General features: G+C 36.1%; 1 long non-coding RNA gene and 1 pseudogene across 1 annotated transcript; both read right to left on the bottom strand.

Moving 5' to 3' along the window:
- Positions 1-35,649: 35,649 nt before the first annotated feature.
- On the bottom strand, positions 35,650-36,870 carry LOC140513063 (microtubule-associated protein 1 light chain 3 beta pseudogene; annotated as a pseudogene).
- A 17,872-nt stretch (positions 36,871-54,742) lies between these two features.
- On the bottom strand, positions 54,743-64,742 carry LOC140513064 (uncharacterized). The gene is made up of 3 exons (XR_011970056.1): positions 64,556-64,742; positions 55,982-56,044; positions 54,743-55,008 (listed from the first exon to the last, which is right to left on the bottom strand). It is a non-coding gene; the product is annotated as an uncharacterized lncRNA (long non-coding RNA).
- Between the last annotated feature and the right edge of the window lie 7,347 nt (positions 64,743-72,089).

Below are 72,089 nucleotides of genomic sequence, written 5' to 3'. Positions count from 1 at the left end.
TTGTCACGCAAATAAGAATATATATTCTGATTTCCTTTTTTCTAGTGTTTGCTTATTTCTCCAGCCAATAACTTGGTTTTTAAACTCCTTGTCAAGGCAGTTCTCTGTTTCAAGTGGCAAGGGAGAGGGAGGAGTACTCTCCCAAGTTTCAGGGGTTTGTGCAGCTGTTTTCAGAAATACTCCTGGGACCTGAAAATTTTCAGCTTTTCCAAGGTCATATGATCAAAGGAGAGGTGTGTACTCCTCTCCTGCTCTGTGATTTTGTCCATGAGTGAGCACAAGCACTCTTTTTCTTTTCCTTGGAACTGTGAGAATTGCCTCTCTGCTGCCACCACAAGTTCAACCACTCTAGCACTCCTCTTTGCCCTAGGATTGCCACCCAAGACTGCAGTCCAGATCCAACCAGGGCAAAGTACTACTGTTGCTGCTGCTATTGCTGCAACTCCCCTGTTGCCTCTCATGCCTCCGGGCTGGTGCCAGACTGTGTTCTCTTCTCACATAGGTCCAACAGGCTTTTTCCACTGACCTTCCAAAACATCCTCAGCATTCTGGTGTTGAGAAATCTGGAAACTGCCACAGTTGCCAGTGATTCAGTCCCCCAAGACCTGTTCAGGCCCCATTTGTGCTGGCATGGCCCACACTGGATTGTGCTCTGCTCCTAGCCTAGCCTTGTTTTTGACCTTCCAGGCTGTCTTGGGCTGGAGATTTGCTTCACTCCATCATTCTGTAGGTTCTGCAGCTCCAAAATTTGTTTAGAGTAATTTTTTACAGGTATTTGGGGGGGTTTGGGTGGGACCTAAGGTAAGTTCATGCTTTTACTCTACCATTTTGACTCCACCCCCAATAGTTGTCATTTCTTAAAGCACACAATTATTACATTTCATTCATGTGCCACAATTCATTTACCCATTCCATAATCACTGATTATCTGCTTTGTTGTCACTTGTTTTGGCTATTGCAAAAAAATATTGCTATAAATAATTTGGTGTCTATGATGACTTCCTACTTAGGTATGTCCTCCTTGGGCTATTATAGCAGAATCTTTGCATTGAAGAGTGAAGTACCATATTTTAGTCACTTTATTTGTACAACTCAAAATTGCACTAATAATTCACAGTTCCAAAAGCAACATACAAAGATGACTATCATCCTGCACCATCTACATTACTATTTTTTACTATTATTATCACTAATATTAAAGAAACATCAGTTTAAAATGTATTATGGAATATGGCAGAAGTTATTGATCTATGACTATTTCTGCTAAACTGCTTTCCAAGAGAGGTGTTTGCTTGGTGATTTATGTTTTCAACTTTATCAAACATGAGGTTATTGAGTAAAATTGTTTTGATTCTGCCTTTTTCAGTCTTTTTTTTTTTGCTTTGATTTACTTCTCTATTTTTACTAATATCCAATGTTTTTGATAACTATTGTTTTATAATATATTTTAAGGTCTGAAAGTGATTTCACACTCTACTTCCTAACTTCTTTCTATTATTTTTTCCTTAATAGTCTTTATTATTTTTATTATTTCAAGCTTTTTTCCCTTATTTTATTTAGTGCTATGAAGTATCTTTGAAAATTAAATTGGTACAGAATTAAAACTGTATATTAACTGAGATAATATTACTATTTTTATTATATTGGCATGACCAAACCATGAACATTGCATATTCTTTCAGTTAATTAAAGTTGTTTTCTTAATTCTTTAAGTAGGAATATTGTTTATTTGTGTGTGTGTATGTGTGTGTGTGTGTGTGTGTGTGTGTGTGTGTGTGTGTGTGTGTGTGTGTGTGTGTGTGTGTGTGGTGTAATAGATTGATCCCTAAGCATTTTAGGTTTTAGTAACTTGGTTTCCATTTCCATTATGGCCTTTTGAATTTTGTTGTAATTATATAGAAATGCTATTCATTATTGAGGTTTTATTTTTAACTGATAAATTTATCAAAGATATTTCTTTCCTATGCTTTCTGATTCTCTAGGAGTTTCCGAGCAAATCACCATGTGTTCGGCAAATACACAAGATTTATCTCTTTTTTGTGTAATCTATATTTATGTTTTTAATGTCTTTCTCTTATCATATTGCTATTACTAGCACTTTAAGAACAATATTAAAGAATAATGGCAAGAGTGGGCATTCATATTTATTTCTGAATTTCTTGGGAAAGCTTCAAATATATCATCAAAGTGATATTTGATTTTAGACAAATATCCTTTATAATTAAAAAATGTTCACTCTAGGCTTATACTTTGTAACCATTTTAACATAAATTATTGTCATACTTTTCAGAGTCTAAGAAGAACGGAAGGGAGGAGGAAGGAAGGAAGGAAAGAAGGAAGGAAGGATATATTAAAAACATACTACATGTGTTATATTAACACTTTAGAAATTTTATCTCATTTAATCTTCACAATAACCTTTGGAGGTAGATGCTATTATGACCCTTAGCTGACATTTGAAGAAACTGAATCAGATAAATAACTTGTCCGGTGTTATACAGCTACGAAGCATCTGAGGCTAGATTTGAACACAGGTCTTCCTGACTACAGGAACAGACCCTTGAACAACTTTGTTTGTGTTTAATATGATCACTTATGTTGATCAGTTTAGTAACGTTGACTCATCAGTTACAATTCTGGTATAAATCCATCTTGGTCGTAATGAATGATTTCTTGGAGGAATTGCTGTAGTCAGATGATTTTATTTAAAACGTTTGAGTTGACATTCATTAATGATATTGGTCTATAGTTTTTATATGCTTACCCATATAAGCCATCTTTGGTTTAATTCTTAGGACAATATTTGCCTCAGAAAAAGAATTGGTAGAGTGCTTTCTTTCTCTTTTTTGTAAAAATTTTTGAAAATTTTTTGTAGTGTTGGTGCTAAATCAAAAATGTGATAGAATTATCTTGTGAATTCATCAGGATGGTTTTCCCCTTTGTCTTTAGTAGTTCTTTTAGAGATAATTTTTTTCTGTGATTGAATTATTTAAGATCTCTATCTGGTTTGTGCTGGGGTAGTTTAGATATTTTTTTAAATTTGTCTTAGATTTGGTAGTAACTTTGCTTAGTAAATTCTGATACAAACAAAATATGCATATGTGTGTGCCTATATGTATATACATGTATACACACATGAACACACATACATCTATACTTATACGTACATGTATTTATATACATAATTATACATATAGTTTTGATATATAAATATATTTTGGGGGACTTGGGGTGATTTTTCTAGTCTTTTTGTTTTAGTTAGGTTGATTAACAGTTAATGAATTCTGCTATTCTTTTCAAAGAACAAGCTGTTATTTTTATTTATCATTTCTGTGGTAACTGCTTTATACTTTCTTGCTTATCTGTTGCTCTATTTTTAGTGTCTTTTCTATGCTTACATTTATTTATTTATTGGCTTTCTGATTTAAAATGCAGATTTAATTCATTAATCTTTTTATATTATATTAATGTATGTTTTTAGGGATATGTATTTTCCCATGATAGTTGTTTTAGCTGCATCCCAGGAATTTTGATATGTTGTTTCATCATTATCATCTTCTTTTGCATAATTATTAACGGTTTCTATGATTTCCCTTTGTTATTCTCATTATTTAGGATACTCATTATTTAGAATTTCATTGCTAAAATTTATCCCCCATTCAGGTCTATGACTTTTGTTTTTGGTCTCTGAATTATAATTTTTTATTGCAATATGATCTATCAAGGATTTCTTTACTTTACTATATCTGTTTTTTAAAATTTCTGTGGCAAAAGAAATGGTCAGTTTTTAAAAATCTTTCATATGGTAGTGAGAAGCATATATATTTTTATCTGTTCCATTTAGAAGACGTCATAAATCTTTAAAATACAAAACCTTCCTCACCCTTCCCCCCCCCCAAAAAAAAACACCTGGTTTCTCCAGCAATTTGTTCAATTCTGTATGTCTCTTTGTTGGTTTTTGTTTAAATTTCTGTTAGATTTGTCTATAATTGAGAAACAGATATTAAAATCTGCTACTCTTATTTTTCTATCTTCTTATAATTATGTTTTATTTCCCCTAAGAGAGAGATATACACAGAAGGAGATGCTAAGAGGCAGAGAAAGAGATAGCAAAGACGGAGAAAGACAGACAGGAAATAGGATAGGAGGGAAGCCACCATTACACTGTCTAATCTTTATACTAAGTCATATACGACAGTCACTGAATTAAAAGATTGGTTGCAAGCTTTGTCTACATTGACAAGATCACAACTGATTGGAGTACTATACTTGAAGTATTGTATATTCCAGTAATGTTATGGAAACTTTCTTAATCAATTAATCATTTATTTAATCATGCTTGAATTGCTTTATATATTCTTTTTTTGTGTGTTTTCCTAGATACTTGGTTTTACCTGTGAGTGTGTGTCTGTTTCCCATGACCCTCCTTTCAGAAACTCCATTATGCAACGTTGTTTGACTCTGGGTCACACGATATACTTAAAGAAGTTCAATATCCTGTGATTCTTCTTCCATTTTTTTTTTCTTTCTCAATCCTCATGTGGCCTATTGGGACTCCCAGTTGAATCATCAATTTGAGAATTCAAAGCTTCATGAAGAACATTAAGAGTTAAACATCTGTCCCTATACCTGTTCATGGATGGAGCAGTAGAGAGATATCTTCCAGATTAGCTTGAACAGTAATACTGATTATCACCACCTGTGGGCTCTACAGACAGATGCCATTTTAGGAATTGATCATTTCTGGATTTAAAACCAATAAGTAGATAAGGACTTTTAAACGTTTTTCACTTGGAGCAATATTTTGAAACATATACATCTGCCTTCTGCTAAGAAAGCACAATATGGCTAGTCCCTTTCCTCCCTGTCTCCCACCCAATAAAAACTGGTTTCATGACAGAAATGTGCACATGCTGCTTTTACAAGATAGGATGTACACTGGCCTCAGCCTTCTTGGTAAGTGGGATTTCAGGCATGTCCCTCAATGACCAGCTCTGGTCTTCATTACATAATACTTCATATATATTCTCTTTTACTATGAGAGTATAGCATCTCAGTCTACAGTTATATGACTTTATTCTTATCTCACAAAACATACAAACATGAGAAATCTCATGATTTTTCTTGGATTCCTAGGGAAAGGCATAGTAGGGAAAAAAGGTATTGAATTTCCTCTAGGACACATAAGAAAATAATGATATGATAAGTAATGACTGCCTCAAATATAGTGGATTGTGAAAATGTATAGATAAATATATAGATAGACATATATATGTGTGTAGGTGTGTGTATGCACACCTACATACATACACAAAAGTACATATATATGGGATCTAAATTATATATGTTTGTGTATCTAAAATTATAAATCATAAATTTAAAGATGATGAGAACTCAGAGACCATCTAGTCTAATTCCTTATCTTAGAAACTAATCTCTTGAGCCCAGAGTGAATGAAGGTCATACAGATAAGCGATAGGGCCTAGGGTTTACAGGCAGGTCCTTTGACTCCAAATTCAGTAGAGTTTCTGCTACACATTTTAAATCTGGGTAAATATTCCATTACTACTTTTATAAAAGCTGGTCTTTATAGTAATTAATCTTTGTGTTAAAATGTGCACAAAGAAAAATAACTGTGAATTAAATATGAACAACAACAATAAAATTAATAAGAGATTAACTTTATACCTACCAAGAACATCTAAACAAAAACACATAATAAACCTGTCAAGGAAAAAATATAGACATAGAGAGCCAATGTGACTCAGTGTTACCTGATGTTAGCAAAGTGAGAACCAGAATGGGATGCTGCAAGATAGCACTCTCTGTCTCTCTGTCTCTCTGTCTCTCTGTCTCTCTCTCTCTCTCTCTCTCTCTCTCTCTCTCTGTCTGTCTCTCTCTGTGTCTCTCTCTCTCTCTGTCTCTGTCTCTCTCTCTCTGTCTCTCTCTCTCTCTCTCTCTCTCTCTCTCTCTCTCTCTCTCTCTCTCTCTCTCTCTCTCTCTCTCACACACACACACACACACACACACACACAGGTACACACACACACAATGCTTCACAGACACATATAGACACTTAAAAGAAGGAGGAGTAAAAGCCGTGGAACCCTCTCTAACCCAATGAATTCTGTTGCCAATCCACTTTTTGCTATTGGAATGAAAGGACATTACATTTTTTTTTGTTGTTTTCTTTGGGTTATTGCTGCTTATTTGTTTTCATTGAGAATTTGTACATAGCAAAGTATTATGATCACCTTGATGAATATCTATTTGCAAATTCAGATGGCCTGTTGAGTTGGGACAGTGTATTTTGGTCTTTAAAACTGGACACCTCTACCTCTTACCTTGGATCATTGCACTCACTTGCACTGATCCTTGCAAGAACAAAACAAAGCAAAACAAAATAAACCTCCAGTTTATTTTTGGACCAGTTTGGACACATGAGGCTTCCTTCACATAATCTGGATCCTCTACCTTCATATCAAGAGAAAATGATCAAAGAATCTTAGAATCAAAGAAGCTTAACCTATTCCCCAATCACCACATCTCCTAAGCTAGAGATCTCATCCTGTATCCTTTTCCCTTTTCTGTCAATGTAATCCTCAAGCCATTTGTTTTTTAGTTTCCCCCATTATATAGGTCCTCAAGTATACATCTATAACTCTCTGTCATACCAAGATGGATAATACATGCAGATGCTGCCTCCAACCCATTCTCCAAATTCCTCTAGTTTTGATATGATATACACTCAGATAGTTGAGTGATCATTGACAAAAAATAAAAAACTGAACCAAAAATGTTTTGGAGAGAAAAAAGGAGGTATTGTGTCTTCACTTTCTTGATATAAGTAACTCCATTTTTATTTCCTCAATTTCAGTATAAATAGGCAATTCTATCCGTATCCTAATCCTTAATTGTGTTAAGATCATCTGTGCCAATGAGGAGAAGGTGACAAACCCTTTCTTAGAATAATGTTCTCTAAAGACAAAACATAAAGTACCTAGGCTTACAAAGCAAATCAATTATATTGAAATGCAAATTCATAGACTCCAGTTTAAAAACCCTTATTTAAAGACTATTCTGATAATGATTATATATTGTGTGTTAATGAAGTAAGTATAGCTATCTATACTTTGCCAATATCTACTCAGTCATGTTTTGTTATTATATTTCTAAAAAAATATTATCTGTGTTTGATTCTACCCTTTTGGAATCTGGGAATCTCTCTTTGACCTATCTTGAATACCTCCGAATGCCTTTACAATTATAGTGCTTAACTGGGATTTCTTTTGTGTCACGCCCAGGCACTCATTCTGATTTTTTCCTTAAGTACAATTTCTATAACCTCTAACACAAAGTTAAGAAACGTTAGGGTTGGGGCGGAGCCAAGATGGCGGAGTAGAAAGACACACATACACATAGCTCCGAACCCACAACCCATAGAACGGCTACAGGGAAGTAACTCATGGCGAATTCTGCACCCAGAGGCCACGGAACATTGGAGCAAGGGAGATTTCTGTTCTGGAGAGACCTGCAAACCTCTCGCGGGGGGTCCTTCGTGCTGCAGACACAGAGCCCAGTCCAGACCTGCCGTGGCACCAAGAGGAAAAGATTCGAGCGGGCTTCAGGGACAGGATCTCCAGCGGCCACGCGGGTCCCTCTAACCACAGAGGGACCTGCAAACCTCTCACAAAAGGTCCGTCACGCTGCAGACACAGAGCCCAGCCCAGACCTGCCGTGGCACCAAGAGGTACAGATTCGAGCAGGCTTCAGGGACGGGATCTCCAGCGGCCGCACAAGTCCCTCCACCCACAGGTGACAGGGGTCGGTGAGAGAGCCTCTTTGGTGGGTTGAGAGGAGAGTGGGGTGCCCCCATAACTCAGGCCCCCCGGGAGGTAGAAGCTGAGAGGCGGCTGCAAACCAGGGCTCCCCAAGGGGAGCAGGAGCCTGGATCCATTGTGGAAGGTCTGTGCATAAACCCCCTGAGGGAACTGAGCCTGAGAGGTGGCCCAGCCCCAACCTCAGCACCTGAACTTAATCTCACAATGAATAGCAGCTCTGCCCCCACCAAAAGCCCTAAGGCTGGAAGCAGCATTTGAATCTCAGACCCCAAACGCTGGCTGGGAGGATCAGGAGGCGAGGTGGGTGTGAGGAGAATATTCAGAGGTCAAGTCACTGGCTGGGAAAATGCCCAGAAAAGGGAAAAGAAATAAGACTATAGAAGGTTACTTTCTTGGTGAACAGGCATTTCCTCCCTTCCTTTCTGATGAGGAAGAACAATGCTTACCATCAGGCAAAGACACAGAAATCAAGGCTTCTGTGTCCCAGCCCACCCAATGGGCTCAGGCCATGGAAGAGCTCAAAAAGAATTTTGAAAATCAAGTTAGAGAGGTAGAGGAAAAGCTGGGAAGAGAAATGAGAGACATGAAGTCAAAGCATGAAAAGCAGATCAGCTCCCTGCTAAAGGAGACCCAAAAAAATGTTGAAGAAAATAACACCTTGAAAACTAGCCTAACTCAATTGGCAAAAGAGGTTCAAAAAGCCAATGAGGAGAAGAATGCTTTCAAAAGCAGAATTAGCCAAATGGAAAAGGAGATTCAAAAGCTCACTGAAGAAAATAGTTCTTTCAAAACTAGAATGGCACAGATGGAGGCTAAAGACTTTATGAAAAAGCAAGAAATCACAGAACAAAGTGAGAAGAATGGAAAAATGGAAGATAATGTGAAATATCTCATTGGAAAAAAAAACAGACCTGGAAAATAGATCCAGGAGAGACAATTTAAAAATTATCGGACTACCTGAAAGCCATGATCAAAAGAAGAGCCTAGACATCATCTTTCATGATATTATCAAGGAAAACTGCCCTGAGATTCTAGAACCCGAGGGCAAAATAAATATTCAAGGAATCCACAGAACACCGCCTGTAAGAGATCCAAAAAGAGAAACTCCTAGGAACATTGTGGCCAATTCCAGAGTTCCCAGGTCAAGGAGAAAATATTGCAAGCAGCTAGAAAGAAACAATTCAAGTATTGTGGAAATACAATCATGATAACACAAGATCTAGCAGCCTCTACATTAAGGGATCGAAGGGCATGGAATAGGATATTCCAGAAGTCAAAGGAACTAGGACTAAAACCAAGAATCACCTACCCAGCAAAACTGAGTATAATACTTCAGGGGAAAAATTGGTCTTTCAATGAAATAGAGGATTTTCAAATTTTCTTGATGAAAAGACCAGAGCTGGAAAGAAAATTTGACTTTCTAACACAAGAATGAAGAGAACCATGAAAAGGTGAACAGCAAAGAGAAGTCATAAGGGACTTACTGAAGTTGAACTGTTTACATTCCTACATGGAAAGACAATATTTGTAACTCTTGAAACATTTCAGTATCTGGGTACTGGGTGGGATTACACACACACACATGCACACACACACACACACACACACATACATAGAGACAGAGTGCACAGAGTGAATTGAAGAGGATGGGATCATATCTTAAAAAAAAATGAAATCAAGCAGTGAGAGAGAAATATATTGGGAGGAGAAAGGGAGAAATGGAATGGGGCAAATTATCTCTCATAAAAGAGGCAAGCAAAAGACTCATTAGTGGGGGGATAAAGAGGGGAGGTGAGAGAAAAACATGAAGTCTACTCTCATCACATTCCACTAAAGGAAAGAATAAAATGCACACTCATTTTGGTAGGAAAACCTATCTCACAATACAGGAAAGTGGGGGATAAGGGGACAAGCAGGGTGGGGGGGATGATAGAAGGGAGGGCATGGGGAGGAGAGTGCAATTTGAGGTCGACATTCATGGGGAGGGATAGGATCAAAAGAGAATAGAAGTAATGGGGGGCAGGATAGGATGGAGGGAAATATAGTTAGTTCTATACAACACAACTATTATGGAAGTCATTTGCAAAACTACACAGATTTGGCCTATATTGAATTGCTTGCCTTCCAAAGGGAAGGGGTGGAGAGGGAGGGAGGTAAAGAAGTTGGAACTCAAAGTGTTAGGATCAACTGTTGAGTAATGTTCTTGCCACTAGGAAATAAGAAATACAGGTAAAGGGGTATAGAAAGCTATCTGGCCCTACAGGACAAAAGAGAAGATGGAGACAAGGTCAGAGAGGGATGATAGAAGAGAGAGCAGATTGGTCATGGGGGCAATTAGAATGCTTGGTGTTTGGTGGGGGGAGGGGATAAAAGGGGAGAAAATTTGTAACCCAAAATTTTGTGAAAATGAATGTTAAAAGTTAAATAAATAAATTTAATTAAAAAAAAAAAAAGAAACGTTAGGGTTCAAATTTATTTTGCTAGGTGACACAGTGGATACAGTGCCAGACCTGAAGTTAGGAAGACTCATCTTCCTGAATTCAAATCTGACCTCAGACACTTAATACCTGTGTGACCCTGGGGAAGTTGCTTAACTCTCTTTGTATCAGTTTCCTCCTCTGTAAAATGAGCTGGAGAAGGTAATGGTAAATCACTCCAGTATCTTTGCCAAGAAAATTTCAAATAGGATCACAAAGAGTTGGACATGACTGAAAAAGAACTGAACAGCAAAAAGTCCAAATGTGGTATCTGCATTGCCATTCAGGATAAGGACAGGTCTTTAGTTTTAAAAGTATTTTTATTTATTTTATTAAAGATTAAATGATTACATTAGAAAATTCTTAGCAATCATTTTTTTTAAATTCTAAGTAATAAATTTTCTCCCTGTCTCTTACTTCTGTCCCCTCCTTGAGAGGGCAAACAATTTGATATCTATTATATAAGTGAAGTTATACAGAACATATTTCCACATTAATGATGCAACAAACAAAAGCAGTATTAATATAAATCAATAAAAATGTAGAAAGAACAATATGCTTCAATCTGTGTTCAAAGTTCATCTCTTCTTTCTCTGGAGGTAGATATCAATTTTCATTTTAGTTCCTTTTGAATTGTCTTGGATCATCACCATGATCAGAGCACCTAAGTCTTGCATCATCATCATTATGAAACTGCTGTTACTGTACACAATGCTCTCTTAGGTCTACTCATTTCACTTTTAATGAGTTTGTATAAGTCTTCCCAGGTTTTTCTGAAACTGTACTGCTCATTATTTCTTATAGTTCAATAGTTCTAGTGCAATTACACACTATAACTTGTTCAAATATCTCCCATTTGATGGCTATCCCCTCCATTTTCAATTCTTTGACACCAAGAAAAGAATTGCTATAACCTTTTTCTTTCACAAATAGATCCTTTTCCTTTTTCTTTGATCTCTTTGGGATGCAGACAAAATATGATATTACTGAATCAAAGCTGCATCATTGCACAGTTTTGCAGCCCTTTGTGCATACTTTTTATTTGTTCTCCATAATGGTTGGAAAAGTTCAAAACTCCACCAACAATGTATTACAGTCCCACTTTTTCCATATCCCCTCCAACGTTTGTCATTTTCCTTTTCTGTCTGTTTAGCTAATCTAGTAGGTGTGAGGTAATATCAAAAAATTGTTTTATGTTTCTCTAATCAGTAGTGATTCAGAGAAATTTCATATGAATTTTGATATCTTTTGTTTCTTTTCTGAATACTGCCTGTTCATATCCTTTGGCTATTTGTCAACTGGACAATGGTTCTTATATCAAGAAATTTGATTCTATTCCCCATATATTTGAGAAATGAGGTCTTTATCAGGGAACTTTACTGTAATTTCCCCCCATTTCCTGTTTTCCTTCTAATTTTGATTGCATTACTTTTGTTTGTGCAAAAGCTTTTTTTTAAAATGTCACAGAATCAAAATTAATTATTTTCTTTATCATAATCCTCTCCATCTTTTGTCTGATTGCAAACATTTCTCTTAATCATAGTTCTGACAAGAACATATTTCCCACATTCCCCTAATTTATTTATGATATCACTCTTTATTTTTATTTTATTTTTCCATGGCCTCTATTAAGTGTAATTTTACTGTATTATAGTTTGAGAAGGGTGGGTTTAACATTTCTGCTTTTGTTCATTGGGTTATGCCTTGATATCTGGTCAATTTTTGTGACAGTGCCATGTGCAGCTGAGAAAAAGGTACATTCCTTTCTCTTCAGATTCAGTTTTCTCCAGAAGTCGATTATATCTAACTTTTCTAAAATTCTATTCATCTCCTTAACTTCTTTCTTGTTTAATTTGGGGTTAGATTTATCTTGTTCTGAGAAGGGAAGGTTGAAGATACTAGTTGCACAGTTTTACTGTTTCCTCCTGTAACTCATTTAACTTTTCCTTTAAGAATTTGAATGCTTACCATTTGGTGCATATGTTTTAGTACTGATATTACTTCGTAGCATACCTTTGAGCAAAATATCACTTTCCTGATTCTCTCTTTTTATTAGATATATTTTTGTTTTTTTATCTGAGATCATGATTGCTACCCTTTATTTACTTCAACTGAAACTTAATAGATTTTACTCTAGCCCCTTCCCTTTACTCTGTGTATGTCTTTCTGCTTCAAGTGTATTTTTTGCGAACAATATATTGCAGGATTCTGATTTTTAATTCACTCTGCTATCTGCTTTTGTTTCATGGATGAGTTCATCCTATTCACATTCAGTTATCATTACTAACTTGTCCATTTCCTTCCATTTTGTTCTGTTTATCCTTCTCTCTTTTTTCCTGTCATTCCTCTAATGTCTGCTTTAGTTTTCACACTTTTATCCCCCAATCTGACTTTTCTTCTGTCAGCCACTCCCTTTTCTTAACCCCAACCCCTTTTTGCTTTCCTGTAGGGTAAGATAGATTTCTATACCTAACTTAGTGGATATGTTATTCCTTCTTTCATTCGGTTCTGATAAGAGTAAGGTTAAAGTATTGACTAACACCCTTGCATTTTCTCTTCTACTGTAAAAGCATTTTTGTGCCTCTTTTATGTGAGATCCTTTGCCCCCATTCTACCTCTCCTTTTCCTCTTCTCTCATTGCGTCCCTCTTAATTTTTTTATATCATACAATCACAGCCAACTAATATGCATTCCCTGTGTCTATGTATGCTTCTTGTAACTGCTCTAATAATAACAATGCTATTCTTAGGGATTACAAGTATCATCTTCCCTTGTAGGAATGTAAAAAAAAAAAATAACCTCTTATAATTTTTCATTATTATTTACATTTTTTATGCTTCTCTTGAGTCATATTTGAATATCAAATTTTCTGTTTAGTTTTTGTATTTTTCATCAGGAATTCTTTAAAGTACTCCATTTTATTAAATATCCATCTTTTCCCCAGATGGATTATATTCAGTTTCATTGGATAGGTGATTCTTGTTTGAAATCTTAACTCTTTTGACCCTAAAATATCACATTCCAAGATCTCCAGTTCTTTAATATAGAAGCTGCTAAATTCCATGTTATTTGAATTGTGATACCATGATATTTGAATTGTTTCTGGGTGCTGACAATATTTTCTCATTGACCTGGGAGTTCTTGAATTTGTCTTTAATATTTCAGAGAATTTTCATTTGGGGATCTCTTTCAGGAGATGAGTGGTAGATTATTTTGATTTCTAGTTTACTTTCTGGTTCTAGAATATCAGATCAATTTTCCTTAATAATTTCTTAAAATATGATTGGTAATTTTTTTAATGATGGTTTTCAGGTAGTCCAATAATTTTAAAATTTCCTCTCCACAATGAATTTTCAAAGTGAGTTTTTTAAAAGAGACTCACATTTTCTTTGTTTTATTATTCTTTTTTTCTGTTTTTCATGGAGTCATTAGCTTCCATTCACTCATCTAATTTTTAAAGATTTTTTTTGTGAGTTTCTGTACCTCTTCCATTTTTCTCCATTTTTTGTGCTTCCTTTACCAAGTTGTTGCCTTTTTTCATGATTCTTTTACATCAATCTTGTTTCTTATTCCGATTTTTTTTCTACCTTTCTTATATGATACTTAAAATTCTTTTTGGGCTCATCCAGGGAATCTTTTCTGTACTTGACATCAATTCATATGTTTTTTAAAGTTTTTCATGTAGCTATTTTGGCACTGTTTTCTTTTTCTGAGTTTGTGGTTTAATCTTCCTGTTACCATAGTAACTTTCTATGGTCAGGTTATTCCCCTTGTCATTTTCCCAGACTATCTATTGACTTTTGACTTTATGTTTAAATGGGGCTCTGCTCCTAGGGTTGATGAGGGACTGTCTCAATCTTCAGGTTTTTCATGTTGTAGTTCTCAGAGCTAGTTCTGAAGATTTGTAAGTTGTAAATTCTTCTATAATAGTAACAACTAAGGAGAGGTGTAGTCACTGCTCTCCTGATCTATACTCTGGTCTATTCATGCCCATAACCACTCTCTTCCACTCTGGAACTCTGATCAGGATATCTGCTCCCCTGTGGTTATGATCTCTGGCTTGTAGCACTCCTTCTCACCCTGACACTATGGCCCAAAATCTGGTTTACGAAATGCAATAGAATCCTGCACCTAATACCAATGCAACAAAGTGTTCCTAGTCATCTGACTAGTTGTCCAGAACTCTTAATGTCTGTGAGTCAAAAGCTACAGTAGTTGTTGCTGTCAATTTAGTGACCCCCAAGGTCTGTGATGGTTTGTGATGGTGCTGCTGGCACTGGACTGCGTTCCACTCTCACCTCAGTGAAACAAACCTCTCTTTTTTGAACTTTTAAGTTGTTTTTGGCTAGAAATTTATTTCACCTTGCCTTTTTGTTGATTCCATGACTTCAGAATTAGTCTGGGGGCATTATTTTAAAGTTATTTTTGTTTTGTTTTGTTTGGGAGAACTCAGATGAGTCCCTGATTTTACCATCTTGGCTCTACACTCTGCAACATGTTTTACTAGCTTTCACTGAACATTTTATGTAACCCAATTCCATTCTGTTTTCTTCAGAATATCATCCCTCCCATCCGTACCACTCTCTCACCAATCTTCAGTCTGTCACCTGCTTCCTTTCTGTTAATATGAGTTGCCATTATTTTTATTACCCTAAAAAGTAACAAAAAACTTCCTTTCTTCATATATCCATCCCATCTATTATCTTCTTTCTCTCTCCTTTCTTCCCTGATCAAGTCTCTCTTGGTTCATCTGTAATAGGTGTCTCCAATTCCTTTTCTCTAACTCTCTTCTTTACTCTTTGCAGTCTGATTTTCAGATTTTTCATTCTACTAAAATAGTTTTCTCCAGTAATCAATGATCTCTTAGTTAACAAATATAACTGCCTTTTATCGATCTTCATTAGTCTTGACCTTTCTGTAAGTTTTGGCCTTGTTGAGAGAACCCTCTTCTCCTTGATACTTCTTTCTGTCTAGATTTTTGTAAAATTGATGTTTACTAATTTTCTTTCTACCTGTCTAATCACTCTTTTGTAACATCTTCATATGACCTGTGTTCACAGTGATTGTTCCCCAAATCTCTGCTCTGGGTCCTCTTTTTCTATTCTTTTTGACTTGAGGAAATCTCATAAGCTTCAATGAATTAAATTACCCCTTCTTTACTGCTGATTTTCTTTTTTCTTTTCATCTAATCCAACCTTCTCTCCTGACTTTCACTCTCACATCTCCAACTGCCAAATGGACATTTTTATTTTGATACCCCACAGACATCTTAAACTCAGCATGTCTAAAACAGAAATCATTCTCTTCTCCTTCACTCTCCAACAATGGTTCCAAATTTATTAGTATAAAAAGCACTAAGATTGTCCCAGTCACTGAGGCTCATCTCTCATTTTCACTCCCTGCTCCCCGTATTCATTCTGTTTTCAAGTTCTATCATTTCTACCTTCCTAATATCTCTCATATATGCCTCTTCTCCTTTGACAGTGACTGCCATCATAGTTGTTCAGATACACATCACCTTAAGCCTGGACAATTGTTCTTGTCTGATGGTTGTTCTCCTGACTTAAATATCTCCCCATTCCAGTTCCTTGTCAATTGAGCTATCAAATGATTTCTCTACAGAATATGTCTGACGATGTCACCCTGAACACATTCAATAAATTCTACTGGCTTGCTATTATCTGCAAGATCAAATATAAAATCTCTGTTTGTCTTTTAAACCCACATATCTTTTTCCATTTCTGACTTTATACTTTTATTATCTTTTTCCCCCACCATATGTGATCCAGGTACACTGACCTCCTTATGGTTTCTTGAGCAAGACAATCCATCCCCTGATCCCTTATATTTTTCACTATTGTGTCCATTTCCCAAAATTATCTTCTCCTCACCTTTGCCTTTTGGTTTTCCAGTATATCTTTAAGTCTCAGCCAAAATCCACTCTTCTTAAAGAGGCCTTTTCTGCACCACCTCCACCAATTCCAGGACATTTCCTTGGAAATTTCCTTTAATTTATGCTGAATAGGTCTTGTTTTTATAGTATATATTTTTTCATAACATAGTTGTTTGTATATTATCTTCAGTATTAGATTGTGAGCTCCATGAGAGCAAGATCTTTCTTTGAATACTTAAAATTTAGCACAGTACTTGGCACAAATAGTATTTTTTAATACTAATGTTGAATGGTAAACAGGGAAGGGGAACCTGAGGCCTTAAGGTCATATGTCACTTTCTAGGTCCTCAACTGCAGCCCATTGACTGAATCCAAACTTTGTAGAACAAGTCTCCTTAATAAAAGTACTTGTTCTATAAAACTTGGACTGAATGAAAAGGCTGCACTCAAGGACCTAGAAGGCTACATGTGACCTCAAGGCCACAAGTTTCCCATCCCTGGACTGACTTACGTTCACATGGAATTTTGCTGAGGATCACAGTATATGTTGACTTGATTTGGGAAATCTCAGGTTTTTCACAGAATTTTTTTCTAGTGCTTCACACTTTGTATCATATGTTGGCATGTATGTCACCATTATATTCGTGACAAACTTTCTACTAAGCATGGTCATGTATATTGCAAAGTCATACTGCCAATTAACAAAATAAATTCTTTTTTGTGACCTTTGGGCATACAATGAAACTAAGCCAACAGATTCCTTTATTTTTCTATTAGAGAAAAATTTATATGGCAGTCTTTCCTCTCTTTGAAATTTATATGTGTTTCATTTATAGTATGAATGTCAATATCAATGTGGAAGAAAACATTTAATGAATTAGAAAAAATAGCTAATGTCATCTGGAAGAAAAAAATTCAAGAATATTAAAGGAACTAATAAAAAATGTAAAGAAAGGAGATTTGGCAGCATCAGATCTTAAATTATATTGTAAGGCAGTAGTTATTAATATTATCTCATATGGGCTAAGATGTAGAAAGATCGATCAGTGAAAGACAGTAGATATAGAATTTATAGCTGCAAATAAATACTGTAACCTCATGTTTGACAGGTACTAAGACTTAAGATTTTGGAATAAGAATTCATTATCTGGTAAAAAATTGTTCAGAAAACTGAAAAGTAGTAAGGCAGAAACTGGGCATAGACCAATATCTTGTACCTTTTACCAAGATAATGTCAAAGTGGATATGTGACCTAGATATGGAGATATTACAAGAAAATTTGAAGATCACAGAATATATTACTCATCACATTCAAGGATAGGCAAACAGATAATAAACAAACAAGAGACAGAGGAGAGAGGTGAAAAAATGAATATTTTTTATTACATTAAATTAAAAATGTTTTTGTACAAATACAACAATATAGGCAAGATCAAAAGTAAAGCGGAAAATTGGGGGAAATTTTATAGACAGTTTCTCACATAAAGGTCTTATCTCTCAAATATATAAAGAACTTTGTCAAGTCTATAAGAATATGAGTCATTCCACAATGGACAAATGACCAAAGAATGTGAACAGATAGTTTTTAGATAAGTAAATCAAAACAATTTGTAGTCATGTAAAAAAAGCTGTAAATCGTTATTGATTAGAGAAATGCAATTAGAACTACCTTGAGATAACATTTTACATCTATCAGAGTGGCTAAAATGATTGAAGGAAAAAGCAACAAGTGTTGGAGGGGCTGTTGAAAAATTAGCCACTAATTCATTGGTGGGATCATGAACTGATCCAACCATTTTGGAGCAATATGGAATTGTGCCTGAAGAATTATTAAACTGCCTATACCTTTTTGTCCCAGCAATATCACTAGTAGGTCTGTTTCCAAAGATGACTGGGGAAAAGGAAAAGAGCCTATAAGTTCTAAAATATTTATAGCAGCTCTCCTTGTGTTGGCAAAGAACTAGAAATTGTGGGGATGTCCATCAATTAGGGAGTGGCTGAACAAGTTGTGATAGATGTTTGTAATGGAATATAACTGTACTATAAAAAATTATGAGCTCAATGATCTTAGAAAAACATGGAAAGACTTTCACAAAATAATGAAGAGTGAAATGAGCGAACCAAGAAAATTTATGAATTAATTGCAATATTATCTTAAGAACAACTTTGAGCAAATAAATCATTTTGACATTATTAATACACAAACTACAAAGGACATATGAAGAAAGATGCTTTCTGAATTCAGAGAAAGAACTGATAAATACAAGTATGTATAGAAGGATTTACACACACACACACGTGCTTTTTTGTCTAATGGTAGTAATCATCTCCTGGCTCGGAGGGAGGGTAGAAGTGGAGAAAGAGAAGGAAAAAAAAAACGGAAAAAAGAAATTTGTATACTTTATTAAATATTTACAAGGAATAACAATTTGCACATAGCAGATTTTCAGTTTCACGTACAACCAACTTTTTTTTCTCATACTGTTATAAAAGTATTTGTTTTATTCCATAAAATGAAAAATCATTAAAAATTTAAATACATGTGTGTCTGTGTGTGTATAAATGTGGTTCAGATTCTCCAGTGTTATGTAAAGTTGTTGATCACTGTATAAAAGTTTGACATACAGAGTATCAGCAGTTAAAATAGTGTTTATTGATGATTGAAAATGTTATTCACTAGAAAGCAAGATCTACTTTGATTTCTCATGTGTTTGTTCCCCAGTAAAACTCTTTCTGACATGCACTTACTGAGGTTGAATACAGGTCCCATTATCTCTTAGAGACCAACATTCAAGGTGCAGGACACTCTTTGGCATCAAGGAAAGAACCTTCTGTCTCCTTTCCCACACCCTGCAGCTGTCACTTCGGAAGTAGAAAGGGAGTGGTATCACTTAGAGGAGTGAGGGACATCGTTTTGTTTATCTTATCTCTGACATTTAATTTAAAAGAGCATCTCTTCTTTAGTCCTAAATCACTTCCAGAAGTACTTATTAAGTACCTAGTAGGTGGAAGACATTATTCTAGAAACTGGGGATACAATAGGAAAAAAAAAAAACAACACTACTGTTCTTACCCTCAAGGATACTATCAGATAATAGAAGAAATAACGCCTGTATAGAAATACATGATAAAAGGGGAAAATATGACAAAACGGAAACAATAGTCAACAAATGTTAGCAGTGGCCTGTGACTTCCTAAGTTCTTGTCAAAAGGGGCAAGTAGCAAAAGAGATTAATACTTGGGTATTAATATTCGAACCAACTTTTCAGTGGATTATGATATGACAATAATTTATCCTTTCCATATTGAATTAGAGATAGCTCTCCTCTCAAATTCAAGAAAGTAAAACCTTAATTAACAAAAATACCTAGGGAACTGAAGATTCTGAAAGGTAAAATAGCATAGGAAAGAATGCTGGACAAGGGAATCAAGAGACTGATTTTCAAATCCTAGCTCAAGTAATTTTTAGCTATATAGCTCAGAGAATCTGAACCTTAGAAGACAAAATGCAGCAAAAAATACTGTGTGGTGTATTAGACTGTTATGAGAAAATGCTTTCCAAGTTTGAGTACTATAGAAATATGTTATAATTATGATTGAATTCTCTGTTAAGAGTGAAAATAATTTTTATTTCTTCCATTAATGTAGCTAGTGTTCCTAAAACAACTGATTCACTTTCACATCTTAATAAATAATGCTAGTTTAGGATAATTCCACTTATCTGACGCAAATTCCAAAGTATTTATTAAATACAATGCTCAAGTTCTTATAGCTTAAATTTTTTTAAAGTTCCTACTATGTACAAGCTAGTATGCTGGTGCTAGGGATGCAAACACAAAATGTACCTCTCTGCTCTCCAAGGGCTTATCTTTTTCAGGATGGGGGGTATTCCGAGATGTGTCATCATGACTATAACTGTATATGATGCCAAACTGGAACTATAGAGAGGTATAGGTGATTGAACTAAATTGATGCTAACCTAACTAAGGTCATTATCTAAAACCTAGTTTTGGAATAAATTCCTGACACAAGCTTGTTTTGCACCATTTATTTCTTTTCTTCTCTACAGTGGCATTGTCCAATGATACAGTGATAACTTAAGTGTTCTGGTAAATTTATATCACAAATAATCATGGTTTTCATTTTACTTAGAACAGATTTAAGCAAGTCTAGAAAAACAGAATGGATACAGTAAAACCAAATGTTAATCTTTTACAGGTGTCAGGAGAACCCGAGTTCAATCTCACCTCAGACACTTGACACTCACTAGCTGTGTGACCTTGGGCAAGTCACTTAACCCCAATTGCTTCATCCTGGGTCATCTCCAGTCATCCTGATGAATATCTGGTCACTGGATTCAGATAGCTCTGGAGGAGAAGTGAGGATGGTGACCTGCACAGCCTTCCCTCACTCACAACAAAGTCAAGGTCAAGTCATGTCATTATTTCTCTGGTGACATGATCTTCTTCGGCAAAGAGGAACAAACACACACATCTTCAAAATGTGCATCTAGCACCATAATAAGTGGTTCTTGTCCCTGATGAATGCAGAAAAATTTTGCCTCTCACATTTTGTTATTTGACATAATGCTCAACTTCTCAGACTATTGTCAAAGATCTCTGAAGGTTTTCTATGTCCTTACTATTATCTCCAATTCAAATTCTAGTATTCTGCATTCAACTTTTTCCGCCTGACATATTTTTGTGGTGTTTAGACTTTCATCATCCTAGCAAAAACTCTATATTAATTATATTTATTCACCACTCAACAATTATTTGCTTTCAAGACATGTTACCTTCCATCTAAGTCCACCATAGTTATGTCATGGATCAACACAAATTTATCATATCAATTTTGAACAGGTTGACATCAGGTTACCTGGTCATTTTTGGAAACTGTTCAAAGAGTACCATTTTGCAATTGGAGGGTTGAATAGCCCTGTCTACAGGACTTAAATAGAAATAAATGGGCTGACATTATTTAAACAGTTGGATTGTGTTTATATTTAGGTATAAATTGTGGTCATATGACCGAACACTGTCAAGTCCTTTGAGTGGCTCCCATGAAGAGCACATCATTTGCTGAAAACATAAACACACAGTTCAGTTATCTGTCAAAACACACAGTCATCAAAGTTCAAAACAGGAGTACAAATTACAACACACCTGCAGTACAGCAGGCTGCAAGTAGAGATGAGCAAATTGACTGGGTTTTCCTTGTGACTGAGAGTGCAGGTTGGGGAAGTTGTACTGGATTGTATTTTGTAGACTCCTTATACTCTGACAATATTTTTGTCCAGTCTACCTTTTCTACAAGGCTACTCCAAAGAAAACAAATGACATCAGACAAAGATATTTAGAATTCTCTTTTTAATTATTCATATCATTAAATGTGGAATGTCACCTCAAAAGAATAATACCTATGGGAAATGTTAGGTGGTGATATATGCAAGGGAAGCTAATGTAGCACAAGTATTCACTTTTATTCATTGTGAAACATATGAACATAATGAAAGGGGGTTAACAGAAATATTCATCCTGCTGTCTTATTCCCTTCCCCCCCTTCCCCTTGCTATTGTATCAAAGGAAAACTCCACCAATAAATAAAATAAAAACTGATATCTAAGGCATAGGGAATAACACAAAATCAGTCAGGATTCATAGGAAGCTCAACAGAAACAAAGATACCCTCTATCAGCCCCTAACAAAAAAAAAAAGTTTATAATAATGGAGGGGAAAATTCATATTGGTACATAGAATAACTATAAAGGTACGTACAAGATAATGAGAGCAATCCAAAAATCTGACAGTCTCAACAAAGGCACATCCCACCGGCGAATCATTTACTAGATCTGTTTTTCACTTACATTTACAACCAGTGTACTCTAGCAATAAAAGAAGTAGCTGGGTAATGCTGTGTAGAGAGCCCTGGGCCTCGAGTCAGAAATTTTCCTAAGTTCAGATCGGGCCTCATACACTTAGTAGTGGTGTGACCCTGGGCAAGTCACTTACCCTATTTGCCTCAGTTCCCTAATCTATCAAATGAGCTGGAGAAGGAAATGGCAAACTACTACAATATCTGTGCCAAGAAAATCTTAAATAGGGTTATGAAGAATCAAAGACAATTGAAACACAATGAGGGATTTTGAAGTCAGAGGATGTGGCTTTAAATTCCAGTTCTTGTACTTACTAAGGTACCTTAGGAAAGTTATTTAATAGCTGTTCTTCATTTTCCTAATATATAAAATGAGGGAATTGGCGCTCAATAAGCTCTAATCTCCCTTTAAACTATTAATCTGTGCTTCCATGAAAAGGAATGGTTGAAGATGCTAACACTAGTTAACACTACAAACACCATTTATCAGTTTTTCCATTTCTGTTAGTTTACCTAAGACAGAAGCAGTCTTGGTAAGGACAGGATTTGTATCTTAGGACACACTTAACAGATTATTTAACACAGTAGATCTTCCATAAATGCTTCTTTAAATAAATGAAAAATTTAATGTGGACACAGTTCAAATAAGAAGGTATCCATTTGGGTAAAATTTTGCCACCTCCACCTCCCCCAAGAAAAAAATCCTAAACTTGAGCTCTTTTAAAATGGATGGATTTTTTGCATTTTCAATTATCAAGTACATACAGACTACCTTGTACAAAGTTACTTGTAACAAGGAATAGATTTGATAAACTTCTGATTATTGATAATCAAAGCATAAAGAAGGGCAGTGTATGTTTCACAATGGTGTTTCCTACAGCTTTGGAGGGTAGTCCAAAGAAAAAGGAGTACCTAGACATGGCAGTATCAATCATATAATTCTCTCCATGGGTGACACTGTGTTGATTGATTTAAATGCAGAAACATTTCAGGACCTCTAAATGAGTCAGAATCATGAAGAATTGGTCCTGAGTATCCTCACTGGAAAAATTAAGTGGCTTAAGAAAGTCTATTGTCTAGATTGTGATATTCACAGATAATACAGAGTGGAGGCACCTATTGTTGTTGTGTTTGCCCTTCATTCTCGAAGAGGACCATGACATCGAGATGATGACATGACTTGCAGTTGACTTTGATTTGAGGGAGGGCTGTGCAAGGTCACCAACCTCACTTTCTTCTCTTGAGCCATATGGGTCCAGTGGCCTGCTATTCATCAGGACAACTGAAGATGGCCCAGGATGCAATGTGAGACCCTGGTCCTTTCAGGCTAAGGTCTTATCACATTCTCACTTTGAGTGAGATATACCCATTTAATGGACAGGCTTCTTTAAGTAGTTACTCAAGGGATGGCCCCTTTAATCTAAAGACAAAAAGAAATCAAACAGGGAGGGGAAGACCCTCAGGGTACCTGGATAAAAGAGACACAATGACTATTGAGCAATTATATACACTCTGTGCTAGGTGGGTGGAGACTTGTTGTCCAGTCTATAAGCTCCAGAGTGAATTGGGTTTAAGGCTTGAAGTTTGAACAAGAAATGTAGCCAGTAAACCCAAAGGAAAAAAGGCAGTTTTGGGGCATGGAGAGTACCTTTCACTGGGTAGAACACCAGAGGAAAGGAGGAAAGGAAGGAAAGGATGAGAATGAGGAGGGGATGAAGGAGGAGAGGGAGGGGGAAGAGAAGAGGAGGAACTGCTACTCACTCACAGGTTGTGCTTGTCCTTCTTTCTCGATGAGGACCGTGACATCAAGATGTATATGCTTGACGTTTTACTGGTTACAACACCCTCAATATAGACACTCTGTTGCCTTATGCAGATGCAGGAGGGCTACAGCATTATTGTTTACAAGTTATATTAACACAAGGCCTAAGCATGATCTCCAAGATGAACCTGTTGAAAATTCACATATAAATTTGATGTGGATGGGTTGTACCAGAGACTTGTGGAAGGCCTTAAAGCTGATTAGGCAAATATTTTAAGATGGAAAAATTTGATCCATAGCACAAAGAATAGCTCAAGCAAGCTGACCTTATGACTTTAATTAGGGCAACAGAAATAGCAATGAGTTAATATTTATGCTAACTAACTACGCTTTTGGGATGTCATGACGTTGGACAACTTCAAAAAATCTAGAATTTATGACCTCACCTGTATATATTTTGTATATCCTCAGCACATAGCACAATGTCTGCCATATTGTAGCTGCTTAAAAAATGCTGCTTGATTATCTGACTAGTCAATGGAGTGGGTCTAGAATTGTATCAGAAGAGGAAAGAAGGGTTTTTCTTTTAATTTGAAAAAGTATGCAATGCCTTTAATGACTCCGACTTTTTCTTTAAAGGAATGCTTTAAAAGAATTTTTTTTTTCAATAACATGGGAGATTTGTTTGCTTAGGTTACAGATCATGACTGTTTCTCCAGAATTAAAACTGAAGCTTGCATGGGAGGAAAGGGAGAGGGCAGATGGTGCATATGACTAGGAAGCTATATATTACCAATGAAGAAATACAATGGAGATGCATTATAAATAATGTCAGATGTATGACCCCAAAATAAGTAGGGCTGGTCATGTGGTAAGAGCAAAAGATAATGGATAGAGAGTCTATGTGTCCGTTAGTATTCTAGATATGTTAAAAGAACTAGAGAAAGATTCCCAGAACTGTGAGTGCATCCTCTGGAGGATATACAGGAAGACCTGGACAAGAGTGGCCCAGGATGAGAAGGCATGGGTAGATAGTCAATCTCAAAGGAAAGAGAAATTATACAACAAAGATCTAATGGAATATATATTAGTAACTGGATAGGCATCTGGAGGCATAGAAAAGAAGAATAAACTATAGTCTCTAGGCTGAATGGGGACCCATGGCATAAAATTATTTTTTTGTTGTTAACAATACAAGGAAATGGATAGTTGTGGCAAGTATACAAAAGTATGAAGTGTTTTGAAGATCTTTGCAAAATAAGAGAGATTACACAATTCAAGGTAATAGAAGGAAGCATGAATTTGAAGAGAGAAGATATGGATTTTAGCCCCAGGACCACTACTTACTATTTGTGTACCTTTGGCAAGAGGTATACAAATGTTCCTTATTTTCATATGATCATATATTGTCTGTTCCTCATTCTCCTTATCTATTAAAAACAAAAAAAGGGGACTGAATGAAATTATCTGCAAGGTTCTTGTTATATTTCTAATTTCTATGAGCCAATGATGTCAATATGGGGTAGATTGATCAGGGAGAGCTTCATGAGGAAAATCATACTAAAGTTAAACTCTGAAGGGTGAGTAGTATTTTGAAAGGTAGGAAGGAAAATAAATGAAGAGAGAGGTAAGAGATGGTGCTGAGAAATAGTGAGAAATGTGGTTAGATATACTGGACTAAGCAGGATTGGGAAAGGCTCTTGAAAGACCAGTGTGAGGAATCTGGATTTCAACCTGTGTAGCACCAACATGATATTCACAGCACTTACAGCAGTCATGAATATGTCAGCACAATTCTGAATTGTGAAATACAACAGACTCTCCATGTGGAATACAGAAAGAAAACATTTATTCAGACTCCATAAAGCCAAATCCCAACACCAGAAAGTCAAATCCACCATAGTAACAAAGAAGTCTACATATTATCAGGTCTTCCCACAAACAAACACTTATGAACCTCTAGCTGTCTGCCTTTCTCTTTCCCTCAATTCTGACTGCTCTGACCAATTTCCTCTCAGCTCTGCTCTAGCTCCACCTCTTCCTATTCCACCCTTCCTGCTTCATCCCTTCTTGTTCCATGTGACTTGATTCATGTGACTCAGGTTTCCATGTGACCCAGGCAGATGACACAAGTCTATTAATGAATGGGAAATATCTTCCCATTTAAATTACCATTACATGTGCCCCCAAAATGTTTCATATTCATTACATAGGTTGGTAGGACACTTGATTTCAACAGAACTGTAACAGGGACAACAGAAAATAAGCATATAAAACAATATCTTAGTGTGGAGCTTGCACACAAGCACCCCATCATTCCCTCCTTGAAAGAATGGGGTCCAAAATCTTGGGGTAAGGGGCAAAGGTCTCTTCTTCCATAGCTACTTTCTGCTGAGATTAGACCTAGAGCTATCTCTGGTACCTCCCCAAGAGGTACCATTCAAGAGGTCAGTTCTTTAGTTGGTACCTGGAGTTTGGTTGTGCCAGGACCAGGGGTGACACATCACAGTCATGGACAGGGGATGATATCCAGCTTAAAAGATCAGGCATCTGCAGGTAGAAGGTATTAATCCTGCAGAAAACAAATCTGATAAACAAGGTGAACAGACAAAAAAACAAAAAGAAACAAGGAGACAATAACCAGAAGCAGGGTAGATATAGGCTCAGCCATGCTTTTAGAGTCCAAAAACACTCTATTATAGCCTCATTCACTGTTGTTTATTGCTTTCCAGTTTGTAGTTTGGGGGATCATCATTCTGCCTAGAGATATACTTTCTTCAATCTGACCTGGGGCCTGGTCAATTTCTTAATCTCCCTGAACACCTAATGAACTCTGATGCAATGTTTCAGGTGGATCTGTAGGGGCAGTTCTTATTTCCCTGTTCAGTCTAATATCAAGCCCCTTTTCTCAGTACATTTTGTGTAGTTCATTAGTTGAAATACCTTCTATTCTTCCAAAAATCTACCCTTGCTCTCAATAGAGCAGTAAACAATTCTTTTCTTGTCAATCTATTCTGATTTTGAATCCACTGCCTATTTACACTTCTCATTCAAGGAAATTTATATGTTTCATTAATTGCCACCATCCAAGATACCACTGATTCTCCCATCCTTTCAGTGAACAGACTAAAAATTTCTGTGACTTCCTGCCAAGTAAAATTCTCAATTAACCTCCCCAAATACTGTGACTCCTAAATCCCTGATTCTCATGTTCTTGAGCCTGAAAAGCCTCCCGCCCATCCTTCCTCGTTATTTTTTGCTTCTTTGTGTGAGCTAAACTAACAGCTTTTTCTTCTACCACCTCAGACTTTATAGTTTGTTCTTCTAAAGGAGAGTTTTAATGATCCAGCATAAAAAACCTTCTCATGCAAACTAGCCTTTCGATCTGAGTTTTCTCTTCCAGCAGTTTGTCTCTGCTTTTACACATAAGGCAATAACTTGTTACCAAGACCTAGTCTCTCCTACATACCCCTGTCAGTTCTTTCCCTGGTTCTATTGGTATTTCTTGCAAACATATTTCTAAACATCTAGGTCCTCTCTTCTGTAGTTTCAGTTCCCAGTTCTCACAGAACCCTGTGCTTTTAGCTTGTTCTCTTGCTATGGATAAATAAGGTAAATCCTCACATCCTGGGATATCCATTTCTTCCCCTAAAGCTTTTCTGTCTCCAAATAGAGGTCTGATATTTTGTGATCCCATCCTCATCACCATTTCTAGCACCAATGCAATGTGATATTCACAGCACTTACAGCAGCCATGAATATGCCCGCGCAGTTCTGAATCTTGAAAGACAACAGACTCTCCACATGGAAGACAGAAGCAAAACATTTATTCAGATACCAGAAAGTCACATTCTACAAATGAACTAAGAAGTCCACACACATTAACAGGCCTTTACATAAACAAACACTCATGAGCCTAGCTGTCTGCCTTTCTCTCTCCCTCAGTTCTGATTACTCTGACCAATTTCCTCTCAGTTCTGCTCTAGCTCTGCCTCTTTCTGTTCCACCCTTCCTGCTTCACCCTTTCTTGTTCCATGTGACTTGACTCATGTGACTCAGGCTTCCATGTGACCCAGGCAGATGACATGGGCCTTCAGTAATAAAAGGGAAAGATCTTCCCATTTAAATGACCATTACAGTCTATTTGAGCAACCACTGAAGAGTTTTATTTTTATTTTTTATTTTTATTTTAAGTGGGAAAATAGCACAACTGGTGGGCAAGAGAAAGGATTTCAAAACAGTCTTCTTTAGTTATATATTGTAAAATGTGTATGAGATCTCCCATTCTCTCAACTTTCAATTTTATGAAGTCAACTCATATTTAGAAATGGTGGATTGTTCACATTTGGAATTGTCCTTACATGTGGTAAATTTTTAAAAACTAGGATGGCAACATATTGATAGCCAGTTGGCTTCCAGACTATTTCCCCATGCTGACAGTTGGCAAGAGAAAATTCAGACTTATTTTTATTTTTATCCCATGCCAAAAATATTTGGACATGTGAATTCACTTCTAAAATCACATACACACAAATTCCTTTCAAACCTAATTACAGGAATTCCTAATTATTTAGAAATTTTAGGGAGTGAGAAATTATCAATATATTAATTTCCCAATATCTGAAATAAATAATCCTTTTAAATAACTTTTTTTTAATTTCAATTTGAGAGAAATTTTTTATGGCTTAATGAATATTTTTTCTAAGAGTAGATGGTGAATATAATGGAATCTTTTCTTGTTGATTCAAGGCTATTGTTCTAGATATCAATCATATGTTATATAGTTTCAATTATATATAACATAATTTATATATACCAATTTATATATGCATTATATACACTCATATACACATACATATATGCATGTGTACATATGTGTGTATATGAGTACATATGTATATGTGTATGTACACATATACATATATATCCATATAATTATGGCTATACAGTGATAATATTCTCAGGGTAGGTAGGAATATTAAAACCTATATCAAATTGCCCCATTTTTTTTTTTTGTGGTTCTGTTCTCTGATTTTGAAGGCATTTTTTACCTCTTCCTTGTGAGCTGTTGCTGTCACTGCTTTCAAGATCTTGAAGTTCTCACAGAGGACAGTAGAAAAGTATATGGTGAGTGTGACTTAGAGGTGATATAGTTATCAATGGAGAATTGCAATTGAAATATTGCATAAATTATCCCTAGAAGTGTATGTCTGGAAAATAAGTTGAGTTGGTCATGTGGCAAAAACAAGGGATAATTCTTATTGTTTTGAATTTGCCTCTTCATATACAAACAATTTAGATATAACAAAGGTAGGAGTGAGGAAGGAAGAAAAGCATTTATAAGGTATCTACTACATGCTAGACATTGTGCTAAGCATTTTTTTTTTACTAGTATCTCATTTGAACCATTACAATAACCCTGTAAAATGTGCTACTGTTAGCCCCATTTTACAGCTGAGGAACTGAGGCAGAAGTTAAGTGATTTGTCTGGAGTCAAACAGTTAATAGGTATCTGAGGCTGGATTTGAACTCAGATCTTGCTGACTCCCTTCCCAGCACTCAATCCAGTATACCACCAGCTGCGTGCAAGGACTAATAGCACTAATGTATGTGTGTGTGCATATGTACATGTATGTATGCATATACACACATACACACACAAGTACATGTGTATATGTATATGTGGCTGTATATACACACATGTATGTATATACACACATGCATACATATACATACATATACACATGTATACATATGCATGTCTTTGCATGTTTATGTGTATATGTGTGTATGTGTGTGTATATGTGAAGTGCATGATTTATGGCAGTTATTTTTCTTCGGAGAATTTCTTATTTTCCTCTGAGAAATTTTAAAATGTATTTTGCATTTAATACTATTTTCTAATCACTGAAATTTCTAGAAGCATGACTTTGAGACCAATAGAGCTTAATTCTATAATTTTGTAATTAACCAGCATTCTGAGTTATTGACAAATGTGTCCCCTTATGCTAGTGTTGATAATTAAGAATTGACTGTAATGTATAGCTATGTCCCCTTTACACATTGCTGTCTGGATAAATAATAAGATGGCTCTATTTTTTTCTGTTATAGTAATGGCAGTGTAGGGGAATCCAGAAACTCTTTCAAGACATAATTCTCATGTTTGATAAAAACTCATTAAATTCACTTTTCTTCACTTTCATGTTTATTGTCCATATTATGGAACAGGATGCATAGAAGAACTGTAAAAAGGCATTGCACCCAGTCATAGGCAGTTAGGTGGCACAATGGATAAAGTGTTGACCTGGAATCAGGAAGACATGAGTTCAAATCTGACCTCATACACTTACTAGCTATGTGACCCTAGAGAATTCACTTAATCTCAGTTTCCTCATCTGTAAAATGGGGATAGTAATAGCATCTATCCTCGTCATGCAAATTAAATGAGATAACAATCATAAAATTCTTAGCATAGTGCCTGACACATAGAAAGCACCATATAAATATTACTTATTATAATTGTCTATTATCCAAGTACGTGCTTTGTCAGAAGAGAATGCAGGCATTTTTTCAGGGAACACAGAAAAAATTTCTGTGCACTATAAACAAGATAATTACAGGAGATCTAATGAAAAAAAATTACTCAACTATTTTCTTTTAGCTTTGGTAAATTTCCTTCTTAAAAGGAACTCAAAGAAATGATGTGGGATACCAATGGAACTTTTAAATTTGAAGGTAGAAAAGTATCCAGTTAAGGGAAGAAAAGTTGAAATAGAAACAGATATTTTTTTGTTATTATTTTACAATAGACTGAGGGGATGCAGACCAAAAACAAATTCTAATCATGGCTTTCCTGAGGTTCTCGTGGGAAGCACATTTCTCACCATGCATAACTGTGAATTACGTAATAAAAACAATGTTTTTAATTAAAATTGGCAGTTTCTAACCTCCTGCTGAAAGTGAGAAGTGACAGTGCCAGTATGGGGGCCTATGTCAGGGACACTCAGCCAGTTCCTATTCAGTTTCCTTCTGAGTTAGCAGTCAGAAAGTGTTCGCTGTATTAGTACTTAAACACATCTCGTAACAGTTATGGAAGATTTCCCTACCAACTGGATAAACTCTAAAGACCCAATTCATATGCATTCAGAGCTAATTAGTTGTAAAGGGTTTGGCGACCTCCAACCATTCACTTAATCCCTATACTGTCTCTCACTCCCACCCCTTAACATTTCACAATAAGAGTATTTAGAAATGTCTAGTTTTCTACTTTATGATTATGTCTCCCTGACATTTCCCATAGAGCCGTTTAGGGCCAGTTTTAGTTGCAAGCAATGAAATATTACCATATTATTTTTCTGGAAATCTTTTTTTAGTCTCCTTTCCAACACAAGACAATTCACTACAGCTTTAACAAGTGCTGTTGTTAACCTGCCTCCTTCCTCAACCTCCAACAAGGGCAGATGTGGCTAGTGAACCAGGACCCTCTGTGGACTATGAGATATTTCATAGTTTATGAGCCATCCTGGGGAAGATCAAGGCTCCTTCTCCAGGATAGTGGCCCCAGTGACAATATTTACTTTCTCATGCCATTAAATGGTTCCCTAAGGTCCTCAATGATATCCAATTTATACGTAAGGCAAAATTTTGGCCATGGGAGAATCTGTCTCTTGGCACTTTAATTTTCTCCTGATAGTACTTACCTCTTCCCTCCAAATGACATTAGAAGAATTAATCTTATATACTCTGCAAAGCCACTCCAACAAATGTGCTTCATAAATACTGAGTGTGAGGCCATGCCAAACTTCATTTCCTGCACCAAGACTGATATGCAGATTTGGCATCCAATACATTTTAATTAATAATTACATTGTGAAAACATGTTTTTATTCCCTTTCTTTGGAAGCTGCTAAACAATGTACAAAACTTAGGCTTGGCTTACAGAATCTGTTTTCTATAGGGACCACCCACTCTCTAACCTTTCACTGAAGGACTATCCAATGCTTCAATGCATTCTTCCTACTTTATGTAAGATGACATTTCTGGGAACGTGATTTCTGCTATTACACATGAGCAGAGCCCTTTGGATTCTTTCCATGTTTCCCAGCAATTAATGAGGGCAGGATTTCCAGGAATATTATGCATTATTTGTAGGAGATGTCCATCTGCTAGTGCTTGGGAAGAGACTCATGACTGGCAAGAAAAATCTCTAATCACCACAGAGTGGTGGAAATCAGATTCATGTCCAAGTATACTCATTCACAGCTTTAACCAACTCCTTATTGCTAGTACTCATGTCTTTTCCAAGTCTCTTGTTTTGTCTCTACCATAAGACAACTATAGTATCACCTCAGGTAGCCTGAAAATGCATTTTTTTTTTCTTGAACAGATACCTAATAGTTTCTTTATTCTTTTGACCAAAATTCAAGATAATAAACTAATCTCTCCTTTTCAAAAGAAAAAAGATATTCATGCTTCTTTTACATCACCACACTTTCCCCCTTAATATTCACTCCCCTCCTTTTTTCAGAGAGCCTTCCTATATAAGAATAGTATTTTTAAGAAAAGAAGGAAAAATCAGTATACATGATTCATATATCCCAAATGTATTAGAACAAGTGCAATGTGTAACATTTATGACTACGCAAAGCAATAGGGTGGGAGTTTCTTCTCAAATGTCCTTTCTCGAGTCATGTCTGCACTTTATAATTTCACAACATTCACATTTAATTTTTTTCATTGTTCTTTCCATTTAGATTTAGTAGTTATTGTGTATATTCTTTTCTGGGCTCTGTATAATTCACTCTGCATTAGTTTATGTAAATCATCCCAGGCTTCTCTGTATTCATCACATTAGTCACTTTTTTTAAAATTAATTTATTTGTTTTCAGTTTTCAACAATCACTTCCAAAAGTCTTAAATTTTCTCCCCCTCTCTTTCTCCTCCCTCCTCAAGATGGCATGCAATCTTACATGGGTTCCACACATACATTCCCTGAGTCACATTGCATAGCAGAATTAAAACAAATGGGAGAAACCATCCATGACAAAAACCAAAAAAAAACAAAAACAAAAACAAAAACCAAAAACGTAACACAAGAGAAAATAGTCTGCATCATTCTGCATACCAACTCCATAGTTCTTTCTTTGGATGTGAATGGTATTTTGCTTCAAGAATTCTTTGGGAATGTTTTAGGTCCTTGAATTGCTATGAAGGACTAAGTCTACCAGAAAAATGCCTGCACACTGTGGTTGTTGCTGTGTACAAAGTTCTCCTGGTTCTGCTCCTTTCACTCAGCATCAGTTCATAAAGATCCTTCCAGGGCTCTCTGAAGCCTTCCTGTTCATCATTTCTTATAGCACAATGGTATTCTATTACATTCATATAACACAACTTGTTCAGCCACTGTCCAATAGATGGGCATCCCCTTGATTTCCAGTTTTTAGCCACTACAAAGAGAGCTGCCATAAATATTTTTGTACACGTGGAACCCTTTCTCTTTGGGATGATCTCTTTAGGATACAGCCCTGGAAACTACATTGCTGGGTTAAAGGGTATAAGTATTTTTATAGCCCTTTGTGCATAGTTCCAAATTGCTCTCCAGAATGGCTGGATCAGCTCACAGCTCCACCAACAATGAATCACCGTTCCAACTCTCCCACATCTTCTCCAACATTTATCATCTTCCTATTTTGTCATATTAGTCAATCTGACAAATGTGATATGATATCTCAGAATTGTTTTGATTTGCATCTCTCTAATCAATAGTGATTTAGAGCATTTTTTCCACATAACTATAGATAGCTTTAATTTCTTCCATTGAAAACTGCCAGTTCTTATCCTTTGACCATTTATCAACTGGGGAATGACTTGTATTCTTGTACATTTAACTCAGTTCTCTACATATTTTAGAAATGAGGCCTTTATCAGACACTAGCTATAAAAATTCTTTCCCAGTTTTCTGCTTTCTTCTTAATTTGGGTTGCATTGGGTTTGTGCAAAATTATTCAATTTAATGTAATCACAATTATCCATTTTGCACTTCATAATGTTTTCTATCTCTTGTTTGGTCATAAATTTCTCAGTTCTCCATAAATCTGATAAATACACTATCCCTTGCTCCCCTAATTTGCTTATAGTATCACCCTTTATACCTAGATCACCTACCCATTTGGACTTTATTCTTGTGGACTGTGTCAGGCATTGGTCTTTGGCCAGTTTCTGCCTCACTATTATTGAGTTTTCCCAGAAGTTTTTGTCAACCAATGAGTTCTTATCCCAGAAGCTAGATACCTTGGGTTTATCAAACAGTTTACTGCTATATTAGTTGACTACTGTGTTTTGAGTACCTAACCTATTCCACTGGTCTACCCCTCTATTTCTTAGCCAGTATCAAATATTTCTGATGATTGTGGCTTCATAATACAATTTGACATCTGGTAGGGCTAAGCCACCTTCCCTAGCATTTCTTTTCATTAATTCCCTTGATTCTGGACATTAGTCACTTCTTACAGCAGAGTAATTAATATACCATTACATTCATGTAATACAATTTGTTTAACCATTCCCTAATCAATGGGCATTTCCACTGTTTCTCTTTCTTTGTGATCACAAACAGGTCTGTTATAAATATTTTAGTGTAAATGGTGATTTTGTTCATATCAACAGCCTCCTTAAGGTATAAACCTAGTATCAGAATCTCTGAATCAAGAGTTATGGATATTGTGGTCATTTTTATTTGCATAATCACAAATTGTTTTCCAAAATGCTTCTGCTGGTGAATAGCTCTGCCAACAATAAATCCACCCATGTGCCTATCTTTCTACCACCTTGAATATTGCCATTGTTTGTCATTTTTGCCTATGTGCAATGTATGAGATGAAAACTTGAGGTTTTGATTGTATTTCTCTTGTTATCAGTAATATGGAATATTCATTCATGTGGTTAATAATTTTCACTCCTTCCTTTGAGAAATGGTTGCTTATATCTTCTGATCATTTATCTATTGGAGTCTGAAATATATTTGTGTGTATACACAGGTGCATATACATGTGTGTGCATTTACATATATGTTCACATGTGTATATATGTATGTATATGTGTGTGTATATATTAATTATGTATCTTAGACACTAAACTTTTATCAGAGAAATCTGTTACAAAAATATTTTTGCTCATTCATTTGATCGTTTCCTGTCTTATCCTAGGTGTATTAATTTAGTCTGTGCTGAAACTTTTTCCAGTTTCATGAAAACAAATTTGTCTATCCTATTATTCTAATTACCTCAATCCCACACATCTCCTGCCCTTTTTTTTTTTTATGGTCTCTAAAACACCATTTTTAAAAATTTTTTTCAAGCAATAACCATAGTGCCAAGATGTAGTAATATTACTTTTCTCTATTATAGTAAATAACTTTCACTAACAGTTGTAGATATCTCACATACATCTAAATATAAAAAGGTAATTTGAGCTGATCTTCTACATACATACATAAGTCCAAGTGCATAACAATGAACTTTCTGTGACATTCCATGAAAATAAGTTGTCAATCCCATGCAAGTAGCAGGAAGCACTTATAGTCCTTTGTTCAAGATATTAAATAAACTGACATTTTTGAAAGCAACTTTACCCCTTCGCTACATTCTCCTTTGCAAAATGCCATGCACATAAATTGGTTAGAGGGGTTGATTAACAGTGATAGCTGAAGTATGCTTACAGTTAAAATTTTAATAAAGTATTTTAGTGAAGCAGTTACTTTGCCACTTGAAACATAACAAATCAGACTACAGACTTAACCCAAAATGTGTAAGGGAGTACAAAATGAATTTTAATGTTTCAAAGTTCTAGGATGATGTAGTTTCTAACTGCATCAGTGAAAACTTCTTTTGGTGCAACTATTTAATGAAATAATCACTGCAAATCTATAGTATAAGAAATGCTATCCCTCTGTTCTCAGAACTTTATGGAAGCCAAGTATTTAAGATAAATAATTCAATTTATTCATAGAATATATCATATTTCTCAATATGACCATATAGGTAACAAATAAGTGACAGTAAGAAAGATGTTGCTTTACTAATTTGGAATCTCTGCATTGATTCCAGAATAAGGTAGACTGTTTTTGTTCTCCACTCCCTCATTTAACCTATTTTGTTGCAAACACTGATGAACTATTAAAAAAATAGATATGACATTTGACAGTCCTACCTAAAGATACACAAAGAGAAATCTTCCTATAAAAATTAGCAGTTTCCATGAACAAAGACTGCTATTTCATTAAAAGCTTAAAGGTTAGCAATGGAATTGAAATTGGTATTTTTTTAAGTCACTGCGGCAATCCAAATGTCCATTTTATTGACAACTTAGAATGCAAGGTATGTTTCTAAATCTAAAACTTAAAAAGCAAGATATCCTAGGTGAAACAGAAGTTTTCCAAAGATGTATTATATATGCTTTTGGACTTCAACATGTCTTATTACATATGCATGTAACAGAAGAGACAACTAAAATCCCTAAGGTAGTAGGTAGAAAATACTTCCATTTTGGTGAGTTGTAATTAGATGAATTGATAATCTCAGTTAGTAACATCCCTCTTTTTCTGGGTGAGGGCTCAAAAAATTCTAGTATTTGTAGCTTTGTACTAGGTCATACACTGAAGATATCTTTCCAAATGTCTCCTGAGAAGCATATACCATATGCGAGAACCCATCTTCATCCTTGTCGTTTTCATACACTTCCAAAATAGGTGTTGAAGTGGTCACCATGCTGTGTCCATTCCCCAAGAGGAAGAAAGCTTGATTAGAATTTGGCTGTAGGTACTTTCTAATTATTTTGATTAGCTCATTCATGTTGATATAATCAGGTACAAAGAATTTGGTTTTATCCAATACAGGAAGTTGTTTCTTCACCATGTATCTTTCCGTTTTCACCAGTATCTTGGTAGAATATTGTTTTCAGTTAAGTCTCATATCTTCTACTCTCTGTTAGTGTCTGGTGCTGCTTGAAAGTCTTCCTCAAAGGCATCAAGAGAGTAGGGGGGAGCAGGCTTCAGTGGCTATCAGGGATGGACATGGAGACTTCAGAAGTGCTCCTCCAGACACAATGACTTCCCTACTATAAATATCATTCTTTATCATAAGACATACTCTATTATGTTATGCATATTTCAAGATATAATTTTAATCAATGATGCATCATGGTTTGCTAGAAAGATAGCTAACCTCTTACATGTATTGGATGCGTTACCCTGGCCTATTCATTTAATTTCTCAGTTCCCCAGACAATGCTCTAGACTATAAATTGAAGAGAAGTTAGCAATTTGTATTGGTGGAGAAGATTTGGTAAAATCCCACTCAAACAATCACATTGTTAGGATAGCATGAGTTAGGGACATTTTTATTTTTTTAACCTCTTATTCTACTTCTATTTCAAAGAGTAGGAATATTAGTCTCAACCACAGTCTTGACTGGAACATGTCATTGTCTTATTCTAAAACTTTCAGTGGTTACCTATTAATTCTAGCATAAAATATGAAATATTCCCTCTGGAATTTAAAGCCCTCAACTACATGGCTACATTGATCATCATATTACACTTTCTCATTCAGTCTCTGACTCCAACTGTCCTATTAGATTTTCCCCATATTTGACATTTCATTTCTCACCTCTGTGCCTTTTTATAGGTGACCCAATAGCCCATAATTTACTCTTTTCTCAACTTTGATTTGTAGAATTCTCACTTTCTTTGAAAGCACAGGACAAATGGACTTCTTCCCCAAGATCTTTGCTGATCTTTCTTCCTTCCCAAGTTATTAATGTTCTTTCTCTATCTCTTCATAGATTTTAAACCACGGTAGATGTATTCATTTTTTTATTTATCTGTATACGTATTGCTTCCTCCTAAGTAAAACGTTAGTTCTTTTTGAGTAAGGTCTTTTCCATTTCTTGCCTCTGGATTCCCAGTACCTAGCCCAGTGCTTTGCACATAGTATGTACTTAACAAATGCTTTTTGAATGGATAGGTAAGACCTTCCCTCTTTAAGCCTACTAAGAATTTCTGCCAGCAAAAAAGGAATAAATGAAAAATTTCCATGTTTTCCATATTTTTTCTATGTCATATGATTGCTCTGATCTGCGAAGAGTGAGGTTTTAAAACATTACTTTCAAGAATTCTAAACCACATTAATATACATATTAATGTATATATTTATATACATATTTCTATAAATGCATGTTTTATATGCATATGTGCAAATATACACATTTATATTTTGCATGTACATGCATGTATGTGTGTACACATGCGGAAATTCCTTTGTCTTCACCTAGACACTGGTTGTACACATATTAGAGGCAAAAGGGGCTATGAAACTCAAGCCTCCTGGTCCTTAGTACAGTTCTTTATCCATTCTTGTGGGGTTTTTTTCTAATTTCAATAAGAAAACCCAGACATTGTGGAAGCCTTCTGTGACTTTTTGTGAGCTTAAATTCCAAACTTTGATGTGGAAGCAGAATAGAGTCTAGATATGAAAAGCGTCAACACAAATTAAATTAATCTACTATTATCACATTTTCAAAAAACCACTTCCTGGATTTCTTGGCTTCCACAGAATAATGATGGATATTAATGTGTGACAAAAATCTTACAAGATTGCTATTTTCATCAATTTCTCCCAGAATTAACTTTCACTGTCAAAACTTTTATCAGGGAACTTCCAATTCCAACTGAAAAAAAAAATTCTGCCTACTATGTGCAAGGTACTATACTAAACACCAGAGTTATAATTGATAATAAAGAAAAAGAATCCCTGTTCTCAAGGAGCTTATAATCTAAAGGGATAAATAAAAAGAGGCAGGAAGTGGGGAAAGGGACAATACTCCCAACACTGGGGTATTTTGTTCTATGGAGTTGAAACTAGGCAGAGTAACATATGCAAAGTGAAAGGAACTCAGTTTAATTTGTGCCATCTATAAAGCAGACATTGTGTAGAGTTTGGTAGTCTTTCCTTCAGCTTACCACTCAGAGGGGACAGGAGGCTGGGAGAAGTGGTGTCAATCAAGGCTTGAGTTAGCAACATGGTGGTGGTTGAAGAAGGGAACTCAAGAAATCCATCACATAATTATTCAGTTTTAGGGAGGAAGGGGGAAAAGGAATTATAAGAAAATGCAGGGACTATTTAAGGGGGGGGGGGAATCAAAAGTAAGATTTTAAAAGTTAACCCAGAAGTAGCCTGGGGAAGATATTGGAAGATCAGGAAAATGTGTGCCAAAGATTTATAAAAATACACTCTGAAAATTCCCCTGCATGTCTAAGTAGCAGAGTCAATGAAATTATTTTTTTTTAAATGCAAAGAATCAGTGAAAACAGGGAAGTCAAAAAATCCTGGCAGTGTGCTAAAATAAAGTGGCCAAAAATATTTAAAGAAATACTTTGCAAGTGTTTTGGTTTTTTTTTGTGTGTGTTTTGTTTTTTATCAATAAAAGCAGGTTTTAAAACTATGTTAAAGCGAGAAAAAGGAGACTTCAGGGAGCCAAGATGGTGGAGTGATTGGTAATTGCTACCTCCCTCATTTTGATGACCTTGAAGACCCTAGAGAATATATCCTCAGGAACAATCCTGGAACAGTGGGAGCAGCAGAAAGGGTAAATAGTCCCTTAGCCCGTGAGTCTAGAAAAATCGCTGAGGAGGATCCCTCTTGCTGTGACTTAAGGGGACCAGTTCAGGACCAGAGCTGTCCCAGACAGCCCCACCTCAGCAAACTGGGAGAAGATCCAGAGCCACAGGGGGATGAAGCCTACAATCACCAACACCAGGACCCCAGGTGTGCCTCAGCACCCCAGGAGAATCTGGAAGGCACTAGTGCAGATGGGATCACCAACTGCTGAACTTGCCAATGCTTTAGCTCAGAAGAGGAGACCTCCTTTGGCCAGACCACCCCTTACCCACACTTAACGCAGCTAGCTCCAGACTAACTCTGGGTAACCCAAAAAGATTTCGCATGGCCTCTGCTTTCCAACACTAGCCAGCTCAGCACCAGTTAAGTTGTAGCATTTTAGCTTCTAGCTGAAAGAATGATAGGCCACAACTCACAAAGCCTCAAGTTTTAGGCAAAAGAACTGTGGGACAGAACTCCCTGTGCCCCAGACACAGAGATCTACTTTAAAAGCCAGTAAAAGGGTGATCATCATGAGTAAGAAGCAAAGCAGAAAAGATCATAGATCTTTCTGTGGAGACAAGAACCAAAATGTTAAAACCAAAAAGGTCAGCATTGAGACTATACTCCCATCTGAAACTTCAGAAGGGAATATGAACTGGTTGGAAGCCCAACAAGCACTCTTGGAAGAGCTGAAGAAGGATTTTTAAAGCCTAATTACAGAAACAGAAGAAAAACTGACCAATGATTTGAAAAATATGAAAAAAGAAATCACAGAAGAATTTGAAAGGAATATTGAACAAAAGGAAAAGGAAGTACAAAACCTAACTGGAGAAAATAACTCCCTAAAAGGAACAATTGGACAGATGGAGAAGGAGATGAAAAAGTAAACTGAAGAAAATAATTTGATAAAAATTAGAATCAGGCAAGTAGAAGCGAATAACTCTATGAGACATCAAGAATCAGTCAAACAGAATCTAAAGAATGAAAAGACAGAAGAAAATGTAAAATATCTAATTGGAAAAACAACTGAAAGTAGAGCCAGGAGAGAAAATCTAAGGATTATTTTTTTTCTAGAAAGCCATGATGAGAAAAAGAGCCTGGGCAATATATTTCAAGAAATCATCAAGGAAAATTGGCCAGAAGTTCTAGATCCAGAGGGCAAAATAGTCATTGAAAGAATCCGCCATTCACCTCCTGAAAAGGATCCCAAACTGAAAACACCAAGGAATATTGTTGCCAAATTCCAGAACTATCAAGTAAAGGAGAAAATACTGCAGGCAGCCAGAAAGAAACAATTCAAATATTCAGGATCTACAGTCAGGATCACACAGGACCTTGCAGCTTCTACATTAAATGATCAGAGGGATTGGAATATGACATTCCATAAGGCAAAGTAGCTGGGACTGCAACCAAGGACCAATTACCCAGCAAAGTTAAGCATAATATTTCAGGCAAGGAGATGGATATTCAATGAAATAAGGGATTTCCAGACCTTCCTGAAAAAAAGCCCAGAGCTCAACAGAAAATTCGAACTTCAAGCACAGGTCTCAAGAGAGGCATAAAAAGGTAAACAGGGGGAAAAAATAAATTTGTTATTCAATATGGGCAAACTGTTTGTATCCCTACAAGGGAAGATGATACTTAGATAGATAGATAGATAGATAGATAGATAGATAGATAGATAGATAGATAGATAGATAGATAGATAGATGATAGGTAGATGATAGGTAGATAGATAGATAAAGAGAGCAGTATAAAGTAAATGACATGATAAAAATGTGGTTTCAGAGTGTGAAGGGATTGTAATGGGAGATATGAAAAGAAGAAGTCAGAAAAATATCACAGGAAGAGGCACAAAAATATACTACAGTAGAGGGAAAGAGGGGAGGGACATAAGCATCATTTGAGAGTCACTCTCTTCTGATTGGGTTCAAAGAGGGTACAACAAACTCCGTTAAGTATAGACATACAATTAGCTCTATAGGCAGTAGGAGGGGAAAAGGGGAAAGACAGGGGAGGGGAGCCTAAAAGGGAGGGAAGAAGTAGTAAGGGAAAAGAGGATTAAAAGGGAGGATGAATGAAAGAAGGGAGCGAATACTGCAGGATGTGGTGGTCAAAAATTAAAACTCTGTTGTGGAGAAAGGAAGAAGGGAGAACTAAAAGAACAAATATGGGAAGAGGATGGAGGGAAAGACACAGATAGTAACCATAACTGTGAATGTGAATGGGATGAACTCTCCCATAAAACTGGGCTGGGTAGTAGAATGGATTAAAAACCATAATCCAACAATATGTCATTTACAAGAAACACATTTGAAACAGGGGCATACACACACAGAAAGATAAAAGGTTAGAGTAGAATATATTGTGCTTCAGCTGATGAAAAAAAAGCAAGAGTAGCAATCCTAATCTCAGACAAAGCAAAAGCAGAAATAGATCTAATCAAAAGAGATAAGGAAGGAAAGTATTTCCTGAATTTCATTACTAAACATATATGCTCCAAGTGGTTTAGCATACAAATTCTTAGAGGAGAAGTTAAGGGAGTTACAGGAAGAAATAGACAGCAGAACTATACTAGTGGGGGACCTCAAACTCCCCCTCTCTAAACTTGATAAATCTAACCTCAAAATAAACAAGACAGAAGTTAAGAAGGTGAGTAAAACTCTGGATAAGGTAGATATGACAGATCTCTGGAGAAAACTGAATGGGAATAGAAAGAAATATACTTTTTCTCAGTGGTACAAAGCACATATTCAAAAATTGACCATGGAATAGACCATAAAAACATCACAATCCAGTACAGAAAGGCAGAAATAGTCAATTCATCCTTATCAGATATAATGCAATAAAACTTATATGTAATCAAAGGCCATGGAAATATAAGACAAAAACTAATTGGAAACTAAACAATCTAATCATAAAGAATGTGGGGGTTATAGAAACAATCAGCAACTTCATTCAAGAGATTGACAATAATGAGACAAACTATCAAATCTTACGGGATGCTGCAAAAGCAGTTCTTAGAGCACATTTCATATCTTTGAATGCCTGCATGAATAAAACAAAGAAAGAGTAGATCAGTGAATTGAGCATGCAGCTGAAAAAGCTAGAAAAAGAACAAATTGAAAATCCCCAAGTAAATACCAAATTATAAACACTGACAACCAAAGGAGAGATTAATAAAATTGAAATTAATAAAACTATTGGACTAATAAATGAAATTAAGATTTGGTTTTATGAAAAAGTCAATAAAAGTGATAAACCTGTGGTCAATTTGACTTTAAAAAAAGAAGAAAACCAAATTGCTAATATGAAAAATGAAAAAGGTGAACTCATCTCCAATGAGGAGAAAATTAAAACAATAATTAGAAATTACTTTGCCCAAATGTATGCCCATAAATTCAACAATCTAAATGAGATAGACGATTATTTTAAAAAAATATAAATTGCCCAAATTAACAGAGGAGGAAGCTGAATACTTAAATAACCCCATTTCATAAAAAAAGATTGAAGAAGCCATCAATGAATTCTCTAGGGAAAAATCTCCAAGGCTAGATGGATTTACAAGTGAATTCTATCAAACATTTAAAGAACAGTTAATTCCAATACTATATATAGACTATTTTTAAAAATTGGGGAAGGAGTCCTACCAAATTCTTTTTATAATACAAACGTGGTTCTGATATCTAAACCAGGAAGAGCCAAAATAGAGAAAAGAAATTATGGACCAGTTTCTCTCATGCAATTTCTCTAGATGCAAAAACTTTAAATAAGATATTAGCAAAAAGAATACAGCAACTTTTCATGAGAATAATACATTACGATCAGGTTGGATTTATACTAGTAATGCAGGGCTGGTCCAATATTAGGAAAACTATTAACATTATTGATCATATCAACAACAAAACTAACAGAAACCACATGATTATCTCAATAGATGCAGAAAAGTTTTTGACAAAATACAACTCCCTTTCCTATTGAAAACCCTGGAAAGCATAGGAATAAATGGAACTTTCCATAAAATAATAAGCAGTATCTACCTAAAACCCTCAGCAAGCATCATATTCAACAGGGATAAGTTAGATGCATTTCCAATAAGATCAGAGGTGAAACAAGGATGTCCATTATCACCACTATTATTCAATATGGTATTAAAAGTGCTAGCTGTAGCAATAAGAGAAGAAAAAGAAATTGAAGAAATTAGAACTTGCAAAGAAAAAAACTAATTCATCATTCTTTGCAGATGATATGATGATATACTTAGAGAATCAAGTAAAAAGGTACTTGAAATAATAAGCACCTTTGGCAAAGTTGCAGGTTATAAAATAAACCCAGAAAAGTCATTTGCATTTCCATATATTACTAATGAATCCCAACAGCAAGAAATAGAAAGAGAAATCCCATTTAAAGCTATGGAAGATACTAAAAAGTATTTGGGAGTCTACTTGCCAAAACAAACTCAAGGACTATATGAACACAATTACAAAACACTTCACACCAATAAAGTGAGATCTCAGTAACTGGAAAAACATCAGTTGCTCATGGGTAGGCCAAGCTAATATATTAAAAATGACAATTCTAACTAAATTTTACTTATTCAGTGCCATACCAATCAAACTATCAGATAATTATTTTCTAGAGCTAGAAAAAATAATATCAAAATTCATCTGGAAGAACAAAAGGTCCAGAATATCAAGGAAACTAATGAAAAAAAAAATGCTAGGGAAAGTGGCCTAGCCCTACCAGATCTCAAATTGTATTATAAAGGAGCAATCATCAAAACCACTTGGTACTGGCTAAGAAATAGAAACATAAACCAGTGGAATAGGTTAGGTACTCAAGACACAGTAGTCAATGAATATAGCAATCTACTGTTTGGTAAACCCAAGGACCCCAGTTTCTGGGATAAGAATTCACTATTTGAAAAAAATTGCTGGGAAAACTGGTTATCAGTGTGGCAGAAACTGGGCATAGATCCATCCCTGACACCATACACAAGAATAAACTCCAAATGGATACATGATCTAGGTATAAAGATTGATACTATAAACAAATTAGGGGAGTAAGGAATAGTGTATTTGTCAGATTTATGGAAAATGGAGAAATTTATGACCAAATAAGAGATAGAGAACATCAGGAAGTGCAAAATGGATAATTTTGATTATGTTAAATTGAATCGTTCTTGCACAAAAAAAAAACCAAAAAACAAAAAACAAAAAAAAACCAATGCAGCCAAGATTAAGAGGGAAGCGGAAAACTGGGAAAGAATTTTTCCAACTAATGTCTGTGATAAAGGCCTCATTTCTAAAATATATAGAGAACAGAGTCAAATGTACAAGAATACAAGCCATTCCCCAGTTGACAAATGGTCAAAGGATATGAACAGGGAGTTTTCAGATGAAGAAATTAAAGCTATCCATAATCATATGAAAATTACTCTAAATTATTATTGATTAGAGAGATGCAAATCAAAACAACCGTGAGGTACCACATCTCACCTATTAGATTGGCTAACATGACAAAACAGGAAGATGATAAATGTTGAAGAACATGTGGGAGAGTTGGAACACTAATTCATTGCTGGTGGATCTGTGAGCTGATCCAACCATTCTGGAGAGCGATTTGGAACTATACCCAAAGGGCTACAAAAACGTGTATACCCTTTGACCCAGCAATGTCACTTCTGGGACTGTATCCCAAAGAGATCATAGGAATGGGAAAGGGTCCCACCTGTACAAAAATATTTATAGTAGCTCTGTTTGTGGTGACCAAAAACTGGAAATGAAGGGGATGTCCATTAATTGGGGAATGGCTGAACAAGTTGTGTTATATGAATGTAATGAAATACTGTTGTTATATGAGAAACAATGAACAGGAAAACTCCAGAGAAGCCTAGAAAAACTTATATGAATTGATGCTGAGTGAAAGGAGCAGAAGCAGGAGAACTGTGTACACAGCAACAACCACAATGTGGGGGGTGGAGCCAAGATGACGGAGTAGAAAGACGCACATACACATAGGTCCGAACCCACAACCCACAGAATGGCTAGAGGGGACCAACTCACTGTGAATTCTGCACCCAGAGGCCACAGAATATTGAAGCAAGGGAGATTTCTGTTCCAGAGAGACCTGCAAACCTCTCACGGGGGGTCCTTCGCGCTGCGGACTGGGCGCCGGGACTGGGAGCTGAGTGCAGCACTGCAGCGGCCACGACACCGTGAGGAAAAGATCCGAGCGGGCTACGGAGATGGGATATCCTGTGGCCACGCGGGTCCCTCCACCCACAGAGGGACCTACAAACCTCTCGCAAAAGGTCCGTCGCGCTGCAGACACGGAGCCCAGCCCAGACCTGTGGCGGCCGCGGCTCTGAGAGGTACAGATCTGAGCAGGCTTCAGAGACGGGATCTACAGTGGCGGCAAAAGCCCCCCCACCCACAGGTGACGAGAGTCGGTGAGAGAGTCTCTTTGGCTGGTCGAGAGGGGAGTGGGGTGCCCCCATGGCTCGGGCCCCCCCCCGGGAGGTAGAAGCTGAGAGGCGGCTGCAGACAGGGGCTCCCCAAGCTGGCGGGAGCCTGGATCCATTGTGGAAGGTCTGTGCATAAACCCCCTGAGGGAACTGTGCCTGAGAGGCAGCCCTGCCCCGACCTGACCACCTGAACTTAATTCTCACACTGAATAGCAGCCCTGCCCCCGCCAAAAGCCCTAAGGCTGGAAGCAGCATTTGAATCTCAGTCCCCAAATGCTGGCTGGGAGGACCAGGAGGCGAGGTGGGTATGAGGAGAATATTCAGAGGTCAAGCCACTGGCTGGGGAGAATGCCCAGAAAAGGGAAAAGAAATAAAACTATTGAAGGTTACTTTCTCGGAGAAAAGACACTTCCTCCCTTCCTTTCTGACCAGGAAGAACAATGCTTACCATCAGGCAAAGACACAGAAATCAAGGATTCTGTGTCCCAGCCCACCCAATGGGCTCAGGCCATGGAAGAGCTCAAAAAGAATTTTGAAAATCAAGTTAGAGAGGTGGAGGAAAAACTGGGAAGAGAAATGAGAGGGATGAAAGAGAAGCATGAAAAGCAGATCAGCTCCCTGCTAAAGGAGAACCAAAAAAATGTTGAAGAAATTAACACCTTGAAAACTAGCCTAACTCAATTGGCAAAAGAGGTTCAAAAGGCCAATGAGGAGAAGAATGCTTTCAAAAACAGAATTAGCCAAATGCAAAAGGAGATTCAAAAGCTCACTGAAGAAAATAGATCTTTCAAAACTGGAATGGCACAGATGGACGCTAAGGACTTTATGAGAAAGACAGATATCACAGAACATAGCGAGAAGATTCGAAAAATGGAAGATAATGTGAAATATCTTATTGGAAAAACAACTGACCTGGAAAATAGAATCAGGAGAGACAATGTAAAAATTCTGGGACTACCTGAAAACCATGATCAAAAGAAGAGCCTAGACATCATCTTCCATGAAATTATCAAGGAAAACTGCTTTGAGATTCTAGAACCAGAGGGCAAAATAAATATTCAAGGAATCCGCAGAACACCACATGAAAGAGATCCAAAAAGAGAAACTCCTAGGAGCATTGTGGCCAAATTCCAGAATTCCCAGGTGAAAGAGAAAATATTGCAAGCAGCTAGAAAGAAACAATTCAAGTATTGTGGAAATACAATCAGGATAACACAAGATCTAGCACCCTCTACATTAAGGGATCGAAGGGAATGGAATAGGATATTCCAGAAGTCAAAGGAACTGGGACTAAAACCAAGAATCACCTACCCAGCAAAACTGAGTATAATACTTCAGGAGAAAAAATGGTCTTTCAATGAAATAGAGGATTTTCAAATTTTCTTGATGAAAAGACCAGAGCCGGAAAGAAAATTTGACTTTCTAACACAAGAATGAAGAGAACCATGAAAAGGTGAACAGCAAAGAGAAGTCATAAGGGACTTACTAAAGTTGAACTGTTTACATTCCTACATGGAAAGACAATATTTGGAACTCTTGAAACATTTCAGTATCTGGGTACTGGGTGGGAGTACACACGTACACACACACATACACACATGCACACATGCACACATACATAGAGACAGAGTGAATTGAAGAGGATGGGATCATATCTTAAAAAAAATGAAATCAAGCAGTGAGAGAGAAATATTGGGAGGAGAAAGGGAGAAGTTGAATGGGGCAAATTATCTCTCATAAAAGAGGCAAGCAAAAGACTTATTAGTGGAGAGATAAAGAGGGGAGGCAAGAGAAAAACATGAGGTCTATCTCATCACATTCCACTAAAGGAAAGAATAAAATGCACACTCATTTTGATAGGAAAACCTATCTCATAATACAGGAGAGTGGGGGACAGGGGCACAAGCAGGGTGGGGGGGAGGATGGAGGGGAGGGCATGGGGAGGAGAATGCAATCCGAGGTCGACACTCATGGGGAGGGAAAGGATCATAAGAGAATAGAAGTAATGGGGAACAGGATAGGATGGAGGGAAATATAGTTAGTCCTATACAACACAACTAGTATGGAAATCATTTGCAAAACTACACAGATTTGGCCCATATTGAATTGCTTGTCTTCCAAGGGGAAGGAGTGGAGAGGGAGGGAGCTAAAGAAGTTGGAACTCAAAGTGTTAGGATCAAATGTAATGTTCTTACCACTGGGAAATAAGAAATACAGGTTAAGGGGTCAAGAAAGCTATTGGGCCCTACAGGACAAAAGAGAAGACGGAGACAAGGGCAGGGAGGGAGGATAGAGGAGAGAGCAGATTCGTCACAGGGGCAATAAGAATGCTTGGGCTGGGTGGGGGGGAGGCGATAAAAGGGGAGAAAATTTGTAACCCAAAATTTTGTGAAAATAAATGTTAAAAGTTAAAATAAAAAAAAAACACAATATGCAAGAATTTTTCTGACTTAGTACTTCACTGCAATGCAAAGACTTAAAAAATTTCCAATGGACTCTCGAGACAAACCGTTTCCCACATTCAGAGAAAGAACTATGGAATTGAATCATAGATAGAAGCAGACCGTTTTCATTTGTATTTTGTTTTGTTTTTGTGATTTCTCCCATTCATTTTAATTCTTCTATGCAATATGTATTTAATAGGAATGCATGTGTAGAACCTATATAAGATTGCAAGTCATCTCAGGGAGGGAGAGGGGAGGGAGTGGGAAATGAGGGGGAGGGAGGGAAAAAAATCTAAGATATATGAAAGTGATTGTAGAAAACTGAAAAGAAATGAAATGATTTAATTTACAAAAGGGGGAGGAAAAAAGAGAATTGAGTGGGAATAATAGGCAATTCACCCAATGTTAATTAAATCCTTATTGTAAATAAAGCACTGACATAATGGGAGGTATAAAAATGAACATAATCTTATGGGGAAGTAACATGGATAAATGGAAATACACATGATTTGCCCTCTAAGGACTTGGATTCATACCCCGTAATCTCTGCTCTATTCCTCCTCAGACACAGACATTGGTCAATTTAATCCCTGTATGAATTTCAGCAAGTTATTCTTTGGGCCTTAAGGCCAATACTTAATTAAGAAAACCAGTCCCTGCCCTCAAGGAGTTTTTAATCTAAAGGGAAAGAAGACACAGAATGGAGGCAGGAATTGGGGGATGGGTGTGGACTAGATGACCTCTAACACCTGGTCATAAATCTAGGCTCTTATGTAAATGGTTTGTTCCTTCAAATTGTGGGCAATTATCTGTCATATCACCCTGCTTAAAATTTAGGGGGGTAAATATAAATATATAAAATATATTTATACATATGTATATATGTATTTGTATATGTATATATGAAAATATTCATGTATATGTACATATACATATACTTATGGGATAAGGACATCTATACAAACATTTATAATTCATCAGGATACAAAACATGTCATATGAAAGATAAATAATGCTAAATGGGAAGGAGGGAAGGCTTAAGGAAAGTGTGATGAAAAGAGGTAGTATTTAAGAATTTGTGGAATTTCAATTACTAGAAATGAAAGGAAGGAAATCCAAGGTGGAAAAACCATTATAAGCAAAGTCATAGAGGTAGAAAGGTCCAAATTGTGTTTAAGGAGCAGGTAGGTGATATGCTGGATAGAGTTGAAACTGGATGAAAGAAGATTCTAGTTTGAATCCTGCCACTGATACTTAGTAATGTGACCTTGGAAAAATCACTTAACCTCTCATCCTCAGTTTCCTCACGTCTAAATAAAAAGTGGGGAGGTAAGGGAGGTAATAACACTTGCACTTTACCTTACAGATTTCTTTCAGTATCAAATTAGCATGCAAAGAGTTTTGTACAAATTAAAACAGTACATAAATACTAGCTATTATTATAGAGGAACCATAGTTGCTCAGTCTTGATTTGTGTCAAACAAAACAGGAAAGGAGGTTATTGCCACACCTTGAAAGGACTTGAATTTCACCTTTCAAGTTTGTTTGTTTTTTTTGCTTTTTTTTTTTTTTAATCATGTAGGCAAATGAGAACTTTCAAAGGAAATACCATGATCCCATCGTTATGGGATAAAGAATATGCTTGGATGATCAATATAATGATCCAAGACAAATACAAAGGACTCATGATGAAAAATGCTACCCACCCCCAAGAGAAAACTGATAAACTCTGAGTGCAAATTGAATTATTATTTTCTCACTTTATTGCTTTAAAAATATGTCTAATATGGGAATATGTTTTGCATGACTTCACACTTATAATTGATATCACTTTCCTGGTGTTTTCAGTGGTGGGTAGGGGGAGAGGAGGACATTGGAGGGAGGGAAAGAATTCGGAACTCAATTTAAAAAAAAAAAAAGAATGGTAAAACTAAATAGTATATTGAAATGTTAATTTAAAATAAAAAAGAATATGATTGTGGACCAAAAAAAAAGATAATAGCTCACATATAGTGCCTTCTTTATTATCTCATTTGATCCTCACTACAACCCTGTAAGGTAGGCACTCATTACCTCCATTTTACAGATTAGGAAAATGAGCAAACAGAGGTTAAGTGACTTGCCCATGGTTACAATGCTAGTGAATATCTAAGACCAGATTTGAATTCAGGTAACTGAGAGACTAAGTGAATTTTTAGAAATAAAGAAAAGGTTCTAGGTAATCATGACATCATAGGGTCCTAGAGTTAGATGGGTAGGCTATTAGGGGTCAACTATTCAAACTCCTTCATTTTAGAAGTGGATCTAAGAGGGTACATGGCTTTTCTAGGGTCATGTAACTAAATAATACCCTCAGATTCACTTTCGTATCATATGACCACAAATTCAGCTCCCTCCTGTATAACACTAAGTATTTATCAGTGGGGGTAGAGGAAGGATATTAGGGAGATTCTAAAATTTGGAAAAGGCTAATGACTTTATATCAATGAGTTGTCGATGTTTAGGATACTCTAAGTCAAACTGACAAAATGAATACACAAAATTCACCAGCAGGAGCTGGCCAGTATCCACCTTGCTGTTTTGAAGCAACTCAAGGATGAAACTGGGGAGCTGTTAGCCAAAATGCATGACCTGTCATTATTAATGATCACTGTGCTTGAAGACTGTTGGATCACAAGTATTACTATTTAAGTACTATTAGGAAAAGACAAACAAACACATGAAAAGGGATCAATTTCTGTAATTATAGATGACCTTCTATCACATGCATTTTCATTCTGTTAGCACTCTAAGCTTCTAACACTTTATATGGTTCCAAGGCAGATTTCTGCTGCTGCAACCCTCACCTCTGACCCCTATACTCATATTGATCCTACTGTCTTATTCTGACTGAGATGTGGATAAGCCTTCCTCCCATTAGTTCAGTAGAGACAAGGTAAGATTTTCTTTTTCCAAAATGCAATTTTAGTGGAGAAGGAAGAGAAAAGAAAAAAATACAAATATATAGAAAGATGAATTATTTTGAAGCAGAAAGGGACACTATAGATTCATCTCTTTTTTAGAGTCAGATTTGGCTAAAATATATGAGGAGTGAAAAAAAGTAATAGAAAATAGACAGACAAAGGTATATGGCAGCCAGACACTGGAGGACCCAAGGAATACATACATACATACACACACATATATACACATGTATGCATACATATATACACACATACATGTATGTGTATGTGTATATACATACATGTGTGTATATATATATACATATATACATATATATATGAATGCATATACAAACACATGTATACATATTTCCTTAGAGAGAATGGGGATCCAAAGAAGGTTTTTGAGTAGGGGAGTGAAATGATTTATGATGATTACTTCAGCAGGTGTGATGAATAAAAGGAAGAATTGAAGAAAAATAAACTCAGGGAGCCCAATTAGGAAGCTATTAAAAAAGAACGGATAAGAACTGATTATGTATTTAACTTAGGTTGTGTTATGGAAAGAACTTTGTAAATGTTAAAGTCTTATATGAATGTAAACTCTTATTATTGCTAAATATGAGTCATGCGCCCCTCTGGTCCTGGTTACATTAATTTATGTGATATAGTTATAAGATCTTTTCTCCCCTCCTTTGCCCCCTCCAGCCTACCATCTAATTTGTGTCCATGTCCTAGAAGAAGAAAGTACAGGAGTTACTTACCAAGTTGTACTCTAACGATTTCCTTTAGACTTAAAGTCATTGAGCTTGGTTCAGACTCAGAAGACATACTCTCATGTGTGGGGAGGGGTTGGGGATGGGGAAATCAGTAGGGAATTTCTTGCTTTTATAGAATAAAACTCAGGCCTACATGAATGTGGTAGCAGTGAGAGAGGAAATCCACAAGCCTGAAGAAAATGCTAACAAAAAAAAAAAAAATGGAGCCTTGATTAACTTAGAAAGCTAATTGTGAAAATTACCATGATTACATTCAACAATAACGCATGGTTTTTTCCAATCTTACTATGTCTATCCTTGAAGTCCTACTAGATGAACAGAGGACAGGGTATTTTGTGTACTCTGTCTTACTGTGCTCAGATATCTACAGTAGTAGGCTTCCTTTTCTCACATTCAATATTTTTTAAAAATTCCCCACCCTGGCATCCTACCGGTATTTTTACTTCTGATTTAGATCATGACTCACATATAGGATTTCCCTAAAAATTGGCAGGGGAAAAGAGGAAAAAGTTACCTAAAAAAATTCATCATACAATATGAATCAGGTATAGGACAGGTAATTTATTCCCCCACACCACAGAAGTACTAATCATAAAAGACTCACAAAGAGCATTTAACAGAATGGCTTAACCATGACTCAAAAACAACCTATGAATATGCTTAGAATCTACTCTGAGGCTGATTTTTTAAAACTTATCAAAACACAAAGGAATTCAAAGTCCTAACAATTAGGCATTTTCTATCCTATTCTAAATCTGAACTGTGCAAACTCTCTGTGATTTATTTATTTATTTTCACGAAATGGCCATGTTAATCCTTCTGTTGATAGATGTCATCTGCAATATAGATGCTTCTCCTGCCACCAACAACCTATAAACGGATGGGACTCATAGACAGTTTGGTCCCACAGAAATACTGCTCAGGAGCTTGAAGAGATCAAGTCAGAGGGGCAGCAATCAGACTCTGCCCTTGATCTGACTGCTTTGGAAACTCTGAAAGTTTCCAGGTCCCAGTCCGTTCCTGAAATCTGAGAATAACATACCATTTAATACTCCAAGGAAACAGGAGACTAGCCCAGACATTCCCTCCTGAAATGTACATATCCTGGACCTAATATAAAGTCCAAAGTAAAAAAAAGGGTGCAGGAAGAATGAACAAACAAAAAGATTCCCATGATAAAAACCCATTATAGTGACAAGGACACTCAAAACCCAAACCTATAAGAAGAGAAGGATTCTGAAATGTCTACAAACAAAGCCTGAAAAAAAAAATCTTGGATACACATTCAACTAGAATTTGTGGAGGAGTTGAAACTACGTATATACATATATGTACATGTATAGATACATCTCTCTATCCATATACACAGAGAGACAGAGAGAGAGAAAATGACAGAGAGATATAGACAGACAGAGATAGAGACAGAGATAGACAGAAACAGACAGAGACAGACAGAGACAGAGATAGACAGAGACAGAGATAGACAGAGACAGAGATAGACAGAGACAGAGATAGACAGCCAGAGACAGACAGCCAGAGACAGAGAGACAAATACACATTCCCATTGGGAACCTACAAATGCCCTTAGGGCATTTTTGCAAAAATCAAACCGTCTCCAAAAGACAAAGAGTTGCTACTATTAAGGATATTAAAATAATGTCAAAAGCACTCCAAATAAACAAAAACAAACAGTCCTCAAAATAAACAGGAACATAACTATTACATGCCTTTCAAGGTGACTGCTTTCAACAGGAGAGTGTTCCTATAGATGCATGTATTCTGATATGTTTGTTTAAATATCCGCTCATTGAGAAGAATAATTTAATTGCTTTAAAGTGAAGGCAGTTGCACAAACTAACAATTAACACTGCTTCCAGGTAGAGGTTTTGTCAGTCCTGCTTTAATAAATAGAATTACCTGTACTTAGCATATTGTTTGTATGAAAATAAAAGCTGCTAAATGACTTAAAAACAGTTTATTCTCATAGGGAGGTTAAACATCTCCCCCCACTCTGCAACCTCATTCACAGTCATAATGTGTATTACAAATTATTTTTTCATAAATCATACAATATTAAACTTCAGCTCATCCCCTTTATGAGTTATTTTAGTGAATTCAGGGACTCACTGGCATCAAAGGAGACAGTTCCATTCTTCCTCATCCCGTGATATTATTATTCATTTAAAAACTCATTCATAGTGGATCTTTCCAACACAATGGAAGACAGCCTCTGAATCTTTTAATATTTTGCCAAGACTAGTACAATACTGAGGCTGTACATGAGTTATCCTTTGTTTGTCTTATGTGACTAAGTGACCTCCTTTTCTGGTCATACTGTTTTTGATGTCACGTTATATCATGTTATACATGTAAGTTATCTTTGATAATATTCTGTAAGTCACTTATACTAACCATTTAACAATGCATTGCCCTTTTGGCCCCCTACAATTGTAATTCTTCTTATATCATAGTATTTCATTTATAGTCATATAAAATCATTGGGACAATAGTGATGTTGAAAAGATTTGCGTTCAGGGAATCATATGAAATAACTGAATATGCTACATGATAACTGTATTTAATATCCCTAGTTCAATGAGAACATGGTGTAGGTGTATGCATATACATATTTATTTACGTACACAACATATATAAACACATACATGTACATATATGCAATACATATATATGCATATACACATACATATGTGTACATATGTGTCTTAAATACACACACATTAACTGAATTTAATTACTATGCCAAGAATTCTTTATGCGTCTTCTGCATCCCAGGCACAGTGCTATTCATTGGATTCACAAGGAGAAAAGGAAAAGCAAAAACAGAATGCCTAGTCCTCAAAGAGTTTGTGTTGACCTAGGGAAAACACATAGTTCACCTTTACTTGAATACAAAACATTAACCAATCAATTAACATTTTTAAGTACCTACTATGTGCCAGGTAGTGTGCTAAGCTGTGCAGAAAAAGAAAAAATTTAAAAAAAAGACAGAGAATTTCAACGACAGTCCTAAGAAATTAGATCCATAGAGACCTAATGTTGGAGATGGACCTGAAGTTCAGAACTCATACATTGTCAGCTGACCAGTACACATTGTTCATCCACCAGGTGACTAGATTAAAGCTAAATTGTCACAAATTATATATTACTGGGTTTCAATCACTAAAGTTTTGTATTATTTTGAGAAGAATACTAATGTTTATTTTTCTTCAAGTCTATAGTATAGTTTATTCTCATTCCAATAAAAGGCATGTTCAGCTGCTATGGAAACTGTCTTTCTTAACATTTCTCCAACTTCAACAGTTAAAGAATTCACATTTTTCACATCTTATAAAAGAATACTATTTTATGAAAGAATTTAAAAAAAACGCAAACTAGGGCAAACAAATCAGCCCAATACATTTCTTTTTTTATATCATTAAGTGGAAGGTCACATTTAAAGTATTCTGTTACATTTTACTGGAGAAAAAATTTTAAAACAATGAAATCCCTTATTATAATGAGGAAAAAAGCTATTATATCACATTTATTAGTTTTCTATTTTCTAGATATTGACCACCTTTGCCTCCTTCTCATCTCTCTTGGATTAAAAAATAAATAAATAACACATAATCTAGACAGAAATAAACTTGACCTAACTACCAAATAATGACATTGACATCAGATACCCAGAGTTGGCAATAAACTCAAGGTTAAAAGATTCTTTGAAAAAAAAAAAAAACTACACAGTCTTTGAGGAGGGTCACTGCAGCAGATTGGATTAAACATCTAGTTCTATACTTATTAATTTCATAGTAATAACTCAACGCAGAATGATAGCCCACACTCACCTCCATGTAAAAGGGCATGTTGTTTTTGTCGGGATGCTTTTTCCAGATCTGATTTCCAGTTTCCTGGTAATGCAACATCAAAGAAACCAAATGAAAATATAAGAGAAAAAACAAAGACATACCTGAATTCTAACAGTTAAATACTTCCAAATATTGAAGAGAAATTTAGTAAGTTGTATGGAAACAAAAGCAGTATGGTGTAGTGGACAGAAGGACAGCCTTACAGTCATGAAAGTTCAAGTACTGCTTCTGACAGATCTTAGCTATATAACTATGGACAAGTCACTTAATTTTTCAGAGTAAATCATGGGGTATGTTTTACCACAAATTTATAAGCAAATGAATAAAAATAAATGAGTTGGGGTAGGAGGAGAAACAAATTTGGTGTCAGAAGAACTGAATTCAAATTCTGACTTTCCTACTTACTATCCATGGGGCTTTTGTAAAGGTATTTAACCTCTATAAGACTCAGTTTCATTGTTGGAAAAAATGAGGAAATCCAGTTAAAGGACCTTCAAAGTTCATCCTCAATCTGAATCAATAATCCTATATAAAGCTAGCATATCAAAGATTTAACTATACAAAAGAAATTTAGGATGCTGAAATAAACAATAACTCTATTTTTCTGCTATGATTGTTTTAGTATCTGAAAGGCACAACTTTATAGATGTCTTCGTTTACTGGAATAGGAACTGGATTCTCAACTCACTACACTTGGCATTTGATACTCTGCCTAGTATCAGCTCTACAGAATAAGACGCCCCTACATTACCCCTATTGTCTTGTTCCCCTAATCCTCCTCCCTTTTTTCTGTCACCTTTTTTGTGTTGTGTTATGTATTCCTACTAGATTGAAACTCCTTGAAGGCATGGGAAGTTTTTCTTTTTTATTAATTGTATCCTGGCACATACTGCTTGGCACATAGTTGGTGTTTAATAAATGTTTATTGGACTGGATGTATGATTGGAAAAAAATTGGGGTTGATTGTTTAGTAACAAAAAGATACAACAGATGGATAAGCACTGGGTGGGCTTCACTGATACCCATGTAAAGCAATTGGGTATGTTTGTCCTCCATTGCCAAAGAAGACCATGCCATCAGACAAATAATGAAATGACTTGCACTTGACTTTATTTTGAGTGAGGGAGGGCTGTGAAGGTCACCAGACTCACTTCTCCTTCAGAGCCATCTGAATCCAGAGATCAGATATTCATCAGTACGACTGGAGATGACCCAAGATGAGGCAGTTGGGGTTAAGTGACTTGCCCAAGGTCATACAGCTAGTGAGTGTCAAGTGTCTGAGGTGAGTTTTGAACTCAGGTCCTTCTGACTCCTGCACTGGTGCTCTATCCACTGCACCAATTAGATTAGGAGGAAAGGGACATTGGGTGGTAGCCCTGTGGAACATTTGTGGGAAGACATTGACAAGAGTCTAAAAAGATGAAAGTGTATGAAGGTCTTATGATCAGTATCACTGGGGAAAATATCTATTTCAATAAGACTATGGGCAATTCAAAGTATTCAAGAACATTCACTTTTTACATTATTCCACTTGCTTTTCTATAACTAATCAACCAACAAGAATTCATTAAGTGCCTAGTATGTTCCAGATTATGAATAAAAGAACAGAAATATTCTTAATCAAAACTTTATCCCAGTGAAATGAGCAACAAGAGGGAGGGGAGAAAGGCTAACATTTGAAAAGATTCATCCATAAAAGGAGATGCCTTGTGAAAGTTAAATTTGTATTGTCTTTTGTTGTGCATACATTTTTGAGGGAAGCTGAAACAAACAAACAAAAACCTCACTCCATTCCATTGGAAAATCCTGTCTTTAGGGAGTATTAAAAAGTTTTATTGGTGTCAGCATTTTCTTTTCAAATGTCATGACAGCAGATCTTTTTCTTACATTTAGCACATTCCCCTAGACTGCAGTGGCCAAGATTTCAAGTAAGTTTTTCTATCCCCTCTATAAATAGCCATATATTTCATTTGGGCTAGCTTTACTCTTCTTTCCATTTTTGACATTAGAATTGAGACAAGCTGAAGGGATGGAGTAAGTGTCATCATTGTGGTATATGGAACTCCAGGCTACTTGTCCTTTTTTTTCTGAAAGGAGTCTACCTATTACCACTGTCTTCTTTTTATTCTGCAAATTTCAGAAATGTTTGGGAGATAATTTAAGACTCTACCAATCACACCCTTTACAGCTAAAAGGCTTTGGCCAAATATCATTTCTTATACATACAAGTAGGACAGATAATGTTCACTAGGAGATGATAATTAATGCAAGCATTATGCATTCCTTAAAAAGACTCATTACTACTGAGATTGTACATTTCATCCTCTTGAATTTCTTAAACTAGAGAATTCCAGATACTGATAGACTGTCAAAATATAAGGCATACTACATTAGAAAAGTGATTCACAGATTGAAGAAAGAAGAAAAGTAAAATAATTTCTAGCAGGTATGTATTCATAGATAATCATCTTCATTTTATAAAATAAGAAAGTTATAATAGATCACATGCTTTTCATCTACCCTTCATTCTGGACCGATATCCTTCTATCTCCTGTTGTATTTATTTTTATTATTAAAATAGCTTTTTCTTCAAAGATAAATGTCACTACCGCATGGACCATTCTCTGGGTAAAGAAAGATTGGTCCATGATTTCCGGCATTAGTAAAGAAAATTGGCAACCCACTACGCTTTACCATTATCACCTAGAATTATTAAAACAAATTGTATTGTATGACATTTCCTTCAAAGAACAGTTAGACATCATATCTAAGTTCAGAACATTTTATTTATTAAGCAGTCAAATATGCCATGACTAAAAATCTTCTCAAAAGAGCCCATTGCAATTTTGGATAATTTTAATTTTTAGGAAGTGTTCCTGATATCAAGCCTAAATTTGTCTCTTCACAACTTCTACCTTGTTTCTGCCATGTAGGGATAAATAGACTAAATTCAATTCTCCTTCCCCATAACTGTCATTGAAATATTGGAAGCTTGGAGGAAATGGAACCAATCATGCTTCTCTAAAATGTTTCAGTACCTAGAACCTTCAAACTTGTATATATTCAATAAATATTTTAGATGATTTAATGATGATGAAATTAGATTCATAATCACAACTGAGAGATTGTTGTTTCGTTTAAAAGCTGTATAATGATGAGTAAATAGTCTGAAGAAACTAAAAAACATATTTTTTTAAAAATCTCAAATACTAGTACAAAACTCCAGATTCCCTTTATTTTGTGGCTCTAGGGCCACAAAAGTTAAGTGTAAAAATTAGAAATAAATCACCAGTAGTTACTCCTCAGAGCAATTTAAAATCATAGACTTAAAGCTGGAAAGGTCTTTAGATAATATCAAGTCTAAATTCCTTTCTTTGGAGGTGAGGAGAGTGGGCCTCGGGAGGTTAACTAAATTGGCCAAAGTCACTCTGGTAGTAAGAGACGTAGGTCTTATGACCCCAAAGATAGGACTGTTTTCACTGAACAATGCTATGGCATGATCTAAAAATTCTATTTTTTAATACTTCAAAGACCATAGAGTACATCAATGAAATCTGGTATTATTGCTCTCCCTATGTATAGAGATTTGATGCCACCAATATCTTAGTAAACAGTTTCTCTGTCTTGCTTTGATCCATAAAAACAAACACACACCTACTGACTACCTTCCACTGTTAAATTTTTGTGAACTTAACTACTGTAGTCTTGGCATACACAACCTGTATTGTGAAGCTTCTTTAAAGCAAGATTGATATTTTAATAAATTTTTTGCTGATATTGTAGGTTTTGTAATGTACATGTAATGTACATGTAATTGAAGACTATAGTCTTCAAAAAGTCAAAGCTAAGAATCAATCAAAGGTAGAACACTATAATGGGGATGAACCAGAAAGGGACAGGTGGAGAGGGAGGAAAAGAGAGTGGAGGAAAGGGAAAGGAGGGAGGGGGAAAAGGAGAGAGGTGGAAGGAATGTCCTTAATTAGCACTTACTCTGCACCAAGCATTCTATTAAAAGTGCTGGGAACACAAATGCAAGCAGAAGGAAAGATGGCCCCTGCTCTCAAGGAGAGGGATCAAGAAAGTGGGCTGGGTACATGACTAGGGCTATAAGAAGAAGGAATTATGAGAGTCATGGATGAACCACATTTGGAATTATCACCGTTGCCATGGGCCTCCTTCAAATGGATGTTTGGAGACAAGCTCACCAATCATTACAGAAAAAAAAAGAAGAGACACGCAAGCAAGAAGGCAATTGCACTAAATCAGGTTTAGAGAAGCAGTCTAAAAGATTTTTCCAAAGAAATAAATGAATGACCAAAATTGAAGATGAGTTGATCATAAGATGAAAGGGAACTATATGTAATAACTAATTTCCATGCTCCATTAGTATCCAATAGAAGTAAGGAAACTTTGAGGAGGACTCTGGGCACGTTGAGTTGACTACCTATAGCTGAACTTCTGGAGGACACAGAAGAGTCACATAGTTATCGTATGTAACATTGATTTCAGTCTGTACCCGTGGATGAAATATTCAAAATAATGAGGTCATAGATCTATCTGCATATATGAGTGTTACACTCCTACAAGTTCCTTATTATGTTATTTTATTTGTCAAACAGTATGACATTTAAAATAGCACAAGGAAGGGAGATTGTGCTTTTCAATGAAAGCTGTGACTGAAATTGATGATAGAGGCATATTTAATGTCCCTGAGCACAATTTTTATTCCTCTAGGATTTTCTGTCTCTCTCACTATCATTACAGACCACCATGGTGTTGCAATACATAATAGTTCAATTATGTAGAGGCTTCTGTGTTAAAGAAGGGAACAGATATGTTGCCAAGGGTACAATGAGTTAGAAATTTGGGGCTGTTTTATTTTTTTCCCCTACGAGGAAAAAAAAGTGAAATATCTTTAAAACAATAGCCCTGCAGAATAAAATTCATTTTTAAAAGAAATCCCCCAGCCTAGATCATCTACCCAAGCCATTGTTTTTTGCTACTTAAAAAAAAAAAAAAAATGAAGGTAGAGAACAGAGAGCACAGAATATGAATGTCCTAGCAGCTTTTTAACTGAGCTGTTTGTACGTCTTTGTCACATGGTTCCTTTTCTCTGGCGCAATTTTAGCTCTCACCCAGTTTCTGTTTTCAGAAGCATTTCAGCACTTTTCCATGCCCTAGAGGACAACATGTCTATCAGGCTGAATTCTGAGTGAGCTGGCCAGATATACAAGCCCCATGTGATGATGCCCGCCTAGAGGGAGGAAAATGTTTTACAGCACTATTCTGAAGGAGCTGCAAAGCCACAGGATAAGCCTTGACTTCTCAATGTAACCAAGCCCCACTTACCCTTTACGGGCTAGATTTGTTTCTCACCAAAGTCCTTTAGAGAAGATACTTGAGGCATTCTATGGTGAGCAAGAGAGTTACAGACTGTGCCCAGCAAGCACACTCATTTCTCTCTTAATACTTCATTTTCTACTCTGAATTATTAACTCTTTCAACCTGTGCAAGAGACTTGATCTGTGACCAGAGAGCAGAGCACCTATAGAATTCTATAGAGCTCACTGAGATGTAATAGGGATACTTAGAAAGACGGAGGAGAGATGCATGTCCCTGGATTGAAGACAACAAAATGTTGTGTAGCTAATAGGATATTTATTGCATATCAATTCAATCGGGTTCTATCATTGGGATTTTGCATTGGGATTCAAATTAAAGAATTGGGATTCAAATCCTGGCTTTTTCAATTATTAACCACATAACCTTGGTCAAGTCACTTAATAACTCCAGGCCTCTCCTTACTCACCTATAAAATGAGATCAGCTGATCTCTATGGTCCCTTCTAACTCTAAATCTATGATCTTTTGAACTTTTAAGGCCAATCTTCAGAAACAGGAAAGTAGAGAAATAGCCACTTTGTATTCTCAGTTCAGTTATTTGTGGAATATTCCAGTAAAGTAGGTATGTGTGAGTATCATCACACTCATTTAATAGGTAGGCAAAACAGTGGTTGGTTAAATGGCCAACGGTTGATTTGAACTCAGTCCTGGGTTCTACCCACTTACAAATTATGGTTTCAATAACTAAACTGAAAAAGGGACTACTTAAGTGAATCCCTAACTAGAGTACCAATGGGACATGAGTTACAGACTTAGAATTAGAATCTATGGCTTCAAGCACCAAGCTCAAATCATGAGTGAATCCTACCTTAATGGATTTATGATTTTATCTGTGTGGGTAATGATTTCCTCAATGTATCTCACAACCTGCCTACTACCTACCTACTCATTTTTCCATCCTATCCTACGTCATGTGATCAAGCACTTTGTTTTCAGATTCTGCTATGATTCTAATTTGGTGTTTTGGGCCTTTTGATATCTCAAAGTCATCAATACATTATTAATAGTCTATTTCATAGAAATCTCATCCAACCCCAAAATTCTAAAGATGAAAAAACTGAGTTCCAGAGAGCCTCAAATAACTAATCCAAGATCACAGAGTTGCATTTTCATTCTAAATATGTGAATAGTCCTCTTCCTTTTGTATCATTTTTGCCTGGATAATGGTATTTTTTTTATTCCACTTCTCATTTTGAGCTGTCATTGGTAATAACTTGCGGCCCCTTAGATAGCACAGCATAAGAGAAAGTAAGCAGGATGAGGAGACAGAAGACTTGTAGTTTTTTTAAAGTCTACCTCTGACATGTATTAATTGTGTGATAATGGGCAAGTTACTCTTTGACAATCAGTTTTCTCATCTGCATTATGGGGGGAAATAATATTTATAAATATTGACCTTCAGAAAATTTCTATGAGCTTCCAAAGAGATATCATCGGTAAAACATTTTACAAAACTTAAAGCACATATGCATGTTTTCCACTGTCAGTCCCACTATGTGCCATTGATTAGCCTATGGATCATTTAAAATTTTAGCTCTTCTGAGAGTTTCATTACATAATTTGCTGTCATAGTGCTTTCAGTCACTCATTTCATTTACACTCAAACATGACCAGGATTTTCCCAGATGATGGCAGCTGTTTAGAGGTAACATTGGATGAGTATTGTCTAACAGTGTATAAAAGAAAGTAAATAAGGATATAGCAAATGAAATGTCATATGAAACAGGCTAAGTACCCAATTAGAGAGGTAGGGTGGCATATTGGATAGAAAGCTGATCTTGGAGTGAAGGAGACATAGAGCTTGGTACCTCAAATAGCTCAAAAAAAGTCTAAGTTATAGACTAATCAAAAATGTGCGTTGTTGGAAGAAATTTCCACCCTAATACATAGGAAATCAAAGGTCTGGGACAAAAATATAAGTTAGAACTATTGGTCTCCAAATTAATTTTCCTTTCCTAAACATAGGGAATGCAATTAAATTTGCTTTTCTCCTTCTATCCAGGGAGAGATGTTATTTAAGTTATTTATAAACTCATAAGGTTTATGCACTTATTTCATCAGCCCAATGCCTCTATGGGTAATACCAAGTCATTGTTCTCCGAAAAGAGATTAAATGAAAACCGCATGCTAGGCTTTAGGATTGTGAAAATAAACAAACAGAAGATTGAACCATTTCTCCTAGGTCTGAGTGGTAATTCAAATTCTTAGCCTACTGAGCTGTAAATAGGTTCACCCAAATCTTGCCTGTGGGATGTACATTACTCTTCTAAGTGATGCTTTTAGATGACATTGCTTCTACGATGGACCATAGCACCAGTCATTACCAGGCAAAGATTCTGTGACTTTTCCTTTAATAGCAAGTTAGTTATACAGTTGGATTTTTTTAAATTGAAAGATGGGAAGAAGGGAAGAGGAGAGGGTATGCTTAGGGGGTAGTGAGGATGAGGGTCTGGACTATAACTTTCAATGACAAGCTGCAAACCTATAAAAGTTTAGAGATAGAGAGAATCAAAGGTTGCCAATACTGTCAAACTTTTAATAGCCTGAGAGTTGCCGAATCACTGGAGGAAGCTGTAAATGATGTATGAAATGGAAAAAAAAAATTCCTGTCCTGAACATAGAAAAAAAAAACTGAAATAGCTCCCAGGCAATCATTTGTAGTACTGTACAGGCTGTGTTATTTGGAGAACTGTTCAGCACAGACACAACCACTATCTTTTTCTATTATTAATTATTATGACTACTCATCTCCCCCTTCCCATGGGTAATTTCCCCTTAGGTAAGCATCTATTTGGAACGTTTATGAGTTGATAAGATAGGTTCACTCCCAAAAGCCTCATCTCATGTATGGAGGGGAAAAGGCCACTGAGACGTACAAAATATTTGCCATTTCCAAGTCTTAACCTGGGGGTTTTAGACATGTTACCTCCTTCTCTATATATTTCCATTATTTCTAAATGTTTTAGAATATAAATAAAATCTCTCCATTTTAATTTTTAATATCAGACACTCTTTTTCCTCCTCAGCTCATATTTTTATGATACTTTAAAGTTTACAGAAATCTTTCATCACTACAGCCATTTAAATCATGTGTTATTATCTCCATTATACAAACAAAGAAACTGGGGATCATAAAAGCTAAGCCACTTACCTAAGGTCGCACAGATGAAAAAACAGAATTAGGATTTGAACCAGGTTATTTCACTAAAAGTTCATTGTCCTTTCCATTGTACCCAGTTAGGGGGCCTCCTTATTTTTCAGTCTTCACAGAGCTGAATAGGAAAGGATCAGTGGTATACCTTTGTAATCTGGATCTAATCTCATGAAATTTCAATCACCTGTCCCTGTTGAGGCTCATTCAATTGGCTACAACTAGTAAATTAGGCCTCATAAAACCCATCAAATTAGGATTAGCTAGTCCAGGAAAATGAGCAGTGTGTGGGCAAAGGAGGATTGGAGAAGTTATTGCAGTGTTAGGTGGCCATCAGTAGTCATTAGTTCAAAAAGGCAGGTAGAAGGGACCCCAACATGAGTTGAACTGTGGAATAGGTAGGGCTACAAACTCTAGCAAAACTATCAAGAGCAAGGCAGAACCCTAGGTCAAAGAAGTCGGGATACTAAATAGGATAGAGAGAGGGAATTTGGCTCAAGAAAAGAAGCTAGAATGCCAGAACTGGAGTAAAAGATCAGGAGTTGATCCCAATAGATAGGACAAAAGCACAATCATTATAATTGAATACAAGGTCAGAACAGTAAGGGGTATGCTGCTGAGACAACTAAATTGTGGGTACTTACTGCCTCTTGACTAAGGATGGAATTGTTTCTAAGGTATGGGCTGAGGCTAAGCCAGCAGGTCCTGATTAAATGGTACCATATGGAGGATTATTAGAAGAGAGATTCTGGTCAGTCATTAAAGAAGCCTGTTTCAGAAAGTTAGAACACACTCCTTGAATTTCTTTCTGACCACAGACTTAATAGTTTGAGTGAATTCAAAATGAAGAATGGTATTTATTTTTATGTTAACATATTCTCTTGACCTGCACCCCCCAGTATTCATGTACTCTAGTTCAGTCCCAGCTTCCTATGTTCACCTGTCTCAAGGTCAAGAAGAAGATATAATAATGAGAAAGTCGAACAAACAGCAGCTAATGGGAGTAGTAGTTCATAAAAAGCTCTAATGGCAATACCAGCCAGACAGCAAAGGAATGCAGCTTTTTCACTGAACACTACCTGACAGATTCAATAATCAAGGGAAAGCCTTAATTGATGACACTTCATTAGCATAATGAGTCGAAGCTGGGAAAAGAGAGTCCCTTATTAATTAATCAAGCAAAGCACGAACTGTTTCAGTCTCCTACACTCTACCATTTCCCATTAATCAAGAAAATGTGTATTAAACTCATTTGAAATCTCGGCATGTAAAATAGCATGCCAGGGACAGGCCATGGCATAAAGGTACACCAAACTGAATGCATTTACCTGGGAATCATGCGTGTCAACAGTTCAGGCTCACAAAGCTAAAATCGTTCACACAGGACTTAGAAATAATATTTCTTCAAAGCATGTGAGCTGCCATGGCATATGAGAGTCAAACAAACATCTTTCTACCTCAGGGTGGGGGCAGAAGATGGGAGGGGGAAGGAAGAGAGAGAACCTGTGTTCCTCATCCTCACCACCTGTTACCTTGCTGTGGGTGCAATTAGCTCTCATTTCCAAAATTCAGTTTTTTAAAAAGAGGAATAAGGAATCTCTATTGTATGCAAAATAAAGGACTTTGTAGTGGACAGCTCCCATTTTCCATCAGGCTCATTGTCTGGAGCTCTATGCATTTCAGGAGTTTATAAGAGAAAGGATCACTGGTGCCAGGCAGTAGTATAAGGCAGCCATCTCACTCAGATCCCCTTGCTACCCACAGACACGTGCTCAGGGTCAGTGTTATCAAGGTTAACAAGCCAAGATCAGTGCTGAGGGATTCCTACAGCAAAATGAATATGAGCAGGCATCATTAGAAGCACAAATCCATAACTGAGGGTAGCGGGGAATTAGATTGCTAGGAAGGTAGGACAGAATACAGAATGTTAGAGCTGGAAGAGAACAGTAAGGGGCATTTAAGTCTAATTACCCTAATTTTAGAAGTCAGTAAACTGAGTCTCATCCAGGATGACTTCCTTGCCCAGATCACATGACTAATAATTATTTAAGCAAAGACTGGATCTAACCCATATTTTCTGATTCTGACTTAGGAGAGTAATGATTTCACTCTTATTTCACATCATTTTCCAATAGAGGAGGAAAAAAAAAAAGATGAGATTTTCACCAGATTCTTTCCTTTTAGCTTAGGTTTACTAATCAGAACTCAGTATTTTTTCTTTTTGGAAATTAGTGATCAAAGATTAATTTGTTTAATGGAAACTGAGTCATTTTAATTTTCAGAGGCAACTAGATGGCTCAGTGGATAGAGTACCACACCTGAAGTCAGGAAGAGTCATCTTCCTGAGTTCAAATCTGGCCTCAGATAGGGCAGATTAGCCTATAGTAGCTTAGCCTTAGTAGCTGTATGACCCTGAGCATCTGTAAAATGGGTTGGAGAAGAAAATGGCAAACTACTCCAGTATCTTTGCCAAAACAAATAAAAAAAATCAGATGGGGTCTGAAAATAACAGAACAATGATACACTAGCCATGTGATCATGGATAAATCAATTATCCTCTTTGATTTTCAGTCTCTCCACAGGATCATAGATCTCACAGGGGTCATCTTGCCCAAGGCCACAGATGCAGAAAGTAGCAGACCTAGGTCTCCTAACCTCAAATCCATCACTCTTTCCACTATATAAACAGCTTCCCAGCTCTAAGCATTTAAGGTTAGGGGTTTCTCAGTTTCTTTTGGGTCATGGACCCTTTTGAGAGTCCATGATGAATTGTGAACAATATTTTCAAATGCATAAAACAAAATACGTAAATTAAAAAGTAAACCAATTACATTGAAATATAATTGTCAAAATAAATATATATGTATATAAAATATGTGTGCATGTGTGTGTGTAGTTCATAAACCCCAGATTAAAAACCCTAAATCCAAATGCTAGGATCAAAAGAAACCAAGAAAATTTAAGCAAGGAAACTTATCGTAGGATTATCCTCATAGAGCTAGACCTGACCTTAAAGATCATCTAGTTCAGTGCTGTCAAACTCTAATGGATATGTATCCCTGAAGCTGCTTGTTGACTTAGAAAGCCACAAATTAACATTATCTATGATGTATTTGTATTTATTTGTTTTTAATATTTCCCGATTACATTTTAATCTGGTTTGGTCCTCATTGGTATTATGGTGACTTGCAGCTGCAGGTCTTAAGCTTGACAGCTCCCATCTAGTCCAGCACCCTCATTTTCCAGGTGAGATATCTAAGGTCCAAAGAGGTTAAATAACTAGTTGATGGCCACAGGTAATAAGTGGCAGAACCAGCATTTGAACTCTTATCCTCTAATTCTATCACTCTCCCTCCTATGAAAAATTGCCTAGTCCCCAACTGAATCTAATCAATTTTTTTTTTCCATTTTAGACAGGTAGCCTAAGCACCCTCAGTCTTATTATAGTTTCTCCAAAATGGATTTAGAGAAGAAAACACAAAAAACACATTAAAAATCTGTTCTTTAAATAGTGTCTTATTCTGTCCTATTAGATTATACATACTGTCAGTTTGTCAGTATTCTTTTCAAAATTCTCCATGATCAAAAGATTCATTTGTTCCACAGGAAATGTACTCATTTAAATATTCAAGTGGGAACATTAGGGTGGTTACCAAATAAATTCACATATGCAGGAGTACTGAAGGATAAGTGAATGGATATATAGACTGGAGAGACCAAAGATGTTAGGGCTAGAGGGGCTTTTTGTTGCCAGTTAAATTGGATGCAAGTGCTGTTCATTAACTGTTTAAGCCCTGAGTGGGGCAAGGGCATTTCTCTTTTTAGAGCAAAAGGTATGTGAAAGGGAGTTGGCACTTCAGTAAGACAAATGTTTAGGCAATAAATAAAATTTTGCAGCTCTAAAGGCAGCTGGATGCTACACATTCTCAGTAGCTATTTTCTCTTATAAATATTTTATTGATTTTCAAAAGCACAAAGAGTCTCTGTTGTCATAAAGTTGGTTTAATGTATACAACAGGCATTGTCCTACGCATACAAAGTGAAAACATCTTTCAGGGCTAGATAAACAGGAAAAATCCTCTCTTATAAGCAAGAGCCTGCTGCTGTCCAACTGGCTTTTTAGAAAGTGATGCAAAAAACTTTAACTGTGTGACCGATTTGGGGCTCAGGAGGTTTTTTTCCCTATATTTAAGTGTATCAGAAATTAATAAAAGAGTCCTGAGATAAAGAGTTCGGACCACCAAGCTTTGATCTAATAAAAAAAGGCGCAAAAACAGAGAAGAAAGTTGAAATATAAAGATTTTTCCTAGTCATTAAATATTCACCAGTTTACTCCAGGAACTTGAAAGCAATTTTTATTTTGGAAAAGAATGACACTTCACTCTATCTTCACTGCAGCTGAGCGAGGAATAAATTCCCATGAAAGGTTAAGACTGAAGATAAATTTCAAACATGGAACCCATTATCTTGACAATCTGACATTGTCAAGTAAGTCTGAAAGGACTGGTTCTCATAAAACACAGGAAAACAACAGTCATTAAAAAATGTCCATAGATGGTTAATTTATCCAGAATTGAGATCTTTTAAAAGACCAAAGTCAATATTCTTAATTTAGCCAGTTGGCTGCAATCCATAGATGAGAGATGTGGTTAAGCTTACCTGATAAATTATATTTGAAACAATTTTACTCTTAACAAAACCAATTGGGATCAAGTAAAGAGTGCAATTCTGTCTTTACAGAAGGTTGGTCCTTAGAGTAACTATACTGTACACTTTGGGAAGATGTATTAACTCTTTCAGGCCCCTAGGGTACCATTTATTGGATTATAGCAACAACACTGGCCCAGAAAATAAACTGCACATGTTTTTTAAGTGGTAAAAAAGAATTTAGCTTCCTGAGCTATCATATTCAACTAACCACAGTGATGTCTCTCTAAGGTAATACAGTCATTTATTCCTTGGAGATATTCCCAGGAATTCACACGATATTAGATAAAGATTGAAATTTTGAAGATAGCAATATGAAGGAAATTGGGATTACAGCAGAAAATGAACAGAAATAATTCTTTTTGTCAAAAATGGAACAGATAGCAGAGATGGACTCAGAGACAAGTTCAAATCTTCTGACAGTAATTAGCTAAGGAACCACAAGTAAGTCATTTAATGATCTCAGTGTTAAAGAGCTAATGTTAAGAATCATTCTGAGATGTTAAATAACAGAAAAGTGCTGATTTGCAGTAGAGAAGACAATTTTTATACTAAGAACTCACCACTCAGAAGAAATTAGAGGTCAATGTTATAAAAGTGATCATGTCCTATGAGATTATAATTGTGTTTTTTTTTTTAATTGTTTTTCCCCTGAGGAGAATGGGAAAAATACAGGTGAGTTAGAATGAAGACCTTCCCAGCTACAAATAGGATATGAACCTTGGCAATATTTTCCACTACACAATTTACATAAAAATAATAATAGCAGAGTGGAAAAATAATTTTAAATGTTTCATGATTTAACCTCAGACAACCCCTTTCTGTTCAATCTGTCTATACTTCCTCCTTGCCTCTGACTCTTAGAATCTTTATCATCACTCATGATATCTCTAACTTGACATTTCAAACACAAATTCTATCTTAATACATCAAGTTGCTAGCCTCTGCCTTTCCCCACAAATTACTTGGCAATTACTTTTTAAAACATTTTGTATTCAATCCTTTCTATGTGTATCGTTTCCCTTTATAGAATATAAGTACCTTAAAGACAGGGATTGTTTCGTCTTTGTTGTTATATTCTCGGTGCCTAAAATAGCTCTGGATCTATGGTAACTATTTAATAAAAACTTGTCAAAAGAATGAATTAATTACATGTATTGTCATTGTTGAGTGTCCACTAGTTCTATGTTACACAAGAAAAGCTTCTTGTACAGGAAACTCAAAACCAAAGAGATTTGAGGCATAACTAAGGTGGCTGATGCAGTCCAGTTAGACCAGACCCCTTTTGCTCAAGGGAAAGCTGAGTGATCAGACATATAGAGGCAGTGAGAGTGACAAATGAATACATAAGAATTTAGGTATGTGTTAGGTTAGATAGATTAGTTTAGGTGTTAAGTGCTTAGTCACAGACACCAAAGGATTTTCACCAATTCCTCTAAAGTAAGCCTTATTTGACCTTCTCAAGATTTTGTCTCTTTTAATAAATGTCATTTTTGGTTTTATAACTCCACAACTAAAACTTAGAAGCCAATGAGCTAGTGAAAGGAAGGAAAGAAAGAAGGAAGGAAGGAGAGAAAGAAGGAGGGAAGGAAGGAAGAAAGGAAGAAAGGGAGGGAGGGAGGAAGGCCAGGAATAGGTATTTATTAAGCTCCTATCATCTCATTTGATCCCCAGAAGAATCCTGGGAGATGGGAACTATTATCTCCATTATATAATTAAGGAAACTGAGGCAATGAATTGCCTAGAGATAGAGAACTAAGAAGAATCTGAGGTTGAATTTGAACTTGTCTTCCTGACTTCAGGCTCAGTGGTCTATTAACTGTGCCATGTTGTCGAACTGTGTCTGTATATCCCAACTTCTTGGAGTAGTTACTGTGTCTTTATGAGGGTGAAGTAAACTTGTGCTCTCCTTGCATGAGGTAGTATATACAACAGTTAAGAAGTGTTAATCAAATACATATTATATTTCAGAAACTGTGACAAGAATACAAAGAAAAAAATACCCTCAAGGAATTCACAGTTGTAATGTTAATGTAAGGTTAATGGTGGGTGGGAGGAAGAGTTAAATATCCTCCCCCCCCCATTAATAGGATTCAATACCTTTTGTTAATTTCTATGGAGACACTGGGTCAGAGGGTTTTGCTCTTTGGCTGTGAAAAGTGTATAAATACTCTGAGGTGGGATTTTACTTTGGGGCATAATCATTGGAAATGCTTGTTTGGCCAGATAAGACTCTGAATAGCCTGTAAGGAGTCCCCTGGTTTTGAAAACTCAGATGTTGGTATACACACACACACACACACACATATGTATGTATACATGTATATATACACATGTATGTATGTATATATACAATCTGTGAGTAGACTGAGCTGCCTGAATGGGGATATAGCTAGCTGGGTAACTCAGCTCATTCTCTCCCTTCTGTCTCCCTCTCCCCTTCCTTCTCCTCTCTAAAGGAAGGTAAATTTGGATGGCCAGAGGTTGCCCAGTTAACTTTGACTTTACTGGTTAGATTTCTTTCTTTCTTTCTTTCTTTCTTTCTTTCTTTCTTTCTTTCTTTCTTTCTTTCTTTCTTTCTTTCTTTCTCTCTCTCTCTCTCTCTCTCTCTTTCTTTCTCTCTCTCTCTCTCTCTCTCTCTCTCTCTCTCTCTCTCTCTTTCTCTCTCCTTCCTTCCTTCCTTCCCTCTCTCTCTCAATATATACACACACACACACACACACATATGTGTGTGTGTGTGTGTGTGTGTGTATAATCCCTCCATCTACACAAATATTGAGAAAAGTTTCAAGAGTTACAAATATTATCTTTCCATGTAGGAATGTAA

The sequence above is a fragment of the Notamacropus eugenii genome, chromosome 7, assembly GCF_028372415.1.
Source record: "Notamacropus eugenii isolate mMacEug1 chromosome 7, mMacEug1.pri_v2, whole genome shotgun sequence".
Classification (NCBI taxonomy): Eukaryota; Metazoa; Chordata; class Mammalia; order Diprotodontia; family Macropodidae; genus Notamacropus; species Notamacropus eugenii.
The sequence above is the reverse complement of the archived record's forward strand: the minus strand, read 5'-3'. Positions and strand labels throughout refer to the sequence as shown.